General features: G+C 32.7%; 4 protein-coding genes and 1 non-coding gene across 5 annotated transcripts; 1 reads left to right on the top strand and 4 right to left on the bottom strand.

Annotated features, from left to right (window-relative positions):
* Nucleotides 1-2,372: 2,372 nt before the first annotated feature.
* Nucleotides 2,373-2,513, bottom strand: LOC145323516 (U4 spliceosomal RNA). Its single transcript, XR_013881011.1, has one exon. It is a non-coding gene; the product is annotated as a U4 spliceosomal RNA (small nuclear RNA).
* A 26,761-nt stretch (nt 2,514-29,274) lies between these two features.
* Nucleotides 29,275-39,942, bottom strand: CCT1 (chaperonin containing TCP1 subunit 1). The gene is made up of 14 exons (XM_080164995.1): nt 39,836-39,942; nt 39,291-39,375; nt 38,573-38,709; nt 37,735-37,846; nt 37,442-37,500; nt 36,637-36,757; nt 36,343-36,401; nt 34,170-34,252; nt 33,100-33,210; nt 32,574-32,752; nt 32,059-32,288; nt 31,549-31,698; nt 30,157-30,293; nt 29,275-29,535 (listed from the first exon to the last, which is right to left on the bottom strand). Exons 1-14 carry the CDS (start codon nt 39,866-39,868, stop codon nt 29,358-29,360), a joined length of 1,674 nt encoding a protein of 557 aa, XP_080021121.1. The 5' UTR covers nt 39,869-39,942; the 3' UTR covers nt 29,275-29,357.
* On the bottom strand, nt 39,889-56,616 carry IleRS (Isoleucyl-tRNA synthetase). Its single transcript, XM_080164997.1, has 18 exons — nt 56,480-56,616; nt 55,994-56,112; nt 55,443-55,556; nt 53,660-53,727; nt 53,119-53,271; nt 52,813-52,879; nt 52,200-52,346; nt 50,073-51,679; nt 49,322-49,831; nt 48,495-48,675; nt 47,721-47,849; nt 47,080-47,198; nt 46,060-46,134; nt 45,682-45,769; nt 44,759-44,818; nt 42,774-42,837; nt 40,812-40,933; nt 39,889-40,457 (listed from the first exon to the last, which is right to left on the bottom strand). The coding sequence occupies exons 1-18, from the start codon at nt 56,559-56,561 to the stop codon at nt 40,347-40,349; spliced, it is 3,816 nt and encodes a 1,271-aa protein (XP_080021123.1). The 5' UTR covers nt 56,562-56,616; the 3' UTR covers nt 39,889-40,346.
* On the bottom strand, nt 56,568-57,536 carry LOC145322747 (small nuclear ribonucleoprotein G-like). The gene is made up of 2 exons (XM_080164996.1): nt 57,345-57,536; nt 56,568-57,147 (listed from the first exon to the last, which is right to left on the bottom strand). The coding sequence occupies exons 1-2, from the start codon at nt 57,503-57,505 to the stop codon at nt 57,078-57,080; spliced, it is 231 nt and encodes a 76-aa protein (XP_080021122.1). The 5' UTR covers nt 57,506-57,536; the 3' UTR covers nt 56,568-57,077.
* Nucleotides 57,537-59,856: 2,320 nt separating this feature from the next.
* LOC145322745 (uncharacterized) lies at nt 59,857-68,233 on the top strand. The gene is given in 8 exon segments (XM_080164994.1): nt 59,857-60,113; nt 60,583-60,814; nt 61,359-61,454; nt 61,863-62,643; nt 62,923-63,941; nt 64,477-64,547; nt 65,112-65,276; nt 65,933-68,233. Coding segments are annotated over 8 exon segments (4,341 nt in total). The 5' UTR covers nt 59,857-60,026; the 3' UTR covers nt 67,823-68,233.
* Nucleotides 68,234-72,089: the final 3,856 nt, after the last annotated feature.

Here is a 72,089-nt window from a genome sequence, read left to right as displayed (position 1 = left end):
CTTAAATTTAGATTTATTTATATAAGAATAACAATTTAATTAATTTATAAAAAAGTACTTTTAATGAAATTATTGGTTAATTCCTGTTTTATTTAAAAATAGACGGAATAAATTTTTAATAAAATCTATTTTGAAATAGACAAAGATGACAACATCCATAACAAAAATCAACGAAAGAGTCGTACAAACGAACATTTACAATATGAAAGCTTCAATTATTAAGGAAATTCATAATATTCTTTATGTGAATTAAAGTTCTATTTAAATATATCGCAAAAATTGCTTAGAAATACTTACATTTTTAGGACAGAATAATAAAAATGCTTCGCTTAACAAAATATTGTGCATAGTTGTCCAAGGAATCAAGCTATATCATAATATTATAATGGACATCCAGAATTTCTTATCATATCTATTTCATAGCTGCGCTTTAAAAATTTACCTCATAATTACAAGAATCATCATGCAATTAGTTTAAAATTAATAGATGCTCTAATTAACGGTCAGAGCTATATCCGTTACGGACGGACCGACTCAAAATGTTGAAAATATTCCTTCTAAATAATTAGAGAGTTCATAGACATAATCCTTTTCATTTAATATTATTGCGACGTAGTTACTTAATTAAAATTCAATTTATAACAAGAATCAGAAGAGATAAGACAGTGAAAGATAAATTTATATTAATCCAAATGATGAACCTCAAAATTACCCCTTCAATAGATTAAAATTATTGATTGAAAAGTTTAGGCACTGCTATATTGGAACCAACCAATCAAAATCCAGCAAAAGTATCCAAAGTCCCAAAGTTTTTAGGCCAACGAATAAGATAAAGTTGTTACAAAACTTTGGGTACCACTGTAATTTACAGTTCAATAACTCCTTCCTCTCTGCATAAAAGGAAGTTATATGAATGTACACTCTAAGGAAAGGGCATGATGATTTAACCAATTAAGCCTTGACTTGGAACCCCTTCACAGGAAAGAGGAAACCAGGTAGACCAAAAACAACCTGGAGGAGGGAATTCCTGGATGAACTGAAAGAAAAAAATCTATCATCTTTCAGTAATGCCTCTACCGAGTCCCAATTCAAAGATAAATGGAGAACCATTGTGCGTGGCCTATGCTCTGGAAAGAAGAGATAAATGGCGATGATGATGATATGAATTATACAAAAGTTTCAAAACCGTCATGCGTTAATATGACTTACATAGGCTATAAAAATACAGAAGATTATATCTTATCGTTATATGAATCTGCAACCGATTATGGTTATAGCTGTTATGCCGTACAGACGGATCTTCCTAAATTATAGAATCGTTTCTTCTACTAATTTCTAATGAATAGTGGAATTAAATTAATTTTAATTAGAAAGTAATTTTAGATTATCTGTCTGTTTGTTTGTAGCGAAGGATCTCGCTAACCGCTAAACCGATCGGATTCTCCTTTACAGGGTAGCTTCTCATAGGTCCCGGGAAGGTTTATAACTATTTTTTGGGGGGGTGGGACACCCCCAACCCCCCTAAAAAATAAAAGTACCCCCCCCCCCAAAAAAAAAAAATTAAAAAAAAAATTTTTAAACTAAAATTTAAATAGTGGGTCGACTACCCCCATCCCCCAAACGAAAAATTGGTTTGATCAAACCTCTTGGGGCAAAGCCGCTAGTCCTTTTATATAAAGTAATAAGATTCCTATGTTTGTAGCTAAATATTTCCATAACTATTCAACCGATTCTCCACTTTAGGAATGTTTTAGGATAGTTTTAGGCTATTTTATTTTTAGATTTAAGCTTTGGGTTTAAGGCTACCGTTATGCCTCCTTTGAATAAGACAGTGTGCTAGGGCTATAGCAGCGAAGCTTCTCTATCATTTACTTTGTCTGTACATAATGCTAAGTAGGAAATGTGCTATTTTGAGTTGTTATTAAAGGGTTCCTAGTATTCAACTTTTTTTTGTCTGTATGTCATTCAATTAAAGACATATAATAAACAATAGTTATTTCTCGCGTCGTATTATAAACAGGTTTCCGCGAGTATAATAATGTACAATTATAAGATTAAAACCAGCCCCGAGATACCGAAAACACTGGCTAAAAAACTGGTTTTAATCTAATGATTGTACATTTTTATATTCGTAGAAAACTGGATATAATACGATGCTAGATATATTTTTTTCGTATGGCTGAGAACCGGTTCTAATCCACCGAATATTAGTCGGTTACGAATGAATACGGGAAATATTTATTTATGATGTATCATAATTATATTTTTATGTCCTTTTTGCCATTAAATATTTTCTCTATGATTTACTTTATACATTCGTCAACTCTGTTCTGTTTAATGAAGTAATTCATGATATTCTGTCAAATATTTTGCTCCCGTAAGAGCCTTCAGAAATTGCCTCAGGTGATGATATTTCACATCTCCAGGGCGGGGTATTGGTTATAGTTTTCAACTAGCAATAACAGCACCTCTCTATTCGATCATTGGTTACTGTATCGCCACTGCGCAAAGTTATCGAATCTACTACCTAAATCCGACGGTTTAAATAACTTTTAAAATTCAATCTGACCTACAAATTAAAATCAATTACAAATAAGTTGTTTATTATTTAAATCTAAAGAAACGATGTTATTTTGTTTCTACATTTACTTATTTACTTTAATGTTATTTTTATTAAATTTGTAAAGAAAAATTAATTTGATTGAGTCACCTAGCGTCCAAATTATAAACTACATAATATAATAAGTGTAGTGTTGTAAAGTTATTTAGTAAAAGTGGGCGGGACTTAAATCTAATCTCATAGTATATTACCAGTTAGATTAAAGTAGGCGTGGTTTAATATCAAGAGTAAAGTAGGCGTGGTTTAATATCAAGAGTAAAGGAGGCGTAATTTAATATCAAGAAAAAGGAGGCGTGGTATAATATCAAGAGCAATGTTTTTTTCCAGGAAAAGATATTGTATAACTTTTTATAAAATCATTTTTAAAAGATTTTTTTGGCTTCTTGAAATCAATATCCTATACATTAGGTAGAATTTATGTTTGTCTTATTTCCTTTAAATCTCTCAAACAGCATTAAAGAGGCAGATTTTGGTCCTGAAACTAAACAAGATTTCGAATTTCATAAACGATTTCATGGACAATGGACGATTAACTGATATACATTATACACCTCCAATTATTATACATAAAATTACTCCTCGTTTAGAACAGAATTATTAGCTGAAAAGGCTAAACTAAAAGTTCCCAAATTGTTTAAGCTTACGAAGAGGGTAACGTGTTTATAAAACTTCTGGTACTAGTTTAATTTTCAGTCCAAAGTCCAATCCCTCCAGGATTATTCTTCAAAAGAAAAAGTTTGGAAAGTTTTCAAGTAGAAATATGTATTTTAATTATGTAAAAGAAACCCTTTGAAAATTAAATTCATTGTGTCTACATAAAACTTCCAGAGAGAAAGAGGCTGTTTATTACACTAGTTCCCAAAGTTTTATGATAACGTTTTCTTATTCATTGACTTTACAACTTTGGGAGCTTTCAATTTTGATTGTGCGTTTCATTAAGTTGAGTGTTCAAACGTTTTAACCACTAATTTTAATATAAGAAAGGGGTAATTTTGTGTGCTATCATTGAGCATGTACTTCGGCGATTGTGTTATCCCTTAAGATCCCTGTAAAATTTCAATAATTTTAAGTCGACTAGATGCTATTAGATAATGGTGGTCATAGCTGACATATAATCAATATAGTCCGCTGCATTTACTTAATTGGTAACGTGTCGGTTTGCTGTCGGAGAGGTGTCAGGTTCGAGTGTATGCCGAAGACGAAGAAAGTACCTTAATGACGTCATAACAATGAGGGATGAGGAGAGGAGGAGTGGGAAAGATAACCCCTAAAAAAGAGATGGATAATCCCTCGTTTTTATGACGTAACATGTGTTTTTTTAAAGGGACTGTCTTCGTCTGTACCATACCTCGCCATACTGATAAAATGATACCTACTGCTGCTGTGTCAGGCACATGAAATGACCTAAGTAGGAAGAATGTATTTGCCCATAAACAGATAGAACTCATTACCATGCACAGTTAGTAGTTCCAGAAAAGGTCTTGCAAATAAAGGGTTGGTTGTCTGTTCGATGTCTCAATTCACATTTCCTGGGTATACAGTTACTAATGCGTCATATAGCCCCCACGAGAAAATTTTTAAAACTTTCCATTTTAAAACTTTAACCACAGTCAACACAAAATTTTGATTGGAAATACTTGGCAGTACAACATTTACATTTTCAATTTAACCTTGTGTCAAAAAAATATAGGTTTCACTTTTTCTAGAACACAAGAAAAATTATGTCCATTTATAGAGAAGCTTTTTGGAATCTATTGAAGCTATTAAGAGTAAAAACATAATTTTCGCTCAACCTTCCTTATTGCAATTCTAAAATTATGTCATTATTGGAATAGAGTTTAATTGTATAAGTGGGTTATTGGTCAGGGAGGGAGGAAACATTGTACTGTAAATTATGTCAGTACCCAAAGTTTTAAAAGCAAGTTTGGGTAGTTTTATTAAATATTGATTGGTTAATACAAAGAAGCAGATTCCAAACTTTTCAGTCATTATTTTTTTCTAAAGTAGGGGTAATTTTGTTTACTATTATGTACATAAATTAATCTTTAATTGTCTTATCTCTTAAAATTATTGGTTATTGGTAGTTTGAAATGTTATTTTCTATACTTAAGTAGATCTGGGGCTTTGGAGGAAGGGGGGGGGGGGGATATAAAATAAGAATTTAGAATGGCAGACTTTCTAAAATGATTAAATTGTAAAGTAGCTTTGCTACAAAAAAAATACTTTTTTTTGAAATTATATGGTTCAATTTTTGAATGTATTTTCAATGAAAAATGTGCTGTAAATGTCGTATAAAGGCCAAAAAAAGTTCCTCCTTGACATACTTTTTCATTATACATGCATTTACACCCACAAAAAATACATAAAACAACACACACACACACACACACACACACATGCACAGACGTATGCACAAAAATACACTTTAAGTAACACAATTGAAAAAAATCTTTTCCATAGAAAAGGGAATTATTAATATTTTTAAAAGTTGCACTCCTATCTAAGTAAGCTTAATCAAATTTAAGGGGGGGGGGGCTATATTTTTCTTAAGGGGAATTTAGCTACCCTCCCTAAAATAAATTAAAACATACATATTGCTATATCAAAATGAAACTTTGGCGCTTTCCTTCAAACTGACTAGTCGAGCAGAGAAACCCTTCCACCCTTTTATTTTGAAAAAAATGAAATTATGGGGGAGAGAGGGTAGTTTTTCGTTTGGTTTTTCATTACTTTGGACCATGTTGGGTGAGCTAGATTCTCCCACCCAAAGAGTGCATTGGAGAAAAGACTTTCGAAGGTAAGAGGTTTCAGTGGTCCTTTGGCACTATAAGGTAAAGCACAGAAACTTACATTAAAAACAGAACTTAATTGGTCGAATAGTTAGATTTATATTAGACAATCAGACATCTAACTAATTATATCAAAAAATAAATATACATTTCCCTAAATGAGTGGTTAAACCCCCCCATACTAAAAGGATAAATTAGAAAATTAGAGTTAACCCCACCACCGCCTCACCCCCAGGGGTAAACAAGAATAATTAAATTACAAAGATGGCTGGCTACATTTACAAATAAAAAAATCTGAATGACCAAGATCTTTCCAAAGACCATTATTAAACTTAATAGAAAGTATTACAAATATTGGTTCTGCCGCTTTAAAGGGATTTTATTTTCATGGATTTTAAGGGATAAGACAAAGGACAATAAATACTGTACATCCCCAATAAGGTAAACTAAATTACCACTTCTGAAGATTACAAGTATAGGTGAAAAAGTTATACAAGATTTAATGAAATACGCAAAAGTTTTAAGCCAAAGAATATAAGAGCGTGATTATAAAACTTTGGGGACCAGTTTTAGTCAACTCTGGTTCATTATCAGGATAGGTGCTTTCTATAATTAATCAAGGTATGTCACTCTATAGGCGTCCAAGGGAGGGGGGTAATGGGGCGATTACCCCCCCCCCCCAAACGAATTTGGGGGTGTTCATTTTACCCCCCCACCCCCATTAAAAATTTACCCCTACCCTGGGGGTGCCATAGGCACCCCCAACCATTTAGGAGGGGGTATTTACCCCCCCCCAAACAATTTTGGGGGGGTAAATACTCCCCCCAAAATAGAAAATCTCTAACAAAAAAAATTTTTGCGTGCTTCGCGCGCATTTTTAATAATAAATTTTTGATAAAATTTAAATTACCCCCCCCAAAAAAATTTTACCCCGGGGGTAAATTTTGGGGGGGGTAAACAAATTTTACCCCTGCCAACAGATTCCAGGGGGGGTAATTACCATTCGCGCCATTTTACCCCCCCCAAAACCGAATTACCCCCCCCTTAAAAAAAATTTACCCCCCCCCCAAAATAAAAAGCTTGGACGCCCCTGTGTCACTCCCTGTTTGATTTGTAAATATTATTTTAATACACGACATCTAATAAAGTAAAGTGAGTTGAAGAGGAGCTATGGCATTGAAAAAATTGGATATTTATACCCTTCTTGGTTCATTTGGATATTTATATTCTTTAAAAAATCAATAATTGAGTTATGTGAAGTGGCTTTTAACAGGTTTTCTCTTTTAGTAGCGAAGCTACTCTATTCTTCACTTTTTCTGTCTGTCCGGTCCGTAACGATACGTAGAAATGTTATTTGCTCTGAAGTTATTTAAGATAAACAGCTTTAAGGCTTCTATTTAAGATAGAGAGCTGAAAGGCTGATATTTAAGATAGATAGATACTAATTGCTACAATTTTTCCCAAGATTCCCAATTACTTGGACCGTCAGTTTTAGGACTTTCGACCAAAGTTTGTGATATTCAAGGGTTTGTTAGTTGGTTATCTGTTGGGCGATAAATTGTCCTTCGCACAGATCCTATGGGCAAACAATTAAAATAAAATAATTTTCTGTTATGTATATTAGAATGCATAACAGTTCTAGTTTGCACACAGCTAATTATCATAACAGTACTAATTATATTTAAGAACAATATTGCAATCAGAAAAAGAGAAAGTTGACAACTCTAGGACTAATATATGTGTATAAAAAGTTGATTACCCCTGTGGGGTGTTTTTCACTTGTTCACAGTGCTTTGTGGATAAATACCTATGTCTCTAGGTCTAGGTGCAATAGCCTGGCCTAAAATTTTAAATCTTGTTATTTCAAACTTTCTTTTTAAAACAGGATAATAGTTGTAGCTAACAGTTGGTTGCTCTATTACAAAAAGTAGTAAGTTTTTTTTGTTTATTCTTAAGATCTCAATAAACTGATTAAGTCCTGAATTGTAGGGAAACTTCAAATAGCTGATTGGGTGGTTTTTATAATTATATTAGACTTGGGATTGTTTTAGGCTAATTGAAGCTCCTTTTTCTCGTTTTGAATAAGCGTCCCTTGGTGCTATGGGCAAAACAACTAGTACTATAAGACTTGGGATGGTTTTATGCTCCCTCCCTTCAATTTTGAATACAGAGCCCCAAGGTTCTGTGGGCGAAACTAGTACAATAAGACTTGGGATGGTTTTAGGCTATTTTAAGCTCCCTTTTTCTGTTCTGAATTCAGAGCCCCTAGGTACTATGGACGAAAAATACAAGTATTAGGTATTAAAAAAACAAAGCTTTAAATTTTTGAGACATGCTAATGAACAATATGGCTATAAGTGAATCTTATGGTAGAGACGTCTATGATAACCAAAGTCTTTACAGTAAAGTAGTTTGTTCCAAAGTAATTGTGTATCTTTTTTTGTCCGTGTGTCACTTAGGATTTCTTAAACGGCTAGACGGATAGAGAAGTAATGCTTTGTTAAATGTGCTAATGTGTGCTTTAACCAAAGATATAACTTTATATAAGATGTTTTATATTATATCCCTAGCTACTTACTATTAAGGAATGCAGAGGGAGGTTGGAGATTTAAGCCTACGCCCCAAAGAAATGGTCACTAATGATAAGAGTCGGTTACCATTTTTTTTATTTTCTTATTCGTGGTCAACTGTTTTTTTATGTAACTCCTCTACTAAACAATTATTAGTTAATCCTATCATATACCTAGTTTTTTTCTGTCTGAAGCTTAAGACTTTGATAACTAAAGAACTGGTTGAGCTCTTCATTTCAGAGAAGTCTTTCTTAGGTCCGGAATGGTTTTTCTATCTTATTTTCAAATTTTAGTATTAGGGTGGTTTAGGCTTATATAAGGCCCTATCTCCCTCCCAAAGTTAGCAGAGCGCAGCCCTTAGTACTTGTTAAATGCACCCCACCCACCCTGGAAATAATTAGAATAAAATACTTTCACCCAAAAAAGTTTTATTCGGGGATTTTTGGATTAGTAAACAATACAGGAAAAAAGTTTATAAATTAAACCACCCACTTTATATCCATTTATGCAAAGTAGTAAGATTTTTAGTCTGTTGCTTAAGATTTCGATTACTACTGAAACGATTGAGTTCTCTATTCTATAAAAGCATCACATAGGTTCCTGGGATATTTTAGGTTATTTTTCTGCACTTCGAATATAGAGCTCCTACATACAAGGGAAGAAGCCGCTAGTGACAATAATAAAGACAGATAAGTATTATAATAGCCTATAGAGGTTATTTTGGTGTATCTCTGAACCATTTTGAATATTGCATTGTATGCTTTGTTGATAATAATTATTGCAATTGATATATTATTACTTGGATCTTACATTAAATTTTCATCTAATAAAGTGAAACTCGTAGCGGGATAAAAAATAACTATCCTCCCCATTCACCGCCTCTACCCCATCCCATCCTCTCCTACTGGATGACCGAACTTCCATGTTAGCAACCAAATATTACGATAATTTTTCCATTATTACAAATTTAAGAACTCCTTAATCCCTGTTTTCGGACCTTTTTTATCTTCGTTGGTGGGTTATACAGATTTCATTTAACATTAAAGCACAGACTTTAAAAATCATTAAATACCAAATTAGGGTCTAAGATAAGAATAGGAATAACAAGGATGATAGCATCCATAAAGAATACAATAATAATTTTGTAAACGTAACAGGATGTATGTCTGTCTGTACTGAAGAATCTCGTCGGACTGATATGGTTCTTCTTTGCAGTGAAGCTTCATTTTGGTCCTGGGAATGTTTATAATTATTTTGGGGGATGGCACGTCCACACTTCCAAGAATAATCGTTTCCTCTACCTCCTTCCCCTAAGTGTCCCTAGAGGCCTCTAGGGACAATTAAGCCGCTAGTTAAAAATAAAGGACTTCTAAACAGTCTGATGCTTAACGGTCGAAAAGTTTCTCAGTTGAAATTAAATTACTTCCATAATTTGGACGTTTTACGGAGGCATAAAATGAGTTTTAGAGTAGATGAACAATGTTCATTGGTAAAAAAAACTGAAAACTTGTCTTTATTATCAACGGTCAAATCACACTTCTCAATGTGCCTAATGGACATACAGCTTAACTGAACGGACATATGAAATTATTAAGAAGCTTCGCTGCTCTAAACAGACTGTAACTAACTAATATAGATGTCGCAAAAAAGTGAAAGGTTACTCGGTGTATGATTAATTAAACCTTAAAATTCAACGTTAAGTCGTTAAATAGCATAATAATCATAAAAGGTATAATAAAATAAGTATAGAAAACCATTTAAAAGAAGCCTAGATAAAAGGTATAGATTTCATTGAAATAATAATCTGTTTTGCCTCTCATATTCGGTTACATGAAAATAAAAATATATCTAGTTTTTACTGTTGTTATTGCTACTACCTTTATCGGAATTGGAATAATTTCTATTTTAAGGACTTATAGCTGTTTCTGATATCTTTCAAAAGCTAATCTTTGTTCGTTCCATTTTTAAAACAGTTTGGAGAAAAAAGTGTAGGAAGTCGTTTTTCTGCGATTTTGACACCAACTTTCAACAATATCCTTTTATCTTGAATTTTGGAAGGATGATTTCTTTGACAACAAGGTCCCAAAGGTCAAGCATCAAATGTTCAAGCAATTTTGTAAAAGATTTACATCGATTTTTTTCACACTTCTAATTAAATTTCTGCAAGTACTATCACTCTACAATTAATAATGTTCGTTTGTCTTACTGTCTGGTTTGTTGAGTTTCGCTTTTTATGGTTGTTGTCATTCTTGTTTTTATATCTACGCAGAAAAACTTTCAAGATTTTTGTATTGTAAATCAATTCTTACTTAAACTATTAAGAATAGAAAAAAACAAAAGTAAAAATTTTCAAATTTCAGCACTAAATAGTAAATAGTCAGCATATTTGTCGGTCCTTTCCATTGTTTAATTAAACATTTTTTAAGGCTATTATCTCCAAATCACATATATAGGCTGAGACAGACGGCCCTAAAAAATAGCCCAATGAATGTTTTAAACCAAATTTTGGTCACAATTATTCAAATTGTCACACGTAATGGGACGCTTTAAAAAAACAAGGTCGATGAGTTGAGTATGCCAATAAGTAGCGTAGTAACAACGTAACAAGTCCCAAACGTCGGAGTGAAAACGTTGGAGTCCTAAACGTCGGAGTGGACAAACGCAGAAGTCCAAAACGTCGGAGTGGACAAACGCAGAAGTCCCAAACGTCGGAGTGAAAACGTTGGAGTCCTAAACGTCGGAGTGTACAAACGCAGAAGTCCAAAACGTCGGAGTGGACAAACGCAGAAGTCCCAAACGTCGGAGTGAAAACGTTGGAGTCCTAAACGTCGGAGTGGACAAACGCAGAAGTCCAAAACGTCGGAGTGGACAAACGCAGGAGTCCCATGCGTCGTGGTGGACAAACGCAGGAGTTCCAAACGTCGGAGTGGACAAACGCAGGAGTGAGACAAATAAAATTTTGTAAATCTTGGGTCATCCAGTAAATATGACATTGAAACAACAATTTATAAGAAAACTTTTAGAACAAATTATTGACTTTTTTTCTGTTTAAATGCAATTAATAAAGAATAAAAGAGTATTTTGTCTGCAATTGAGTTTTAGAGGGTTTGTGTGTTTTACTCTAAACAGGGAAATAATCGTACAGACAAATGGACGTCTTACATACCCGGCCAAGCTATTGAGTACCTGCGCTACTAAAAAGGTCCTCTTTAAAAAATGTCTGAGATTTGTGATAATGCTCTTTGTTATGTTTTTAACAGTGGGCTAAAAATGAAAACACACGGATAAAACTTGAATGTAATGTGTAAAAGTGTTCGTTAGTTGTACACTATATTTTTTATAATTTTAAAAGCGGAGCTTTTCTATAATTACGATCGGCCCGTTTTCAGTAACGTATAGCTCTTTTCATTAAATTTGACATATTAGAATTGTCGTATCGATTTCAAACTTTGCATGATTTCTTATCCCCTAAGATCACTGGGCATTTAAACTTGAATTTAGTGAACTGGATATTTTTTTCAGTTTAATAGGTAAAAGTACATCTATAGGATATATATTTGAAAGAATTTAAATTTTCTACCAGGTAGTTTTAAAAATATCAATAGATAAATGCAACATAAACGGCTGTCATCTTCTTACAAAAACCGCATGATGACTATTTTGGTGTTGCCAAATTGATTGCTATTTATTGTAATACAAAAGTATATATGTTAGATAGTATTCTTTTAACTTATGCTTGCAATCAAACTTGTTAAATGCACTTTATGCAACTAGCCTTATATGTTCATTTTTTATGATTTTAAAAATTTTAGTGCACTGTGAAGTGACCTGAGTTATATTATATTGGGAAGATCTTCTTTAAATTTATACCATACACGTCTGGGGGGGGGGGAGGTGAACTGATAAGGAAAAGGGAAAGAACACGAATAAGAACATACATTAAAGCGAAACTCAACAAATCAGTCAATATGCAGAGATCTAAAGGGATAAGACAATGGCCGATAAATTGATTTACATCCCTTATGATGATTTACAAAATTACCTCTTCTGTAGATTACAATTAATGATTAAAATGTTTGGACACTCAACATAATGAACCAACTAATCAAAATTCAAAAAAATGTTGCAACGCTTTCAATATTATTCCTCGTCATTACAGCAATCTAAATGTAAGTTTAACATTTACTGAATTTACTGATATGTAAGTAAATGACGTACAGACAAATGAATATACAGAAACGGTCAATATATAGAGTAGCTTCGCTTCCACTAAAAAAAACCTCGGCAGAAGGGTAGTTGCAACGCACAACCAGAGATAAGAAAGGTAACGACGGAAAAAAATAACAAGGACATGCTATGCTATGTCCATAAGTAGCGCAGCAAATACAAACTGATAATTGTCTATATGTAATATATGTAAAAAATTCAGTGATTTATAAGGTATTAGTATCTTAAGACCCCTAGCCTCCAAGGGCTCTGTATCCGAAGTGTGAGAGAGTGGTCAATAATAGTCTAAAAACCCTCCCAAAATTTTAAATTTAGATATAAAATAGTATAAAACCATCCCAGCAGCTATGTAAAGTTTCCCTACAATTGAGATCTTAATTTGTTTGGGAGTTATTGAGATCTTAACTAACAGACAAAAAATAGTTAATTTTCAATTTTCTAATGGATTTTTTCTTGTAATTTCAATTGTTTTGAAATTTTAAATGAAATTTAATCCTTTTAGCTTTTAGTCTAGAATAATCAAATGTACTTTTTTACAAGCTCTATTTGTATGATAGCTGCGACACTTTTAAAAGAGATGACTTAAAAGTAGATAAAAAGAATACTTAAAGTAGTAAAGGCACAGGTAAATATGCATTGGTAGAAAATCAATGAGGAATAAATTCAGTAAGAAATTATACGACGAAGCTTTCCTCCAATATGGCTTAGAAACCGATTAATATCCGCTGGATTAGAACCGATTCTCAGCCATACTGAAAAGTCATGTATAGCATTATATTACAGACAATTTTCCACGAAAAATAAAATAAAGTCATAAAATTAAAGCCAGTTAACAGGGCAAATAGTTCAAACAATTTTCCGGCGTATTTTCTGGTAAAAAGGGCAAATTGTTCAAACTATTTTTGGCGTATATCATTATACCTTTATCCCAGAAGCGAGGGCAGATAAGCGATGCAGTGGACGGACGAAATGACGGACGGCCATTCTGCCCTTGAAACTTTAAGTTATCGCTGGACATTTTTTAAATACTAGAAAAAAATGTAACCTGTACATTATTTTACCATTTTAATTTAAAAAGAAATATAATAGTTATTTCTTTCATCGTATTATAAACAGCTTTCCGCGGATATAGAATGTACAATTATCAGATTAAAACCATTTTTTTAGCCCCGAGGTGCCGAAGGCTCGGGCTTAAAAACTGGTTTTTATCTTGTGATTGTACATTTTTATATTCGTAGAAAGCTGGATATAATATGATGCTAGACATAGTTTTTTCGTATGGATGAGAACCGGTTCCTATCCACAGGATTCGAATGAATACGAGAAAAAAGAATTTTTTATCGCAATCAACATGAAACTTACAAATTTAAGACAACAATAACTATACTTTTCTGTTTTATTGTTTGTATAATCTTAAAAGCAAAGCTACTCTATAGTTCGAAATGTTCGCATGAAAACGGTAAGGGAAAACCAGAATTTCTTAATTGTAAAAATCCACTATATTTGATGATGAGCATCCAGTTAATGATTTACTTGGTCTGTCAGTCTATCGGAAATGCTTTGAGTAAAACTAAATATCTCTATGAAGAATAAGCATTTGCTACTCAATTTAAGAGCTTCGTTCGTTACTCAATGATGTTGTAAATTATGGTGGTTTTATAAAAAGTTTAATAAACACATTCTCTTATTCGTTGGCTTAATATAATTGAGAACATAATTAAATCTTAAAATGTTGGGTGAAACTAGCAGTAACTTTTCAACAAAAAAACTATAATCAAAAAATCGATTTCAGTAGCGTAGCTGTATTCAATATAGACTGTAATTGTTTGAGAAGATAACCTTTACCAATTAATAATATACATAATTTACTTTGTCTGCCTGTCTGTCGGCCTTACTCCAAAAGACATAATTATTTGTCATTTTAACCCATTTAATGAATAAGAATGTTTTTTTTTTTTTTAGCGAAGCTTTTCTATAATTAGGGACGGTCGGTCCGTCCGTCCGTAACGGATAGCTTTTTTCGTTAATTTAGGTATGTTAGAATTGTCCTATCGATTTCAAATTTTGCATGGTGATTCCTTTAATAGTTAGGCGTGATTTAAAAGGGTAGCAACTCTATAATCATTACCAAAATGTCGTACGTCCATTTTAAACATGTCGATTTTTTTACTTTTTTAACAACAAATTTTTATGTGATCTAATCATCCGATTGATCTGATTTTTGGTATATTGATTCCAGGGACAACAAAATATAATATTATAAGCGAAGCAACTCTATAATCAAGTCCTAAAAATGTAAGTATGTCCATAAACATTATCCTGTGTAAAGCAGTTTTTAGGTGTTAATGTCCATTTGTCCTACCGTTTCAGTGCTTCGCTTTTATGGATGTTGTCATCCTTGTTTTGTACTTAAAACTAGTACTTCAATTATCAACAAGATTTAATGAATTTTTCGCCTTTATACAAAAATTTTTATAACATTTTCTTTATTGTTAAAGTTGCATTTATGTAATTTCTGCATTTAAAAAATAAGAATTAATAGGTTCATAAATAGTCAGAGAGATAGGAAACAATGGGCTGTTTATTACACTAGTCCCCAAAATTTTAAATATCGTTTTCTTTTTCGTTGGCTTAAAATTTTTGGGGACTTTAGTGAATTTTGATTAGTTGGTTCATTATGTTGAGTGTCCAAACATTTCAATCATCAATTGTAATCTAGAGATGAAGAAATTTTGCGTATCATTATTAGAGATATGCATCAATTTATCGGTCATTGTCCCATCCCTTTAGCTCCCAGATAAATAAATATTTCAACAAGGTTAAATGGAATGATAAAAACCAATGAACTATTATACAGTTATTAAACAATAATTTTTTTACAGGTTTAATGGCATTTCCTTTGTCTTTGAGTACAAACTAATATAATTTATTTTCAAATAAGTCCACTTCTTATATTTTTTCATATTGTAATCATCATCATTTTGATTTCAGACTTTAATCCCTGCATGGGTCCTACCCTTTGAGGGGAACCTAGTCCAGGCGGGGAGCATATTCCTTACGAAGAGTCTCAACCATCTTGCCTTTAAACAGTAGGGTAAACCTTTAGAAAAATGAAAAAAATGTTATTTTAAAAATCAATATTATGACGCAGTAAACTTAATTGATACAGAATTCACGTGTAACTTAAAAATAAAATTTCTTCATTCAATGAAGATTATTTGATAAATTTAGAAGAAAATTTTATTTTGTTGCAAAAAATTAATATTTTCGTAAGATTAAAAATATTTAGTTAAGATCCGGAGAAAAGAAATGAATAGTTTATTAAACAGAGAACTTAATTTAAGTATCTTAAAGAAGCTTCGCTGTTAAAATTCGATAACAATTTCTTGTAAAACCAAACTTTTCAGAGCCACAGGGCCAGCTACAAGTTTCACTTTATTAGAGTACATGATGAATAGGTGTGAGATCCAAGTAATAACAAATCCATTTTTTATATAACAATTAATCGATAAATTCCAATTTTTCTTTCTATAGATTTACGTTCTTTACGTTCAATGACGTCACCAATTCAAGACAAGAATGACAGAACAACATAAATTAAATCAATTTAAACTGTCAGTTTAACTTAATACAGCAGCAATGCCAATCGACTTAGGAATCTACCTTCCAAAAAAACAAAGTGAATACTTACTATTAAAGATTAAAGAGTTGCTACGCTTTTTAAAATGTACCCAACTGTTCCCCCAACCACATGGCAACCTTTGAAAGCGATATAACGATTCTAACATGTCTAAATTAACAATATGTGCTATCCGTTACAGACGTACTTACCTTCGGTTTGACATAAGGATGAACTGACACTTCTTGTAGAATAGCTTTAAAGAAACGTTTACCATAAATTTGTACTTAATAAAAGTATAAATTGTGTTTTTTTTCAACTTTATTTATAATACAAAGTAGAATGATGTCTGTAGGGTAGGTCTGTCCCTTAAGATCTCGGTTAACACTGAACCGATCGGATTCTACTCTTCAGGGAATATCTCACTGGTCCTGTGGTGGTTTTAGGCTATTTTCTTGGGGGGTGGGACACCCCCAACCCCACCAAAAACAAAAAATTCTCACCGCCATTTTTAAAAATTATTTAAAATAGTGGTGGCGTTGGGGATCTCCAGGTAATAAAAGATGTAATTATACCTGTTGGGGCATAGCCCCTTGAGGCAGGGGCGTCCAAGCTTTATTTTTTTTTAGGGGGGGGGTAAACATTTTTTAAGGGGGGGTAATTCGTTTTTGGGGGTGTAAAATGGCGCGCGAAGCGCGCCGCAAAATTTTTTTACCCCTTCCCAAAATTTTTACCCTGTGGGTAAAATTTGCTTGGGAGATGTAATTACCCCCCCCTGAAATCTGTTGGCACGGATAAATTTTGTTTACCCCCCCCAAAATTTACCCCCGGGGTAAAAATTTTTTTGGGGGGGATGATTTAAATTTTATCAAATATTTAATATTAAAAATGCGCGAATTTTTAAAATTCAAATTGTGCGGCTTGTGTTAATAGTTGGAAAACATTATGCATACCGTTAGAAGTTTTCTCACATTTTTCAATATAGCTCAATAACTACAAATAGCACACCAGAAACGATCATGCTTGACCTTTACGAGATGATAAATAAAGAAATTTAAAGAACTTTAGAGTATAGGATTGTCAAAAAGAACAAGAAGGGAGGGGACATTGAGCTGTTTAATATACTAGTTCTTAATGTTTTTAAAAAATGTTTTCTTATTTGTTGTCTCAACAACTTTGAGGACCTTTTTTTTAATTTTGGTTGGTTGATTCATTAAGTTGCATGTTCAAACGTTTAACCCTAATTGTAATCTACAAAAAGGATGTCATCTATGCATCGGCTTTTGTCTTATCCCTTTAGATCCTGCCAAGAGACGGACTAACAAACGAATTGCAAAGTATAAAAACGCATTTGCCTTTAAAGCATCCTCTTTAGACATTTAACCTTTAAATAATGATACAAGTCAGAGATCTTAAGGGATAAGACAATGGACGATAAATTGATATACAACCGATATTGATAAAAAAACCTTCTATAGATTAAAGTTATTGATTACAGAGTTTTTAACAAATTAAGAGATAAGACAATGAATGAGGCATTTATATACACCCCGTCCCCCAACAAAATTATCCCTTCCAAAATATAATGTTTGGACATTTTGAAACAACCAATCCAAATATAATATAAAAGTACCAAGAGTTTTTAAGCCAATGAATAAGATAACTTGGCTATAAAATTTGGTAGCAGTGTAATTTAAAGACCAATGTCCCCTCCCTCCCTGAAGATACAAGTACATTTGCTGGAGGCAATAGAGTAAAAGTGTTCAGTAAAATTATGTAACCTTTTTAATTTGCGCAACTTCTTTATAATTAGGGTACGTCCGTCCGCAAAGGTTAGCTCTTTTCGTTAATAAAGACATCTTAGAATTGTCCTATCGATTTTAAACTTTGCATGATGATTCCTGAAAGAGTTAGGTACGATTTAGAAAGCGTCGCAACTCTATAAGCAATCTCTATAAGCAGAAAGAAATTTACTTAAAATTTGTTTCGAATTTTATACATTTATATCCTGATTATTCAGCACTGACAAGTGTTAATGTTCATTTGTTTAACCGTTTCAGAGCTTCGCTTTTATGGATGTTGTCATCCTTGTTTAGAAGCGCAGCTTTTTCATCTTCCATCTTTAATGGATAGCTCTTATCATAGATTTGAAAGGTTTAGATTAGCAATGCAGCTACTCTATACGACAAGTCGGAGAAGTATTTTACATTTCAATTTTTGAAATAATTGTCATGAAACTGAATTGTGTATGATATAATTTCAGCACAGCAAATATAAATATAGCCAAGAAGGATCTACATTTTAGATTTGATCATATATTCGTCAATTGATTAGTTCTGCTTACATGGATGTATTAATTCTTGGAATCAAAAATAAAATGTTTTTTTTTTAAGCCAAACCTACATTTCGAATACATTTGTTTTTGCAGATATGACTATATCTATAGGTAGCCGTGTGTTTAGAAAACCACTGGACCAATAGGGATATTAATATTGGTCCTAGGGTATTAAACGACCAAACTCTTCCAACGTAAGTCCATTGTCTCACTAAGGAGGGGGGGGGGGGCGGGGCGGAGATCACAGCCACTAGCAGCTTAATAAAGTAAATAATAGACCGTATTATTTAATCCCCTCAGTACTCCTCCCTCCTTTTTTATAACGCAGCTATTCTAATACACAAGCTTGACTGTCTGTATGTCTTACTGTAATTTATGACAATGCATTACCAAGCGATTTTTACAAAAGTTAATACCAATATTTTAGATTTTTTAAACGTTACAAGCTGCCATACCCCCAGCTTTTCGGGTAATGAGGAAGGTTAGCAATGAAAATAGCATAAAACCATGTCAAGTAATTTATAATAATTATCTTGAAAATTACATCCCAATCGAAAAAAGCCGGTTTTGAGATCTTTCGCAACTAAGATAAAAAACTTTCTAGTTTAAGGATATTTTGTTAATGAAGTAATAACTTCCAACATTGTTATTAATTTGCTGACCCTAATTTAAAAAAAACCAGTACTTTGCTATTACTGCCCTTCTTATTGACATAAGTGTGCTTGTTCAAACCAAACATTTGTAACAATTTTCAAATTCTTAGGTTCAACTGAAATATTCTAAAACAAGGATAACAACATCCATAAAAGCGAAGCTCTAAAACATTAGGAAGGATAAACTAAAAATAACTCTTGTAGAGCCTAGAAGTTAACATTTTGCTTTCAATGGCATCTATTCAATAATGAAAAGTAAAAAACCTAATCTAACCGTAAAGCAGTTACATTGGATATTTTAAAAGATGATATTTCATCTTAGAGGGGAATGGCATAAAATAGTCTTAAACCTTCTCAGTACTTATGTTAAGCTTTACTGAAATAGATAATTCACTAATGATCGAGTTTAAAATGACAGGTTATGTTTGGTCTGATTTTTTTAAGAGCAGCTATGCTTCTAAAATGCTTAACGAGACGATGCAACAGGGACAAAGATCCATCAGAAAAAAAATATAGCAAAACTCATTTTGAATTCTGGAAGCAGTGGCGTGCCCAGGGATTAACCAAGGGGAAAGGCTCAAGCCTTGTGGGAATGAAAAGGGGAAGGCAGTCCTAAACAATTTCTTCATTTAGGCTAAATAGAGTCAGGGATAAGGGATAGGAAACCTGGCCATAAATTAGGTCTCGGCCTGGTTTTGAAAGGGATCATGCAACTTTTACCATTTGCCTAATTTAATGACCTTACTGGCGGACGGCTCATATTGGCTACCGCTCTAAACCAATAGTGTTCTGTGATTTGGGCTTGTTTTGTATCAACCAATCACCAATTGGCGGAGCCAATTGGTGATTGGTTGATACAAAACAAGCCCAAATCACAGATGGCGGAAATTTTACAAGCAGACAATTCTAGAAAAAATAATGATTTCGTCTGCTACGAAAAAATAAATATAAATGGTGTTAGATCACATTAGTTTAATTATTAAATCTGCTTAGAGTTAAACATTAAAAAAGGGCCACATAGAAAAAAACAAAAATAACGGGATTATTTTTTTGGAAAGAAGGTAGCTACAAATTTTCATTTGGTAGTTTATAAATTAGATGTTGTATTTTGAATTTTAAAAATTTAGTACGGAGTTGATACAACACCTTCACCCTAATTTTTGTACAATACAACACAGTACAGATATATCATTACATTATATCCAGTATAGTATCCAAAGAACTTGATAGAATGTTACCCAAGTGCATATTTATTTATTTATTTTGAATTTTAATTAGCAATGTAATTTTTAAATAAAATTTTTACTCATTAATAAAAATGCAAATAATACAAACTAAAATCTGTCTGAGGGAAACCCAACGATAGCTTTCTGACAGTTCAAATTACCAAAGTAAAAGATAAAAAATTTTGGGAGAGAAAAAACTTCATTTTAACAAAAGCCATTAATATATAGGTTTATAAAAAGTTATGTTTTTTACTTTAAACTAGCTACCTGAATTTTATCTACACACACACACACAGCTTTTTCATTAGCATTTTATACGAACCACTGCGCTATCCCAAAACTGGTTTATTAGGCTAGAAATAGGCCTAGGCTTGAAATAGGCCTGAAATAATATTTTCCTACGTTTCCCATCCCTTATCCCTGAAATAGAGTTAGCAACAAAATGTCAAAATCTTTTTTCCCCGAATATTTGTCTCTGCTTAGCAACAGGTTGAATAAAAAACTTCCCATACAACACATGTTCTTAAAGCAAAGATTTTTATAGTCCCAAGTTTTTAAATAAGGTAAAAATAAACAAATTTTAAGGGATAAGACAATTGATAATAAATGTTGTACATCCTTAATATTAATAAACAAAATTACCCCTTCTATAAAATAAATTCATTAAGTAAAAAAGTTTGTAAAAACCATTGAAGAATTTATAAAAGTACCCAAATATGTCAACGAATAAGAGAACGAATCATAATAAATAGATAACCAGTTTATTTACAGTCAAATGTCCACACCCTCCCTGAAAAAAAAATTAAGCTTCCCATTTAAATATTCTATTCATCATTAAGTTCAAGGCAGTTTTCTGGTATTTAAACTAAGACTTTAAAATGACATATTTAAATATTGTTTGCATTTGGTACAAAATATTTGGCCTGTGTGTTTTTGCAGATTTATTTTTTGGGATGAAATATGACCGCAGTTATCCATATTGCTCATTGGTCAGTCAACATTATCTATCTTCGATGTTTTATTAATTATTTTCAATATTTTTTTTTAAGTTTCTGACACTCCCATTTTAAACCAACCAATTATGATGAAATAAAAGTAATCATTTTTTTCAATCCAACGAATAAGCAAATTTATGGACCCATGTCTCCTCCCTTTTGATCAAAGGCTGTAATCATTAGATTTTTAATTTTATAATTTATGGGGACACAAATAGATATAGAATACTATTTGCGTGTGTAAAAAGTCAACAATAGTTTTGTACGCCTACGTGAGGCTATCTTCAAAAATATTTCAAAGCTCAACTTAAATATTTGTATAGTAGATGATTATGTCAAATTGCCCTAAAGCTCTTGAAGAAGGAATTCGCAAATATGAAAAAGTCTTGTATAAAATATCTGGTTCGGTTGATGTGTAAAACAAGATAATATTAAGTCACCATAGTGTACATATCTTGTATATAATATCTGGTTGATCTGTAAAACAATATAAACAGACAATGTTAAGTTACCATAGTGTACATATCTTGTATATAATATCAGGTTGATCTGTAAAACAATATAAACAGACAATGTTAAGTTACCATAGTGTACATATCTTGTATATAATAACTGGTTGATCTGTAAAACAATATAAACAGATAATGTTAGGTTCATATAGTGTACATATCTTGTATATAATATCTGGTTGATCTGTAAAACAATATAAACATACAATATTAAGTTAACATAATGTACATATCTTGTATATAATATCTGGTTGATCTGTAAAACAATATAAACAGATAATATTAAGTTACCATAGTGTACATATCTTGTATATAATATCTGGTTGATCTGTAAAACAATATAAACAGACAACATTAAGTTACCATAGTTTACATATCTTGTATATAATATCTGGTTGATCTGTAAAACAATATAAACAGACAACATTAAGTTACCATAGTGTACATATCTTTTATATAATATCTGGTTGATCTGTAAAACAATATAAACAGACAATGTTAAGTTACCATAGTGTACATATCTTGTATATAATATCAGGTTGATCTGTAAAACAATATAAACAGACAATATTAAGTTAACATAGTGTACATATCTTGTATATAATATCTGGTTGATCTGTAAAACAATATAAACAGATAATATTAAGTTAACATAGTGTACATATCTTGTATATAATATCTGGTTGATCTGTAAAACAATATAAACATACAATATTAAGTTAACATAATGTACATATCTTGTATATAATATCTGGTTGATCTGTAAAACAATATAAACAGATAATATTAAGTTACCATAGTGTACATATCTTGTATATAATATCTGGTTGATCTGTAAAACAATATAAACAGACAACATTAAGTTACCATAGTTTACATATCTTGTATATAATATCTGGTTGATCTGTAAAACAATATAAACAGACAACATTAAGTTACCATAGTGTACATATCTTTTATATAATATCTGGTTGATCTGTAAAACAATAAAAACAGATAATATTAAGTTAACATAGTGTACATATCTTGTATATAATATCTGGTTGATCTGTAAAACAATATAAACAGATAATATTAAGTTACCATAGTGTACATATCTTGTATATAATATCTGGTTGATCTGTAAAACAAAATAAACAGACAATAGTAAGTTACCATAGTGTACATATCTTGTATATAATATCTGGTTGATCTGTAAAACAATATAAACAGATAATATCAAGTTAACATAGTGTACATATCTTGTATATAATATCTGGTTGATCTGTAAAACAATATAAACAGACAACATTTAGTTAACATAGTGTACATATCTTGTATATAATATCTGGTTGATCTGTAAAACAATATAAACAGATAATATTAAGTTACCATAGTGTACATATCTTGTATATAATATCTGGTTGATCTGTAAAACAATATAAACAGATAATATTAAGTTACCATAGTGTACATATCTTGTATATAATATCTGGTTGATCTGTAAAACAATATAAACAGACAACATTTAGTTAACATAGTGTACATATCTTGTATATAATATCTGGTTGATCTGTAAAACAATATAAACAGATAATATTAAGTTACCACAGTGTACATATCTTGTATATAATATCTGGTTGATCTGTAAAACAATATAAACAGATAATATTAAGTTAACATAGTGTACATATCTTGTATATAATATCTGGTTGATCTGTAAAACAATATAAACAGATAATAGTAAGTTACCATAGTGTACATATCTTGTATATAATATCTGGTTGATCTGTAAAACAATATAAACAGATAATATTAAGTTAACATAGTTTACATATCTTGTATATAATATCTGGTTGATCTGTAAAACAATATAAACAGATAATATTAAGTTAACATAGTGTACATATCTTGTATATAATATCTGGTTGATCTGTAAAACAATATAAACAGACAACATTTAGTTAACATAGTGTACATATCTTGTATATAATATCTGGTTGATCTGTAAAACAATATAAACAGATAATAGTAAGTTACCATAGTGTACATATCTTGTATATAATATCTGGTTGATCTGTAAAACAATATAAACAGATAATAGTAAGTTACCATAGTGTACATATCTTGTATATAATATCTGGTTGATCTGTAAAACAATATAAACAGATAATATTAAGTTAACATAGTGTACATATCTTGTATATTATATCTGGTTGATCTGTAAAACAATATAAACAGATAATATTAAGTTACCATAGTGTACATATCTTGTATATAATATCTGGTTGATCTGTAAAACAATATAAACAGATAATATTTAGTTAACATAGTGTACATATCTTGTATATAATATCTGGTTGATCTGTAAAACAATATAAACAGACAATGTTAAGTTACCATAGTGTACATATCTTGTATATAATATCAGGTTGATCTGTAAAACAATATAAACATACAATATTAAGTTAACATAGTGTACATATCTTGTATATAATATCTGGTTGATCTGTAAAACAATATAAACAGATAATATTAAGTTACCACAGTGTACATATCTTGTATATAATATCTGGTTGATCTGTAAAACAATATAAACAGATAATATTAAGTTAACATAGTGTACATATCTTGTATATAATATCTGGTTGATCTGTAAAACAATATAAACAGATAATAGTAAGTTACCATAGTGTACATATCTTGTATATAATATCTGGTTGATCTGTAAAACAATATAAACAGATAATATTAAGTTAACATAGTGTACATATCTTGTATATTATATCTGGTTGATCTGTAAAACAATATAAACAGATAATATTAAGTTACCATAGTGTACATATCTTGTATATAATATCTGGTTGATCTGTAAAACAATATAAACAGATAATATTTAGTTAACATAGTGTACATATCTTGTATATAATATCTGGTTGATCTGTAAAACAATATAAACAGATAATATTAAGTTAACATAGTGTACATATCTTTGTGTGTGCGAATGGGGCGTTTGTCCAAATTTAGGTATGGAGACCGCTCTTCTATGAGTACTACTAAAAACCTACTTTTACTGCAATACACATAGACATTCTCATCGTCGGTTCGTTTGTTTAGAATGCTTAACCCTCTATTCCCACAAGTATAATACGAATTTGGTTGAGCTGGTGGAAGCTCAACAAAAGACCCACGCGAAGTATTATGCTGCTTTAATCTAAGAATAAATGGTTGGTTTTGATATTCGATCAGAATTATATAAGTATATTAAGTATTAAGGAAGGAAAATGTTTTTATAAAGTGTATTTATATTACAAGTGGATAAGTTAAGTATGAAAATATTTACAGGATAAGTGTTAAAATCATAAGTAGAGTAGGACAGAAAAGTGCCCTAAGTCCCAAGCAGTGAATTGTGCTAAGTGTTAGAATTCTAACATAAGGCCTAAGCTCAATTCATGCTAAGTACTAAGGGTCCTAAATTTAAACTACAATGCATGCCAAACAACTAAGTCATTACCTTTTAAAGCCAGAAAGAGAAGTTGATGGTAGGAGAGTCAATAAATAACTAACTTATTTTAAGAGGTACATGCTATAACATTAGCTTTGAACCAGGATCTTAGTGTTTGTCTGTGCAATTAAATGTCTGTATGTTAATTTGTGACGTAAATCAGGCATGGTTGTAGGCATACATATTTGTACTGATTGGTTACATGGTTACTTTAACAATAAACATAATGTCTTTAATAAACATATAATATTATCAAATCACATACAAATTACCATGAATAGGCTAGCGTTACCCATATATGGTGTTATATAGGTAGAGATAGGCCTATGAATGCATAAAAGGATACAAATAATGCCTTGGGCCTAGCTAAAGTAATTGTGTCTTGTGCCTGAGCCCTACTTGATAATTGCGGGGCACACATCAATCAAATATTCAGAATCTGCTCTATATAGTGTTAACTTTATATCAAGCATAGATAGATAGTTTGGATGCGAAGCATTTCTGTAAAAGTCTTATATGTACGTTCAAAGAATTTGAAAATTGAGGATCGCATCTCCATCTTGTATATAATATCTGGTTGATCTGTAAAACAATATAAACAGATAATGTTAGGTTCATATAGTGTACATATCTTGTATATAATATCTGGTTGATCTGTAAAACAATATAAACAGATAATATTAAGTTACCACAGTGTACATATCTTGTATATAATATCTGGTTGATCTGTAAAACAATATAAACAGATAATATTAAGTTAACATAGTGTACATATCTTGTATATAATATCTGGTTGATCTGTAAAACAATATAAACAAATAATATTAAGTTAACATAGTGTACATATCTTGTATATAATATCTGGTTGATCTGTAAAACAATATAATGATACAATATTAAGTTAACATAGTGTACATATCTTATATATAATATCTGGTTGATCTATAAAACAATATAAACAGATAATATTAAGTTACCATAGTGTACATATCTTGTATATAATATCTGGTTGATCTGTAAAACAATATAAACAGATACTATTAAGTTACCATAGTGTACATATCTTGTATATAATATCTGGTTTATCTGTAAAACAATATAAACAGACAACATTAAGTTACCATAGTGTACATATCTTGTATATAATATCTGGTTGATCTGTAAAACAATATAAACAGACAATATTAAGTTAACATAGTGTACATATCTTGTATATAATATCTGGTTGATCTGTAAAACAATATAAACAGATAATATTAAGTTAACATAGTGTACATATCTTGTATATAATATCTGGTTGATCTGTAAAACAATATAAACAGATAATATTAAGTTAACATAGTGTACATATCTTGTATATAATATCTGGTTGATCTGTAAAACAATATAAACAGATAATATTAAGTTAACATAGTGTACATATCTTGTATATAATATCTGGTTGATCTGTAAAACAATATAAACAGATAATATTAAGTTACCACAGTGTACATATCTTGTATATAATATCTGGTTGATTTGTAAAACAATATAAACAGACAACATTAAGTTAACGATACAAATCAACATTGTCCTAAAAAGATGTCCTCGTAATGAAGTTAAAATTATTTTTATATCAATTCTCAAGTGAAATTTCTAAGATTAGCTGCACTGTAGAAAACTACAGCATAATTTAAAAATTCTAAATGAAGGCTTTTTTTACTATTTGATTATTTAAATTCAAGATAATGAAAATGACAATAACTCTGGTTTCGTGTCACAACGCTACTTTAAAGATTTTACGCATGTAATGTTATATTTTTGAGATACATAGATGTTACCTTATAGTAACAAGAATCTTCATTTAGGGTTTATACGTACAATTTGATATACCTTAGGCTAATTTAAAATGCAAACGCACTTGTGGACATACCAACAACAATAAATATATTAATACTTGGATATTACACCAGATTTTCATGTTCTCTAATGAGGTGAAATACGCAGCGGGATAAAATAACGACTCCCCTCTTTACCCCATCCCCACCCACTGGATGAACTTACTAACCACAATGGAGTTCAACGTTATAAGTTAAATAAGTGACAATTTTCCCCCTAACATCATATCCGCTTATATTCTACATCCATTCTAAAAACATACAAAATTTAAATCGTTTAAAAGAACAAGAATGTCAATATCCATAAGCATTTCAACTTAACTTTTAAAAAGATCCCTTAAAAGTAAAACTAACTCAATCGATTAGTTTTTAGCGAGATTTTAATAAACAAACAAAAAACTTTCACTTTTTATAAAGGACTATATGGATAGCTATAAAATAACTTTGCTCTAATACCTACTAAATATAAAAAAAAACTAATTTGGGCTTCAAATATTTATTTTATTAATAATAATTTTTAGGACAAGAGAAGCAAGAGCGACGAGACAAGGTGATCACAATCAGATTAATCACATGACAAGTGTCACTAACAGATCAATCACGTTTTATATCAAAATAATGTCACGGCATAAATATTAAGTGTCACAGTTTTGTGTAACATCGTCACGGTAGTGTGACAATTTGTCACACATGGTTGGTATATCCTTTAGTTACTTTGTATCACTCTCTGAGAACATTGTAACTTATGACATGTCACATTTCGATGGAAAATAGTCACAGTATGTCACTTAATAATTATCATAATGACGTAATTAATCACATAATAAAGTCAAATGTGTGTTGCTTTGGATTGGCTTATTTTTGTTAGTTTTTTTAATAACTTGTACACTGTATATAGTGTACTGCAGAATCGTACACAAGTGTACAGTACATGCCGTACAGACTGGTTAGTGTGTGTGTGTGTGCTGAAGGAAGGTAAAGCTTGATCTCTGTTAAGAATGAGTATCGTTGTGGATTTTTCACTAAAAATTAAATCTCAGATTAATTTTGAAATCATTTAACTTGTTAATAACGAGCAGTTACGCATCAGAAGCCTCCAGGGGCTCTGTATTCAAAGGAATAGAAATTGGATAGAAAAAAAACTTTAAACCACCCTAAGACTTATGAAAATCATAAAATGAATTATTACTGGAAAACTCAGTTTTAGTAGTTATTGAAATCTTAAGCTTTAGACAAAAAAACCTTAGTTCTTTATATGACAAACCGGATAATAATAGCATTTGCTAATAAAACAATTCAATATGTTTTAATAATGATTATATAGAAAAATCTAACTTGTCTAGAGGCGCAACCACTAGTGCAAATAAAAGTAATACATTGACGTCAGAAAATTATCAAAATAAATATATTTTCCCCACTACTTCTCTTTTATTTATCTTATTACAAACTAAACTAGGAAAATTATGTCCATAAATAAAGAAGCCAAAATAAGTTATTTCTTTTTAAAGATTAATAATAACAGGAAACTTAAAACTAGTGATGGGAATCCGGATCCGGAATCCGAATCCGGAATCCGCCCAATTTTCGGCCAATTTTGGAATCCGAATCCGGATCCGGAATCCGTTTATATAGCGGATTCCGGATTCTAAATTGGTAGGCTAAATTTAATTTAAATAGGTTAGAAAATACCAAGCACATTTTTAGGACATACGTAGCACTTAAATTTTTAAATTTACTAATGTGATGTAAATGTTTTAGTTATGCTGGAAGTCAACACTTTAAACAAATCAAGGCTTCAACCAAGTAACATAGTTATAAATTAACGAAAAAAGCTATCCCTCTGTGACGGACGGCCTTCTAAAATACTGCTAGAATCCGGAATCCGAATCCGCCAAAAATAAGAATCCGGAATCCGCAAGAATCCGTCACTTTTTTTGACGGATTCCTTCAGAATCTGGAATCCGAATCCGGCCCAAAAATTCGACGGATTCCCATCCCTACTTAAAACAAAATAGTAAGTTAGGAGTAAATGTTCAGTAACATTAAAGTTTTGTGAAAATATAGTCCGGGGTTTTATGGGAAAAATATACATCCACAATGACGATAAACAAAGTTACCCCTTAAAAGTTTGATTGAAAGATTTGGATCTAACCAATTGAAATTAAACAGAGTAAGTCTATGAGCCAACGAATGTATAGTTAAAAATTTTGGTACCCGTGTAATTTTTAGTCCAATGTCCCTGCCTCCATAATTTTTATGTTGCATGCAAGCACTTTTGCCGTTAATAAATCGTGTCATATCGTCGGACAAACGAACGTAACCTGGATATAGAGTAACTACGCTTCTATTTTTTCTATTTTTTAATAATTTAATCTAGTTGATAATCTGAGACTTTCCTTAAGCGCATAAGTGAAGAATGTTAGGTGTAAGTTAGGTGTTGAGAGTCAGGTAGCTTAACCATTGAGCTGACCGCTGGCCAGAGCCTGCTGGTAGCCCCGCTCCTCTCCCTTCTCCGGGGCCAACTTGATCAAGTCGTCAATTCTGAGGATGGTGATGGCGGCCTCGGTTGCAAACTTGAGTGACTTGATCTTAGAAATTCCGGGCTCGAACACGGCAGCCTTCTTGTTGTCCCTGCAAGTTATTAAGCTTGATTAGTCTATTGGATAGTAACAGAACATAAAAGGTATAACCAACAACTGAAATAATTTATTAGAAACAAAATTGTTTCAGGTTTCGTGATTTTAGCTGGATTTAAGTCTGTTTTTATCTTCTATATTGACGTCGATTTTCCCCTCAAACTCCTTAGTCGAGCATACAACCCCCCCCCCCCTTCTTTATTTAGAATAAATTGAAAAATTATAGAGGCAGACTTTGCTTTTCTTTATTAAGTTATTCTAGGTAGAATTAGGGGGTACGTAGCAAGGATATAAGCCACGCAGTGGGTTAGGCATAAGTTAGAAACCCTCTTCCCCCTTATTTACATTCTTTTTCGTAAATAAGGTAGAACGCTCAGTGCTCGATTTGCATTTTGAGGAAAGCACCAAATGGATAATTGCATGAAGTGCATTTCAGAAAAATGATCTCAAGCCATATAAATTGCATATAACAGAAGAGTACGATTTTAAGTCTTGATATTTCTAAAACTACTGAAACTGGTAGAAAATTCTCTCAAACATTTTGTATAAGTAACAAACAAACATACAGAATAAATTCCTGTTTAAATGCCCAATTAGATTAACTGTATTCAATTACCTGACGGTTCCCTCGTACAGGTCGAGGCCGCAGTTCTTAAGGTGAACATGCTCCTTCTTGGTCTGGCTGGAGTTGTGGTAGGCGCGCAGCTTCGCAACTAGGTCAGCGGAATCCTTGGCGGCGTTGATGGACAGAGTCTGAAAATAACAAGGATAACATTGAAATGTTGTTGTATTTAAAAAGTAACTATGTGTTTGAGAATCTATGTGTTCCGAAGTATCTCGCTAACTGCTGAAACGATATATGGTTCTCCACTACAAAGTAGCTTCTCATAGGTCATGGGAAGGTTTGTAACTATTTTGGTTGATTGTACCAACACACTCCCAAGAGAAATCGCCCAGTGCAAAAATACAACCCCAACCCCTCAAAAGATTTCTTCTTAAACTAACTTTTAAGGAATATACCGAAAAAACGTCAAAAGTTTAAAGAATCATTTTGATTAACTGGATTACCTCATTTTAACTTGAAATTTGGTAAAATTAGGGATTATTCCTTCAATAAAAATTGGGATGTGAAATCATATCCGCAAAAACAAAAAATAAATTTGGGTATCTCATAAGAGTGAAGCATATGATATTAAACAGGACGATGCAGTTTGTGCTGTAGCAATAAATTTGAACATGAAAAATATGATACATTTTGTAGAATTTAAGACACCAAGTATGATGAAACAAATACCCATCAAAACATGTTATTTCCATATAAATCTTATTCCATCAAAATATGATAATTTTAGGTACTTATTTCTGAATTTTATTTTGGAAAACATTAAATAGAACAGGACTAAACACTTCCGCTCTGGTAATCATTTCATTTTAATTTATTAAAAATACTTCTTTAGACTTGAAAAGCAAAGCCTTTAACTTATCATAAGCATGATCCTTATATAGGCATAAAACAAACACATCAATGCGATAAAACAATGGATTCATTATTGCTGGATGTTACACCAGATTATCATGTTCTCTAATGAAGTGATACTTTCAGCGGGCTAAAGTAACGACAACCCCATCCAAATCCTACTGGATGAACGAACTGAAAAATAAAGAAGTTTCATGATAGCAACCTAAATTGCCAATTTTTCCCCTGTCATAATAACAAAGGATAACAAAAAAGTCTAATCGTTGAAAACTGTTTTATGTCAATACAACAATATGTAAAGAAACGATACGTATCAACTCAAGATTCTAAATTTTACAGTAACAACATTTCTCTTTGCCCAATAAGATCTCGTTAACAGCTGGAACAAAATTACAAAATTTTTAGGGAAGTTCAGTAATGATCCAGGACAGGTTTTAGGGTATTAATGGAAGATGAAGGTACGTAACCCTTCCTAGGAGAAAAAATAACCCTACCAGGGCGAAGTTACTCATTCATTTGAAATTATCTCACCTTAGGAATAACCAGGAGAGACTTGGCAAAGTCCGCAATAGCCAGCTGTTCCCTGCTGGACAGGCTGGTGGCGAAGTTCTCCAGGTAGATGGACAGAGCTGCCTCCACACAACCGCCTCCAACTACTACGGTCTTGCTCTCCAGGATACGCTGAAAATAATGATTTCATTTTAAAAAGTTTCATGGTGTTTATTATAGGGATCTTAAGGGATTAGAAAATGAGCAAAATTTTGATTAAAATTATTGGTTGAAAAGTTACATGTCGTGTTGTAAGGGGAAAAGTTTTTAAAAATATCCACAATTCAGGGATTTAGTGGACATTCCAGTGTATATTACATAAAATTAGTGTACATTTATTGAATTTTTATTTGGTTAGTTTTAATCTACTAGTGTCCAAAACTAATGCACCAATGATTTTAATACACAGAAAGGGTAATTTATGGTTCATTCTTTTGCCTTAGGTTACTAGTGGATTGAGGCTTAATGAATATTTTAATTGCATTTTCCTACCTTAACAACGCACAGAGCATCGTGAACAGATCTTTCCATTTCATCACAATAGAAATCATTGGGGCCGCGCAGGATGATGGAGCTGGCAGTTCTGGCCTTGGTACCCTTCACCAGGATCAACTCGTCGTCGGAGATCCTCGTCTGGCAGACCTCAGCGGCCTCGCCCAGATAGCTGGCCTCGAAGGTCTCGTCGCCCTCCAGGTTGGCGAGACTGGGCACGAATGTAGCACCTGTTTCAATAAATCAATTTTAGCATGCATGGAAACTAAAGCACATAAGAGTGAGAAAAAATGTCTAAATATAATGGGAATAATAAAACCCGAAATTATTTTTGTAAATATCTAATCATTTGCCCTTTCCAAAACCTGTCTTTTAATAGCCTAGGCCATTCTTTCAAACTTTTGTTATTAGTATTTCCTGGGTTTGATAAGAAATATACTTTTTAAGTAAATGTTACATTTAGAAAATGATTTTAGCTTCTATTTGAGAAATTCAGTTTAAATAATCTAACTTACCGGTAGCCTTGGCAATTCTCTTGAGGTCCGCCTTTTTGCACCGCCTAACAGCCATAGCTCCCGCCTCCACGAAGTACTTAAGGCAAAGGTCATCGATACCGCCGGTGGTCAGAATAACGTTAGCGCCGGAGGCCAAAATTTTCTGGATTCTCTCCTTGGTAATGTCAGACTCACGGTCCCTGAAAAATTGGATTTTTTTTGGGAAATGAAATAGATATAACCCTCCCCCCCCCCCATCACATAGTATTTAATAATAAAAGATGACAGCAACAAAACTGGCATATCTTATACTAACTATTTTACAAATCCTACCTTATTTAAATACTTGAATAACACTACATATACATAACTCTCACATTTTCTTTAAATTTTCCGTAGTATCTTCGGAAAAATAAGCACAGAAAAGTCGCTAAAAAAAAGAGCAGAAATCTAATTGCTAGCAGACGAAAAAGTTACCCACCACTTGGGCCATGTAGTTATCTGGGTAATACCTCCATACTTTTATAATAATATTTATTGTCCTTACCTCATTTTATCGAGTTGGTCCATGTCTGTGACCAGTAGTTGAACTCCCATCTTCATCTTTACTTTCTGCAGAGAGAAGTCAAGACAAGCGATCTTAGCATTTGTAATACTCCTAAAAATAAAGGATTGGAGAATAGCCTTAAACTTTCTACTAAAAAAATATTGCATTTTTCTCCCAAAAATAGCATGGATTAAGGATGATTTAAGTTGGAAAATAGCCTAAAACTTTCTATAAACGATCAAGACATGTGATCTTGGTATTTGTAATACTCCTAAAAAATGGATTAGAGACGGTTGAGTTGAAAATAGCCTAAAACTTTCTATAAAAGAAATCAAGACAGGCGATCTTGGCATTTGTATTACTCCTAAAACTCATTGATTTACATAAGGTTTTATTGAAAATTTCTTAAACAGGTTTCAAAACATGTGTTTTTATTTTGGAATTGAGTTATTTTGTTTTCTTAAATTTTCTTTCAATTTTAATTGTAAAGAAAATTGTCTTAATGGTTTATTTTTAAAAGATCTAAAGAAAACTTCTAAAAATGTACATAGAAAAGCCATAGGACTAAAAACATTGATATATTTTGAGAATTTAGAATTATATTTAATTTGTTTTGAAACCCCAATATTAATACGTTAATTAAACATCGTTTAACCTAAAAATAAAAACATACATTTTAGAAAATTATGAAAACATAGTAATACCTTAATACCTACTTAAAAATAAAAAATAAATATTTTTTGTTATATAATAAAACCCGATGTTTTGTACATATAAAAACATCCGAAAAAGCTAAAAACTTTTAAATAGCTTCCTGTTGAAATTATTGATACAAAAGTTTGAACGCTACTAGTTTGCAGCAACCAATCAAGATTTAATAGGAGTACCCAAGCTTTTAAATGTTTTTTAAAGTTAAACTTTGGGTACCCTTGTAAATTACAGACCAATGTCATCTCTATTTCTGATAATTCAAAAGTTACATTTCTTATTAATAATCTGAATTCATTACTAGGACAATTAAGTAGAAAAGTAGCGGAGCTATAAACATCTGACTGTAGTTACGTACTAACCTAGGCATTTGTTGGGCAGCAATAGTACAGTTGAGGGCATAGCCGTGGATCAATAAGGATTCCCTGGCAGATTTTCCGTGAGCCTAAACCAAATATATATTAGTCCTGATATAAAAGTATGTATTGATGGATCTCGCTAAGCGCTGAACCAATATGGTTCTTCTTGCAGGTCCAAAGAAAGTTTATATAACGGTTTGGGGGAGGTTACCATCATAATACCAAGAAAAATATGACCCCTTCTGACCCCTAAGGGAGTAGTCTCTAGTTATAAACTAAAATGCAACACTGGAAAAATTCACCAATTAGAGTCCTTTTAGCTAAATATGTAATAAGTATTACAACATACAACAAATTGTATTACTACAACAACAACTCGGCGGTAATTATAATGATCGTTATTAATGATTAATGATTATTCGTAACATTTAATCGGTTAAACGGATTCGCGAGAAATGTTCACTAAAATTGTTTTTCTATTTGAGCTAACATTAATAAAATATGATCATATCATCTTCTGTTGAAAATATTTTTTATTGAATTAAAATCAGGGAATTTGAGGGATAAGACTATGAAAGATAAACCTATATAAAGGATGTTTAAAAAATCAATCGCTTCACTTTTTTCAATATAAACTTTACAGTTTTGGTCCAAAACTAATAAAAAATAATACAATTCATGCCCAAGCAATGACAATAATAAAACAATATTGAATTTTAAATCCAAACACCCTTTCAGAGCACTAGAGCTCGAAACCTAGCCCTTGCAGAGAAATTTACCCTACTCCGAAAGTGCATATTTTATAATAATTTAAGACAAAGGGGGAGGTAGGTTTCTGGTAAAATCCGTAAGGGTGTGTCTTTTAAGGCTTAAAAATAGTAGTAGAACGATAATATTCACTAAATATGTGTATTTCTTATTGAAAAGAACTATAGACAAATTTTTTTTTTTTAAAGTTAACATAAATTTTTATTGTTCTACTTCTGTTTTTAATTTATAACACATAACCTTTACGGATTTAACCAGAAACCTACCTCTCCCTTTGTCTCTTAAGTACTTGAAATCTTGTAGATAGACCCCATAATGTTTAAGGTTTTTGATGGGGCATGTAAAGACCTTTCTCTAGACACATTAACAAGGTTTCTGACAAAATCCTAGCCAATTTGGCATCAAAAAGAAAGACCTGACAAACATCAAGAACTAGATTTAAACAGAGCCGCCATGCCTCAATGTTGGATGGGTCTGTCTTTTTTTATCCCAAATTGGCTAGGATTGAGGTAGAAACCTGTTTAAAGTCACGGTGTCTAAAGAAAGGTTTTTGCATGCCCCATCAAAAACTCTAAACATTATGGGGTCTATCTCCAAGATTTGAAGTACTTAAGGTGGTTCAAATTGTGAGCGATTGTTTTTTTTAAACACCCTTTACACCCTTAATGATAAACAACTTGAAGGTTTCTGTAGGCTTAAAGTAAAAAAAAATAAGCAATAGAGAAGTCAACAAAGTTTTAAGAGTAAAATAGTTCAAGTTAAAAAGTACGTACAATATTTGAATGTTCCCCCCTGATTTCAATAGAACTCAATGTTGAAAACAATAATTACCTAGACAAACATTTTACGAAACGGGTTTATTGTATTATTTCTTTCATAATCAAAAATTAAAGTGTTTCCCCAATTAAAATATACAACAAAAGCAATCTTGAATTCTAAGAAAGTAAATAATAAGATTTCCTTTTCAATTGAGGCTTAATTAAAATTTTTTCTTCGTAGATATGTAAACAATAAATATATAAGTATAGATGTACATATAATTCAGACAACTACTTCGCCATAGTAGTAAGGACCTTTCCGTCTGCTAGCAAGTGCTTTCTGCTCTTTTGTAGGACTTGCCTGTGTTGAAATTTCCTACGCTATTGACTTATAATCTAAGACCCAATTAAAAGTCGGCACAGGGTTCCCACCCCGAGGGCAGAGTATATAAAGCTCGTGCCTCCTCTATTCTTTTACTTTAATATGTAAACAATAAAGCTTTTATACTTTTCTAATCAAATTTTAAAAACATGTTTTGGCCTTTTGAGAACTTTATTACAGAAATTCAAATTCTAATATTTGATCTAGAAGTCTGTGAAGTTGGCATTAGAGTTTTACTTTTCCAGACAGCTTCAACAATTTTTTTTACCTTTAAAACATTGACTGCTTTGATGGGGTAGGTAGTTTTTCCAGATTTGTCGGTTACCTATCAATTCAAAATATTTTCATTTTTTATTTTATCATTCTGTAATTCACTTTAACGCGCTAAGGGGGTAAATGTGATTTTCTCGGCCCTAATTTATGATCTTTATATGATCATTGCAAATCTGCACGCCGCTTTGTCTGTTTGTCAATCCATATTTTTTTTACTTCGCTACTAAAGAACGTTGTAATCCTTGTTGAATTAAAAGGAATGAAAACGAAATGAAGTATTCTGATTCCTTGACGGCTTGTGTAGCTTCCACGACCATCTTGCTGAAGAACTCGCTGTCGGCTCCGATGAGCTTGCTGGACATGCAAGTCTTGGCGGCGTTGATCAAACAATCCTCGCCCAAGTCCTCAACCTATACAAATATTTATGTCAGGTTGAGAGAATATTGATGTGTAGATTTATTAGGTTTTAGAAGATTTATTTTGAAGCCATATATTATTATGTACTAGATTCATATCTACTAGATAAAACTGATAGGTCTTCTTTATGTATACTAAGATATATTATATAAGATTGAAAGAATTTTAATGTTATAGGTAGATTTGAAATCTGCATCAAATTTTAATGATTTTTTATAAAATTCGTTTTTGTATAGGTAATTCTTTATCTAAAAGCGCAAATACAATTTAACTTAATTAATTTTGACATCTGTGATTGGTGGATGGAAAACTATCTGCGCTCTGATTGGAGAAGCTTAAGTGTCATACCAATTATAGCGCAGGTAGTTTTCAATTCACTTATCACGGATGTCAAAATTAATTAACTTGAATTGTATTTGCGCTTTTAAAAGAATTATACAAAAAACGAATTCTGTACAAAAAAATCATTAAAATTTGATGCAGAGTTTAAATCTACCTCTAACATTAAAATTCTTTCCATCTTATAGGTATATCTTAATGTATACACAAAAAACAATCTTTAAATAAAAAGCAACTTCAAATATTTCAGACCTTCCCCTTCGCCCGATTAGAAGCTTTTTCAATAAAATATTTTAATTTCTAGTCTTCTTAAATAACACTTCGATTATAAAACTCACCTTATATGTGAGATGATCTTGAATATACTTGACTGCCTCTTTGCAAGCAAGTCTGTAACCTAAAATAAGAAACAACGGTATTATCCTCTTAGAATTTTTTTTTAATTTTGAAAATTTGAGTTTAGAAATGTTAAAAGACCATGACCTTTTAGAGATTGACTCTATATAAAAGTCAATACACAACACAATACACATCGCCATAACATTACAATGCTCCCATAGCAACTATAAGTTGTGTACTAACAGGCTATTATTAAATGAAAGCTTCGCATCTATTAATTATTAATACCGACCTGCAATGATAGATGTAGGATGAATTTTCTGTTTAACAAGTTCATCAGCATTCTTCAACAACTCTGCAGCAATAATAACAACACTGGTAGTTCCGTCACCAACCTCTTCATCCTGGGATAAAATATTCTATTATAGTTTAACAAGTTCATCAGCATTCTTCAACAACTCTGCAGCAATAATAACAACACTGGTAGTACCGTCACCAACCTCTTCATCCTGACAAAAATACATGGTATAGTATACAGTCAGGGATAAGAAAATGGCCGATAAATTAATGTGCAACCACAATGATGATATTACATACAAATTACCCCTTCTGTAAATAACAATTATTGGTTAAAACCTTTGGACACCCAACTTAATGAACCAACCAATCAAAATTCAATGATTGTCCCCAAAGTTGTTAAGCCAAAGAATAAGAAAACATTCTAAAACTTTAGGGACTTGTGTAATGAATAGTCCAATGTCCCTTCCCTTCCTGGATAAGATTTCTTTTCAAAACTTCTTGGATGATTAACTAATAACTAACCCTTTCAGTAATATGATCTAGCGAGGAATGGATCATGAAATGCATCTTTTTGTAGACAAAGGCATTTCCACTACTAATGACGATTCTGCCTAACCTAGCAGCATTAAATAATAATCTTCATGTAATTAGACTCATTTGTTGAAAAGCATAAACATTACTAAAACCAACCTATCTAAATTCGACAGTATCCAGATTTTTTGAGCCAACTAATAAGAGAACATATCTATAAAACTTTGGATACCAGTGCAGTGTAATAAGAACAGTCCAATGCCCCCCCCCCCCCCAACAAAAAAAAACATAGAATATACCTGAAGGGCAGCAAGCTCCACCAGAACCTTGGCGGCTGGATGCTCGACCTCCAGAAGCTGGAGGATGGTGGCTCCATCGTTGGTGATGGTCACGTCTCCAACGTCATCGACCAACATTTTGTCGAGACCAACAGGTCCTTCACAAAAATAAGATTATAAGAAGTCAAAATTATTATTTCTGCTAATACAAAAGTAGGAAGTCACTGTTATAAACACGAAGTAAAAATTATGATTTGAAGGAAACGGTTGTTTTGAAAAGCAAATTCTTTTATTATAATTCTAAGGTTATAAAAAGTTTAAACGTGCAATCAGATTGCAAAACTTAAAATTTCTGTCTCCCCTTTGTGGACGAAGAAGGTAGAAAGAACAAATTTCGCCCTATGATCACTATATAGACAGAATAATTTGGAAATGAATTCCCGTAAGTGCAATATTACAAAAATCCAATACATAAGAAAGAAGAAGGTTGAGCTAAAAATCCGTTAAGGTTGTGAGTTTTAAGATAAAAACAGTAGTAGAACGATAAAAAATTAAGTTAACTTGAAAAATAATTTGTCTTTAGTTCTTCTTAATAAGAAGTACACATATTAAGTGAATATTATCGTTCTACTACTATTTTTAAGCCTTAAAACTCACACCTTTACGGATTTTTAGCGCAACCTACTCCTCCCTTTGTCGTATTTTAGACGAAAATATTTTACATGTATATATATCTTACCAAGACTAGATTTGACAATATTTGCGATACTGCTGGCGGCCATAACATTCTGTGTTCGCACACTTTGACCTGTCTTTCTGTCACCCTAGAATTAAAACATTTTTTGATTTACTTACATTGTGAATAGGTACTTTTTTAAGCTGTTCAAGTTTACAATTGTTTTTACGAGGTTACATGAATAACTACTACTTTCACTAAAACTAATTTTGAACCAAAGAAGACCTCTCCAATTTATCCTCAATTTTAAAAGAAAGTCATATTTCTAGCCCCTTCTTGGGGGGATGGGGTGACCCCCAAGGAATACTAGCCTTGCGGAATAACCTAACCTTAACACAAAAATAAGTAAAAACGCTTATTTTGTATACAGTTTCCTTATAGTTCATACGCGACTATTTTATTTGGTACTTATTTGTAGAAAGTTTTTTTTTAAATTAGCTCCAAGTATATAAGATCAGAGTAAACTTCCCATTGCCCCAGTTTATATAAAAATCGGTCAATTGTTTTCAAGCCATCAGATATAATGTCAGCATGTCCGGACAACCAACCTGAAGGGTGAGGGCTGCCTGTACAGTTGCCATTATAAATCACCACTCTGCTCTGAAAACAAACAAAGAGGTCAACATTTCTTTATTCAGGAGGGGAGGGGAGAGAACAATGGCAGAAAAAATATCCCATATTATTCCTTTAGAGATTGGTAAGGAAGATTAGCTTAACTTCCATTGTCCTATCCCTTTCTTTAAGATATGAAATAAAGTAAAGAAACAAATTACAAAGTTTTAAACATTATAAAACAACATCTTACCCTTACATTTAAACTAAACTTAACGAAAGTTACGTCAAAACGTAGGAAGCAAGAAAAAACAATTTCTAGAAAAAAAATCCGCTATCACAGCTGCTTAACTTTTAAAGATAATTTTGATACAATTTTTTTCATTAAAAAATCTAAATAGATACCAAAAAGACTATAAATATTTTGACTCAGTTTCTATAAATAAAATACTTGGTAATAAAAAGCTTTAAATCCTAATAATTTATAAAGATAAACAAGAATGAAAACTATGCATAGAGAGTAAGCCCTGCAAGGCTGTCTAGTTGAGAAATATCCACTTTGGTTTTCTTAGCATCGTCCTTGTATAAGTTTCCAAGCTTCAGGCTTTTCAATCCATCCTAAATATAAATAAATGTTTTTGAAAAATAATATTTTTGCTTTCCTTCAAAGTGCATATCAAGCAATGACCCTTCCCCCCCCCCTTTTTTTAAATAAATCTAAAATAAGGGGAGATATTTTTTTATTTATTATGCATAACCCATGCGGGAAGAAACCGCATTTTTTTAATAGAGAAACCAACGACTGTAGAGCAATTATAATTCCGGTTAAACGAGAAGTAATTGCTTATTCCAATCCGCATCATAAATGAAAACATTTTAACAGTTCAAATAAATGAAAATCTTTTACTTTTACTTCTTTAAAACGCGCCTGACAAAGCAGCAAATGGGGCCTTGTTTATTAAATAAATTTACCTGTAAACTGGACACCGGGCAGCCCACAGGATTCTCCAGAAGTAACGAGGTTGTTTCCGCTCCTTTGCACACGTTCAAAAACTTGCAGTTGAAACCAGATTTTTGCTGACTTGAACCACCACCTTAAAATAAAACAATAATATTCTATGCAATGAGGATAATGCATGAAGGGAGAGGACATTGGAGTGTAAATTATACTTTAACCCAAAGATTTGTTGACACATTCTCCAATTTTTATAATTTTTGATCAAACTAGCAGTGTACTAATTTTCCATGCAAATATTTCAATCTACAGAAGGGATAATTTTGTTTTTATTATTGGATAAACAATTAAGATAATAAAGGGAAGAGTAGGTTGCGGGTAAATTCTGTAAAGGTGTGAGTTTTAAGGCTTAAAAACAGTCGTAGAACTATAATATTCTCTTATTATGTGTATTCCTTATTGAATAAAACCATAGACAAATTTTTTTTTTTTTAAGTTAACAATACCTGAATTTTTTTTTAAAAAGCTGAAATTTTCACCAAAAGCTTTGCTAATGTCAAGCTGGCAAAAATTATTTGTAATTTTTGTAATTTATTGAATATTATTGTTCTACTCCTGTATTTAGGCCTTAAAATTCACACCTTAACGGAATTAAATTTACCCGCAACCTACTCCTCCCTTTATCTGACTTTTTGAGAATATTCAAACTTTAAAAGAAATATTAAAGCCCTATATTTTTAATAATAATAATCTAATAGATTTTAAAAGTATATTGAAGCTCTAAAATAATATTAGCATTAATTTTAATGCTTCTTTAAGTGATTCATAGATGCATAGACGGATTTTACCGCATTTTTTGAATTGTTGAAATATTTCTCCCGAACTTGACCAATAACTTTAAAACATGTATTACACTAAATCAAAATACTAAGTATATCATGTATTTCAACTAAATATCAGAATTGTTAACCATTACTGAAATAAAATTACCCCTGCTTAACGGCAAAACTCGTTTGGACTGTAAATTACACTGCTGTTTACAGTTTAATAACCATAATATCTTATTCGTTGGCTCAAAACTTTGGGTAAATTATTGGTTGAATCCAAACTTTTCAACCAATTATTTATATCTAAAGAAAGGAGTAATTTTCATTAGGTATCATTATTGGGATTGTATATAAAAGGGGGGGGGGGGGGGGATGTGCCACTTTTTGAAACCAAAAGTAAATCGCGCTTGATCTCAGCCCATTAAAGAGTTAGAACTCTAAAATTCGGCACAGTAGTTCCATAGTGTTCTCCACAAAAGCAACTGCTGTGCCGAATTTTAGAGCTGTAACTCTTTTATGGGCTGAGATCATGTGCGTTTTACTTTTGGTTTCAATCAGTGGCACATCCACCTCCCCTCCTTTAAAGTTTTTTTCTTATCCCTTAAGATCCCTGTCTTCAGAGGCATCTACATAAACAAACTCTTAGAGGAAACAACCGCATCATTAACAATGAAATGGTCGGTCATGATTTAAAGGAGTCATATTAATAAATTCGATTCACAAGAAAAAATCATCTTTTTAACTTGGTATCAGTTTTGTTCAAAAATAAAATGAAAACATCCGTTTCTGTAAAGTTAACCCACATAACATGCAGTGGCAAGGATACTTTCTACCAAAATATTTTGGCATATCATAAAGACTTTTTTGTTGAGCTATAAGGACGATAAAATGATGTGCGTCCCCAATTTTGATATACAAAATATCCATCGCATGCTGTAGATTTAAATTATTTGCTAAAATCAAAAGTTTTGACACTGCTAGAATCATATAATCAAAATCAAATAAAAGTTTTAAACCAAGGAGTAAGAACGTAATTATAAAACTTATGGTTACCATTTGTTTCATTCCTGCTCCCGTACACGCTCTTTTCTTTATAACTTATTCCTTTCCAAAAAAATATATTAATGAGATATAAGAAAAACACCCACTTACCCTTTGAGTTTTTCTTGAAAGCAAATATTGTGTTGTTTTTCAAAAACTTGACATTTTCAACCTTTTCATCAAGAAAAATACATGTTATGGGTTTATTATTGATTCATTGGAAGCGATTAGTTGTACTTGGCGGTTCAGTGTGCCTTAACTTCCACAGATATATCGCATTCTCAAGTCCAGAGGTGTATATTCTGCACAAGGTTCATTATTTTCCCCTGCTGCAAAAATATTTCATCCCCCCCCCCACATCTTATGTTTTTTATATCCAATTTTCAAATTTTCAGGATAATGGTATCAGCTGATGTTTTTAATAGTGATGGCAATCCGTCGAATTTTTGGGCCGGATTCGGATTCCGGATTCTTGCGGATTCCGGATTCTTATTTTTGGCGGATTCCGGATTCGGATTCCGGATTCTAGCAATATTTTAAAAGGATTTTAATTTTTTTTTTAAATTAAGTGCTACATATGTCCTAAAAATTAATGTTCTTGGTGTTCTCTATAATTTACTTCCGAGAATCGAACCAGATTTTAAAAGATATTATATATAATGATGAAAATCTTTGCCTTCAAAGAGGAGGAGTTGAAATAAAAAACCCAAGACGCTAATTTTAGCCTACCAAATAAGAATCCGGAATCCGCAATTAAAAACCGGATTCCGGATCCGGATTCCAAAATTTGCCAAAAAATTGGGCAGATTCCGGATACGGATTGCCATTCTAGTTTTTAATACACTTTATTTTCTGCCCCCCCCCCCTCCCTTTAGCCGGAGATCACATGCAGAATAAAAAACCCAAGACGCTAATTTTAGCCTACCAAATAAGAATCCGGAATCCGCAATTAAAAACCGGATTCCGGATCCGGATTCCAAAATTTGCCAAAAAATTGGGCAGATTCCGGATACGGATTGCCATTCTAGTTTTTAATACACTTTATTTTCTGCCCCCCTCCCCCCTCCCTTTAGCCGGAGATCACATGCAGAATACAACCCTGCTCAAGTCCTAAGTAATGTATTTATTCAACAGAGCTAACTTCCCGGTTCATCCCCTTTTATTTGACTCATTAAATAAAAACACATCTTGTTAGGTAGCTATTGTGTCGCTCTTTTCTTTGCAGAATTGAATACACACCGTTCTTATCCAAAGAAGGATATATTAAACGCTGAAAAATATTTATTCTTGCCAGTACAATATCATCCTGTTCTGCATAATTAATCAAATCACAAAAGTACGTGACAAAATATTCCAACATGAAATATTACTCCTTGGTAATAATAAGTGGAGTACTTAGCTTATTTTAGTTGGCAAACAAACAGTAATCTATTCTAATAATATGAAGTTCTGATGATTAACGCCTATTTAATGAAGCTAAGTTTTCAATTAGCGCTGAACTTATTAAAGTTCTCCTTTTGAGAAAGCTTCACATATGTCCCAGGAAGGTTTTAAATTATTTTTTCGTCTTCATTCGAATCCGGTGGATAGGAACCGGTTCTCATCCATACGAAAAAACTATGTCTAGCATCGTATTATATCCAGCTTTCTACGAATATAGAAATGTACAATCATAAGATTAAAACCGGTTTTTTAGCCGGTGCCTTCGGCACCTCGGGGCTAAAAAAACTAGTTTTAATCTCATAATTGTACTTTCTATATCCGCGGAAAGCCGTTTATAATACGATGCGAGAAATAACTATTATTTTGGGATTGTTTGAGGCTATTTCCCTGCCCCCTTTTTATCCCTTTAAATAAATGCTAGGGTTCCAACTTCCAGCCACTATAGTAGAAATGTCAAATTGAAAGAAATGTTTAGAAATTTCAACAAAAAAAGCGTAGATGTTTTTAGGCTATTTTTCTGCACATTCTTTCCCCTATGATTACAGAGCCCCTAGATGCTATGGGTGCAGCCGCTAGTAATGTGATACAGAATGAAAACTTAAGCCATTATAATGATGAAACATTTGTATCCCATTAACATGTATAATTTCCTTGTTAGTTTTATTCGGGTTATAATAAAGCTGTAAGTCAACACCATACAGTCCAAAGATATCCTGAGAAATTTTTTTTAAGGGGGGGGGGGGGGGGGTTTAATGCAACCATCTCGTAATCAGTGAGCAAATGGCACTTAGAATTCGAATTTCCATCTGAAATTTTGCATGAGTAATCCTTGGTAGGTCTATTTTCCCTAAATCGAACAAAAAGTTGAAAAAGTAATGGCTAACGGCTGGCGGCTCAGCTGTTTTGTCATTTTTTTGATATCTATATTGCAAATTAGTCACGAAACCTCTCTCAACATAATACTCTTTTCTACTCCAAAACGCTATCAAACGGTTCTACACGGTAGCAGTTGGTGCTAGAAGTTTTAAAAATGATTATTGCTATCATTTAACATGAATTAAACCAAAAATATGTTTTTGTTCGATTTAGGGAAAAAAGACCTACCAAGGATTACTCATGCAAAAGTTCAGATCGAAATTCGAATTCTAAGTGTCATTTGCTCACTGATTACGAGATGGTTGCATTAAAACCCCCCCCCCCCTTATAAAAAAAAAAGAATAAAATGTAACAAGTAGCGCAGCATTTTGAATATATTTAGTAAATTAAGTGTTTCCATTAACAATAGTAACTCAGCTGTTTGTCAATATGTGTGTACTATGTAACTAAGGATCTCGCCAATTGCTGAACCGATATGGTTCTTCTTATTCTAATTTGGTGGAGAGTACCTCCCCACCCTCCAAGTGCAACTAAACGCACCTAAAGGCGAAGTCGCTAGTACTTTAAAGCATTATTAAGAAAATCTACGTAATATCTGTAAACTATATGTAGGCACAGATATTGAGTAATCCGTCGGACGTTTACAGATGCTTGCATGCAGTAGCTGCGCTACTAAAAAGAACAGTAAACTTAAATTCACCTGTACACAAGTTTGTAATTTGTCGACTGTCCATTGGTTAATATCACCGGCCAATAGGATTCCTCCTTTTTTAGATCCATTGAAATTCCTAAAATGAAATATTTATACCCATTGTCTTCAAAAAGGGTAGGAACAATCAAACAACATTATTAATTAGAAAGTGTACTAAAATATTTTTCCTTTCTTCTCTATAATAAAGTCAGGTTGTATAAAGTTGGACGGATTGACCATCTAGTAGCTAAATATTCCCCCATTTAATATTGACCTTACATATAAAATGCTTATAAAATAATATAGACGGGGGGTGCGGGTGGTTAAACTTCTCCAACAATTTACACTGAAATACGCCCCCTATCCCCCTAAACAATTATAACTTACTTTGCAGGATTAGCACCGACCAGCTCGACATTGACCCAGTCCATAGTAGGTTGACCGCAAGGGCTGTCGCATGAACTAATTCATATTTTTGTTTCATAAAATGTTTATTTTGTATTAATAGACAGGTATAGATTTCACCAAAAACTAAAATCAATCAAATTGTACATTCAACTGTTTTAGGGGGCAAATTTTTACTAAGGCTTCCCCCAAAATTAGCTGAAATTACAAAATGTTTTTCCGAATTAATTCAGCTGTTGGATACAGCTGATTCATAGCAAAAATTTCATAGTAAAATTCATCTGAAGTTTATATGTTCAGAAGAAAAATAATTAATAATACGAATTGAAATTGTAAAGGGGGAAGGCGGATGTGCCACTTTTTGAAACCAAAAGTAAAACGTGCATGACCTCAGCCCATAAAAGAGTTATAACTCTAAAATTCTGCGCAGCAGTTGCTTTTGTGGAGAACAATATGGAAATGTGAAGAAACGGCGGCGGAACTGCCGCTCCCGCTGAAAACCGCCGGCTCCCGCCGAATTTATTTGCCTTTTTCGCTAAATTATACAGTTCTCAATCATCTGAGATAAACTTTTTTTCTCATAGAAATTTCCCTTATATTTTCACGTGACACTTGTAATATTTCAAACATGTCAATATAAAAAAATATAAGCAAAAGTAAAACGCGCATCATCTCAGCCCATTAAAGAGTTAGAACTCTAAAATTCGGCACAATAGTTCCATATTGTTCACCACAAAAGCAACTGCTGTGCAGAATTTTAGAGCTGTAACTCTTTTATGGGCTGAGATCATGCACGTTTTACTTTTGGTTTCAAAAAGTGGCACATCCTCCTCCCCCCTTTAAAAGCATTTATATGTGCTCATCAGTCATCACTAAATATACTTTCTGCTTCAATAAGATTTTTAAAAGCATCTTTTATATTAAGGTTTTGAAAAATCAGAAGGACAGGCGAGCGCTTAAAACATTTAAAATAGTAAATACATTAAAGAAACAAAAAATTGCCTAGAAGAAGTTGTAATGGCAGTAGCCCCCGCATATCCCTGCGGGAAACCAGGAGTAATATTCAGCTCCAGTTTGGCTCCTTTAACCTCAAAATTTTCTGTTTTTGTGATGTTTGTGACCTAAAAAAATAGGTAGGTATAAAATAAACTTCAAATTAATTGGACAAAAATTTTCCCGCATTTTCTTTTATTGTCTTTAAAATGTATTTAATTTAAAAAAAAATTATTTCAGGAAGAGTGGGGGGGGGGGTGGCCGAGAAGTATACTTAATTAAAGTTTAAAGTTTAAACCAAATCTAAAACCATAAAGTAACCCTGTCAAAAAAGGAATTGCTGAAATTTTGCATAGCAGTTGCTTTAATATACACTATAAAATATTCCAATAAAATGTGCCAAATCAATGGATATATTATCACTAGGATGTTATACCAGATTTTCATGTTTTCTAATAAAATGAAATTCGCAGCGTGCTAAAATAATGAAACCCCCCTTCCTTCCCCCCTCCTCTCTTACAGGATTAACGAACTGACTAATTAATGATATCAATGTTAGCAACTTAAGTTGACAACTTTCCCCCCGTCATAATATTCACGTATATTCTAAATCTGATACCAAATTCAATTTTGTAAAATAAAATACTTACCGACTGTGCCCTCAAGACCAGAGGTGTCTTGCTGGAAGTTTGAATATATTCCAGGTGCTTGACAATGATGGTGGTTAGGCTGTGGTCACCAGGCACTACAGAGTAATGCATGGTTACTTCGTCACTCACCTACAAATAAAAGGAGTGGTTATATTAAGGCAAAATATCTCTAAAACGGCTTATTCATTTGATATGTTTTCTCAAGATAACAGTATTAAGCTTTTGATTTTGAATTCTTGCTACAATTTATTTTCTCTAAGTCATTGGCTAAGTTATTCGTATAACGAAAATGAACCAAATTGGATACGTGATGAAAATGTAACGTTTAACGGTCGATTTGTACCTAAACAATTTTTTTCAGCATCAAAATACTTTTTAAATTAGTCTATTAGATTGTATATGGAGAGCTTTTGCTGTAAGCTCATTATAACCTGTGTGGAAGGTAAGAAATCAGAATAAATGCGAATAAGAGATAAATTTACGTTTTTTCTCCAATTTGTGGATTTTGTAAAATTCAACCCCCTCCCACAAGTCCAAAATATAAATGTGAGAGGAAACGATGGGCTATTTATTACACTAGTCCCAAAAGTTTTAAAACATCGTTTTCTTATTCGTTGGCTCAACAACTTTGCGGGAGTTCTAATGAATTTTGAAGTTGAGTGTCCAAACGTTTCAACCACGTTTTGTATTCTACAGAATTAGTAATTTTGCGTATTGACATTGCGGATGTACATCAATTTATTGGCCATTGTCTTATCTCAAAATATTGAATACCTTAAGACCAGCAGACTTGCGGAACTTTTGGACCCTGTTGACAACCTCCCTGGCGATGCCCTCCTCAATCATCTCCGGGTCCGGGGTTGTGTCCAGCATGACCAGGATGTCGCCACAACTGTCCGCCTCGTATTTGGAGCTCAGCTCAGCAGCCTTCTCCCCGGCAAAGCTGTACATTATCCTAAATAAAATAAAGTGTTAAAATGGACCAGAATATACGTGGATATTATGATGGGGTCGCTACCATGAATATCATTTATTGGTCAGTTGGGTAGGAGGGGAGGGGGTCGTGATTTTAGCCAGCTACAAGTTTCACTTTTGTTGAGTACATGAAAATCTGGAGCAACATTCAAGTAATAATATATCGATTCTGAAAGGGTTAGTTAAATTGTGCTTCTCATGAAAGCTTAGAATATGCCTTGAGTGGTTTTAGGCGAATGTCAAAGCATCCCTTTACCCAACAATTATGTCCCTAGAGGCTAGGGGGCAGCCACTAGTGAATATATGATAGCAGCTTTTAGAGAATCTATTTTTTTCCTAGAGGAGTCAAATGAAAGACGACATATTTAACTATGCATTAATTTTAATCATTTTAAATATAAGAATAATATTTGTAATACACAAGTACAAAACCAGTTTTGGCATTACTGAAAAATCATTTAACGCATCGTATTACTGAGAATTTTCTACGGTGTCTACGATAAAAAATCACCTTAAAAGATTTGGCCGGCCTACCAAAACTGTATTTCATTCTATATTTTCTAATTTAATGTCCGCTAAAAAAACTGTCAGCGAAAAAAATTCCAATTGTAGAAATAAAACATTACCTAACATCCTCAGGCTCTAGCTTGTGTCCCTGTACAACCAGATCTCCACCATCAACAAACTTTGTCAACGTTTCGTCTGACAAAGTCTTAATCTCTGCCATAACCGCCTTGAAGGCGCCCTTGAGGCGCAGCCCCAAAGTTTTATGGTCCGGTTCTGCGCGCAGAGTAACACCATAACTTGCTTTGTCCCCGGACAGTGTCAGCGCTTTAACGTTTAATTCTTCAAGAATGTATTTCTCTAGGCTTTTGAGGTCAGCAAGGCAGGTGACATCTTTGTGAATGATGACCACCTCGGGCAGGGGATACTTGATGGGCATGGTCTTTCTGTCGCGCAAAACACGGCCCAGGTCGACTACACTCTGCATGCGCGCAACTGCCCGTTCAATGTCCTCGTGGATAAGGTCTTTTCTTGCGGTGGGTAGCATCAGGTAGTGGACGGATTTACAGTCGGCACCAGAGAAAGAAGGAACCTTTTTTTTCAATACCTGGTAAGATATGATAGATAGGTGGCTTAAAAATATTCAGAAAATACCTATTTACTATAGTTACTCTTGGGAAGGTAATTCATTTAGAAGAAAAGCATGAACTAACTCAAATTAGACCATCAGATTAGAAGCAACTTTTAAAACAAATCATTTGTTCTCTATTATCAAAGAAGGATTTTTTAAATGATATTTGCTGTTTTCTACAAAAACAATTTAAGATTCAAGTGTTTAAAAATTTGGCAAAAAATTAATAATATTAAGCCAACCATCCCTGGTACATCATTTCAGTAAGGAAGGGGGTAAAGGGCGCCATAATTCTGACCATCGTAATCACAACAGAAAACAGGCTGTCCAGAGCATCCTTACAGTCGGCGGCTCCGCCCTCTCCCTTCAATCTCCGCCTATTCATCCTGACATACCAGTTGGTAAGATTGTCGATAAACTTGACAAGCCTCGGGATGACGGTGTATAATCTGTAAGCAGTCATCTCCTTGGACACAAAGTCTAGCAGAGTCTGTGTAAATGATATAATCCATCTGTCCATAACATTTTCTGATCCTCCATAGCTGGATTCGCTCCAGGTAAATTCTACGCCCTCCTCCCGTTCATATCGTTCGATATTTTGCAGCAGGAATCTAAAGGCATTGTACCAGGGCAGGAAGACGTCCTTTAGGATGGACTGAACACCATCCTCCCGGAACTTTAAGTTCTCAGCCTTGACAACAGGACTGTTGATAAGGAAGAGTCTAACTGCGTCGGCTCCGTATTTGTTGACAACATCTAAAGGTGGTGGATAGTTGCCAAGACGCTTGGACATCTTATTTCCATCACTGGCCAACACAAGACCATTGACAATAAGATTCTTAAAGGGGGGACGGTTAAACAAAGCTGTTGAAATGACTAACAAAGTGTAGAACCAGCCGCGGGTTTGATCAATACCCTCGGCAATAAAATCAGCCGGGAAACTTTCCTCAAACTCTTTCTTGTTCTCGAAAGGATAATGAGCCTGGGCGTAGGGCATAGAACCGGACTCGAACCAGCAGTCAAAAACTTCACTGATACGCTTCAACGGCGGCTGTCCCGGACGTTTTGACGGAATTGTAATTTCATCAACAAATTCTCTGTGTAGATCAGTGACTTTAACACCAGACAGCTGATACAATTCCTCCACTGAGCCAATACAAACTGTCTCCTCCCCGTCTTCACTCATCCAGATGGGCATAGGGGTGCCCCAATATCTGTTTCTGGACAAATTCCAGTCACGCGCATTTTCCAGCCAGTTGGCAAAACGGCCCTCGCGCACCGAGTCAGGAACCCAGTAGGTTTCGTTGTTGCGCTCCAGCAGACGATCGTTCATTTGGCCGACCCGCATAAACCAGGCAGGAATGGCTCGGTATATAAGCGGTGTTTCTGACCGCCAACAGAAAGGATATGAATGCTTAATTGTGCTAGCGTTGACCAACCTTCCATTTTCTTTCAAATGTTTAATAATATTCTTATCCGCATCCTTTACATATTGTCCTACAAAGTCAGAAACGGGGGTGGTAAAACGGCCAGCACCGTCCAGCGGGCAAACAACTTCGCCACCAGCCACAACAACTCCATTAGCCAGACAAACACGGTTATCGTCCTCGCCGAAAAACGGCGCCTGGTGGACAACGCCAGTACCGGAGTCCTCGGTAACGTATCCGTCGCACAGAACCCTAAAGGCAGTGTCTTTCATGTGTTCAAAATAGTTAAACAGGGGCGTGTAGGTTTTGCCCTGCAGCTGCTTTCCCGCCATTTTTTCTAGTACTTTGTATTGGTCAGGCTTCTTGTACAGCTCGGATACTCGCACTTCCATCACAATGTACATTTTCTCGGTCTTCACATCCTAGAAGAACAAAGATAAATGTTACTATGTTTAAAAACATTATAGGTATAAGGGTTCAGTTGAATAATAGTGTAATATGTATGTATGTATGATTTAGTATTAGGTAAATTTGTATGGAAGAATATGAACAATTAGGAGTAAAATGGAAGCCTTGAAGTAACGAAAACATTAATTGCAAAAATAACATGAATGTTACATTCAGAGTGACTAACATTGTATATTTGTCAGGGATCTTAAGATATAAGACAAAGGACTACAATTTGATGAATATGTCTGTCCATTGTCCGATAATGTTAAACAAAATTAACCTTTCTGTAAATTAAAATTATTTGTTGCAAATTTCAGACATAGCAAATTTTAACCTATCAATGCAACATTTAATAAAAGTATCCATAAATTTTTGATCCATAGAATGACAGAATTATTCAAAAATTAAGTTACAAGTACAATTTACACTAAAATGTCCCTCCCCCCTCCCTGAATTTATAGAGTAGCTTCACTGCAAAAATAATTCCATTACCTGAATCTTGACATAGATGAGATCTGGATGGACACAAAGTGCCAGGTTACTGGGCAGTGTCCATGGGGTGGTCGTCCAGGCCACCAGGCTGACCGCGGGGTCTTCAACAAGGGGGAAAGAAACCATTACAGCGGGGTCAACTACGTCCTAAAAAAATTAATATTAGATTACAATACCTTTTGATAACTGCAGGGGTTGTCTATTTCGATTTTGACTAACTCCATGTTTAAAAATAGTACTTACTGCTGTTAAGTATAATTGATTAATTGTAATCTGACAATTAATCAACACCAATGTTTAGGAACCACCTGTAGATGTAGAGAAAGAAATATCTCTAGTACCCAAACTCACTGTGATAAGAAGACTAGATCAAGATCATCCAGACTTGTCTATCCTAGTAAGCGGTATGTCTTTGAAGGGAGTTTTACAGAAAACATAATCATACAGCAAGCGCATAATAAAGATGTTTAGATATGATAGGTAAAGCCAGATATATTTCATATGAAATGAAAAATACTATATTTGTCATTAACTTTTCTTCCCATATAACATTGCTTTTTCTCATTGTATAAACTACACCCTGATTAAAAACAATGAAATAAATACTTTGTACCTTATAGTTTTGAGCAACTTCAAAATTGGAAAGAGGTGTTGAACAACCAGTGGAATAAGGCATTACTCTAAACAAAATGATATTTTCAATTTTGGGCAGAGCAAAAAAAAACTATTCTTATCATCTTTTTAATTTGTTTATTTTGGAATAAGGCAAAGGTTCTTGAAAAATAACCTATTCATCTATTCCACATAGTAAAACAAGGATTTCTTTAAGTTTTATTTTTATGCCAGTATCTTACTGCAAGTGAAATGATTTTATATTCTTAACAGGTTATCCAACCAGGTACTAAAATACGTATCATACCTGAAACCCTTATAGATGAGTCCCTTGTCGTAGAGCTGCTTGAAGACCCACCAGATGGACTCCATGTACCAGGGGTACATGGACTTGTAGTCCTTCTTAAAGTCAATCCATCTGCCCATACGTCCAACTACCTCCTCCCAATCGGAGGCGTACCTGAAATGAGGATTTTTAAAAATTAAAATTAATATTTTTGCTGTCTTTTCTTTAGTTTATAGGGTTAAGAGGTTACAAAAAATTTTTAAGAAATGTTTATGGTTCGAACTCCGCTTTCTATTATCCAATGTCAGGCCCCCATTAATAAATACCATGACAAGAGTATTGCAGGCATCATAACTAGGAGTGTAAAAATGGGGAATAAATTTTGATCTTGAGTTAAGGGTGGGGATAATTACAATCATCACATTCAGTAAAAAGTCATTCAAAAGAAGGATATACCAACCTATTCTATTAAAAAATTTTGTAGCCGGGGAAAAAAAATAACTCTTGTGCAGAATATACACCCCTGGCGTAGAACCTAATTTTTATTTAGAGAAAACCTTACCTGGAGACAATTTGTCTACATTCATTATTGTAAGCTTTAATTCCCATTTTCTCAACATCTTCTGGACCCTAAAAAAAAGATATCAAAATTATATTAAAGTAATATTAAAAGTTGTTGTATGCTATTGCTCAGATGTTATTTTTTCGTCCCGAGTGATTGATTATATTCTAATCAGTATTGCCTAACAAATATCTAGGAAAGAATGTTTCATCTGATAAAAAAAATATTACATCAATTTTAAATTGACTATATTACCTAGAGAAAAAAACATTTGGTCTAAAAATGATTATTTTTTCACAGTCGGAAAGACATACCTAGTCTATTTCTACATGTTAACAAAAATAAACCCAGAACCACTTCATTATGCAATCTACATTTTCCTGGATATTTTGTCTACAGTAGTCCATAAGTGTACATCTTTACAGTACATTGTTTCTATTTGTTAAAGCAACACGTATGATAAAAGAAAAAGATTCTGTTTAAAGTAAAATGCTTATATTTCAATCAAAATCTATATTTTTGTATTTTTTACCGATCCACTTCATTATGCAAATCAAAAGAAAATCGATGGAAAAACGTTTGTTTTGCCGTTTTCTCCACTTTTAAAAATTAATTCTGATAAAATAACAATTTTTAAAGGGATTTATGCATTAATTATAATGAAAAACAGTTTAAGGTAGATTTTAATGATTTTTCTAAATAAGAAATAATTGAAAAAAAGAAATTCTATCCCTATCACTTTAGAGGACAGCTGCCGACCCCCAGTCTTATGGATGAAGCTAAATACATGTTAAAAATAAAAATTAGCAAGAAAAGTATACAAAAATGTTTTTTGATGTGTTAAAAAAATCCATTTTAAAATCTTGATTTTGAGGATGATGGCCTTTAAGATGCTCTTACTGGTGGTGATGGTGAGCTAAATGTTATCAAAGTGCATGCCCATGATGAACTCTTATATATTGAACTTTGGTTCATTTTTTGTAGTCATAGCAGCCTCCAGCCAAGCAATATTAAAAAAGAAAAAAATTGCAATTTTAATTACTAAAATTCATAAAGTAAATAATGTAGTTTTTAGATAATGGTTATATTTCATGTCGAGAGGCTCCACTAGAGGCTGCTATGACTACCAAAAATGGTACATAGGTTAATAGACAAGTTGTTGTAATGGTCATGTACTTAGATAACATTTAGCTCACCTTCACCACCAGTAAGAGCATCTTAAAGGCCATCATCCTCAAAATCAAGATTTTAAAATGGATTTTTTTAACACATCAAAAAACATTTTTGTATACTTTTCAGGGTAATTTTTATCTTTAACATGTATTTAGCTTCATCCATAAGACTGGGGGTCAGCAGCTGTCCTCTAAAGTGATAGGGATAGAATTTCTTTTTTTCAATTATTTCTTATTTAGAAAAATCATTAAAATCTACCTTAAACTGTTTTTCATTATAATTAATGCATAAATCCCTTAAAAAATTGTTATTTTATCAGAATCCTTTTATAAAAGTGGAGAAAAGTGCAAAACAAACGTTTTCCCATTGATTTTCTTTTGATTTGCATAATGAAGTGGATCGGTAAAAAATACAAAAATATAGATTTTAATTGAAATATAAGCATTTTACTTTTAAAAGATTCTTTTTTCTTTTATCATAAGTGTTGCTTTAACAAATAGGAACAATGTACTGTAAAGCTGTACACTTATGGACTACTGTAGACAAAATATCCAGGAAAATGTAGATTGCATAATGAAGTGGTTCTGGGTTTATATATATTCTAACCTACCTTGATCCCCAACTTTTTATCAATTTCATATTCGACCGGAAGTCCATGGGTATCCCATCCGAATCTTCGTTCCACATGGAAGCCTCTTCCGTGGGCATAACGTGTTACGATATCCTAAAACAAGCCAAATCATAAATAGAAAATCTTGTGTACCTACTTATTAGAATACTATTGTCGAGGGGAACTTATTTAAAATAATTTTAATAAGTAGAAAAAGATATTTTGAGGAAAGGGACAGAAGAAGGGTAGAGATACCCACATTTTTCAAACCTATAAGAAACTTCACTTTAAAGGAGAATAATCTCTTCAGTGGTTAGCAAGATCCTTCGCTACACACAGTTAGACATCCTATTGCTTTGATAAAGGATATATACACTAGGTATATAAATTGTTAAAAAGGCTAAAAAAGCTAATATAAATCTAAAACGTTTAAAGATAACAAGAATATATTTAAGGTTGACATTTTTCGTATTTTGAAACTTAAAAATAAAGTCAGCCTTGATAGTATTGTGACTTAGATCCATCGATATTTAAAATGATATAAACAATACCTTAATAGTACCAGCCAGGATGTGACCATAGTGGGGTTTACCGGTGGCGAAGGGTGGGCCATCATAGAAGGAATATTTTGGTCGCCCTTTTGATTGCTTCAATGAGGTTGCAAATGCATCTAAAAAGTAAAAATTCACTTCATAAAAGTCTGTTCCTCTAAATTCATATTTTTTAAAAAGAAATAAAAGGGAATTATAATGTTATAACTCCCGGATGGTGAAATACGAAGCTTGTACCTTCATGTAAATGCATTGCCTAGTGTAAAAATAAAGATAAAATAGAGGTCTATTAAAAAATTATTGAAAACTTTGAGAATGACCATTATAATTTCATGAACTTTTATTTCAAGTAACTGATTCTCTCTCAATCAAAGACAAAGCCCATGCCCAACGTTTGCGCAAATCAGTGAGAACTCAACTAATCACCCCCCCACACCCCTCTTGTTTGAACTTAAAACTTAATTTTCAAACAAAATGGTTACCTACCTAACTCTTTCCATAATTCAAGAACTTTCTCTTCCTCCTTGGGAAAGTTAATATTCGAATCTGGCACCTCCGTCGTGCTCATTTTCACTTCTGTAATATAGAACAACGTTTACAGTACAAATTGTACAAATATTGAAGTACAAATTGGAAATCCAGTACAATAATAATGTACATGTACAAATGCAAGAATATTATTATGCCAACTGTAAACTACAGAATGTATTACTACTTAAATATCAAAATGGTATTTAAGTAGAACTTTTTATATTTTAGACATAATTTACTTGAAAAAGTCAGAAAATAGAAAAATTAAATTAACAGTATTGTAATTAAACGCAAACAAAACCTTATTTTCTCAAAATAATATACAAATACAACATAGTGGAAAAAAATTATAATACACCCTGCAAAAGATCTCAAGAAAAACATATTAACAGTATTGTGTGATAATAACGCGAAATATTACTTGAACAGGTACAATACAAAAATGGACATAATTTAAAATGCCCGCTTGATAGGTAACAATCATTCTTGTTTCATAGATTGATGTTGAAAAAAACAAGCGTATTTTAATGAGTGCAAAGCTCGTTTGATGGATTTAAATGCGATCTTTGGCTTCAATCATGACAACTGAGTTTCCACGGAGTACCACCATTCCAATGTTGTTTCTGAGGAATTAAAAATATCAATATTTGATTTTAAATAATGTGGAGGATAAGACAGCAGAGTATCAACTTGTTTTTTGGAAGCTATACTAGGTACTATATGAATATATGTCCGAACATATGAGGTAAGAAAGAAATTCCTTAACATAAATCAATAGTTGTATTCCAATCAAACTCATGTATTGATATATTTCTCCTGCCTTTGGCCCTGCTTGGTGAACTCGATAGCATTGTCCAGCACCAGATTCATGAAGGGGTCGAAGCCGCAGAGAACACCCTCCACGCAACGGCCGCCGTTCATGCGCAGGTTGACACGCTTGTCCATGAACTTCTTCAACTCTGGGGGGCTGGCCTTGGACATTTTGGTTCTTGTTTGGTTTTAGTCTGAAATAATTAGAAATATTATTATCGATAATACTCATAAACTATGATTTGGGCCCATTACCACCGCGCTTTAGCCAGGCACTTCTACTGTACTATAACATTTGAGTCACTATAAATCATTTTGCATCTCTAGAGTAACTTTACACCAAATAATTACCAACAGAGAATGTTTAGTTTTCCAGTAAAGCTTTGATACAGAATAATTTCTGCTGGATTAACACTGGTTCTGAGGCATGCTGAAAAAATCAACTATCGTACAGTTTTCTACGAATGATATTTTTAAAACATAAAATACGAGTTTTGTTGGCCCAGACGGCCTTCAGCTTAATTGAAAAAATTAAGCGCTTTATTTTTTCATAATACTAACCGCTAAAGGCTGTGTCTATAATATACGATGGCAATAAATAACAATTAATGGAAAAACTATCACTAATAAGAACTAAAGCATTAGGTATAATAAGTAACATTTAAATATTTGAATGCAATCTTACAAAATAAAAAAAAATAGGTATAGGCCTCAAATACAATTAATATACCTTAAAATTATAATCAAAATTCGACCAAAGCGTAATTTCAACAAAGACAATGTGCAAAAAGGATAATGCTAAATAAAAAATATGTGAACTAACGCAACAGTAGTGTTTTTTACTTTCCTTACTTCTATTTTACACACACCTGGAAAATAGAATTCTCTAGAACGTTCCAGAACTTTCAAAATTAATCACTTTAATTTGGCTTTTCAAAAAAGCTAATAACAATAAAAATTACTAGAAATTAATAAATTTAAGTAGTATTTTTAGTAAAAAAGCTAAAATCCTATCTAAAACACTTAAAGAATATAAAAAGTCTTATGAAAATTAAAGAATTATTGCAGAATAATTTATAACATGCGGCAAATGTGGTCTATTTAGTCGGTGTAACCACGTAGAATCAATAATTTTAGGTGGGTTCTATAGTCGGAACTGTGATCACAGTTCTATCACATTGCTGTTCTATCACGGTATCTCACATTGCAGTACCTCGGGCGGCCATTTTTGTGTGTCGGTGCGTTCTATAAACATTACTGTGAGATGTAATACGGTAATATGGAACCGTGATAGAACGGCAATACTGCAGCTGTCAACAACAACAAAATCAACAACAAGAACTCATAAAAATGGAATATTAACCAATTGTCGTATTCATATTAGGTCATTTTAGCTTATTTTTTAAAGTACAGAAAATGAAAATGGAGAGGGGGAAAGGAAAGCCCCCCTAACACCCCCCTCCCCTTAAATTTTTTTTTACTCAATCATAGATTATTTTTTTTCCAATGAAATATTTTATCTCCAAAAAATTTTTAAAAAAATATTTAATTATCAAAATTTTAAAAAAATCTAGTTTTAACAAATTAGACATATAAATTATTTATTTTTTTTAATTAAATTTTTTTATCCCCTGCAAAGAGATCTTTTATAAATGCCCCGTTTTTTCCTAATAAATCATGCTTTCAATGCATGATTTTTTGTTTTGTTTACATAATTTTCGTCTGTAAAAGTAGGAATTTTGACAGCTTTTGATAGCTTATACTGTGAGATGCTGTTCATCTCCCTGATCCAACTGTGAAATCTACAGCAATGTGAGATGACGTCATAACAGCGATATGTTACAGCGATTGCGTATACCGTGAGATGACTTCTGAACGTCTAGCGTCAGATTTTTGTTGTTGATACCGTATTTGCAGCTGTTGATACCGTAACAGTTTTGTTTATAGAACCCACCTTTTATAAATAAGAAATACAAGAATTTCTCCAGATAAATCTTTCCCATATGGAAAATCTTTACTGTGACAATAGTTTTATTACTCTAGATGCTCAATCATACATAATATATAATTAGTCTGACCTTTTTTCTTAGGCAATACTTTCTCTTAGGGAATTCAAATTTTTTTTTTTTTAACTATGCTTTTCGTCACTCTTACCTTCCAGACAATATTAATAATTCGAACGGTTTTTACTTTTTCAGAGAAGCTTAAAATATCTTGAGATGGTTTAAAGCCTTTTTAACCTGCCCTAAATTCTCTTAGTGGGTTAAAGCAAAATTATATATGATTAATTTTGCTTGGTCATTATATTTTCCTTTTGATGATTAAGGGGAGGAATATCCAGGCAGGAATAGACCACATATGAAAGAAAGAAAATTCAAAGGGTGTTCAGCTTTTTATAATAACGTTATATTTTTATCTTATTATATTTTTCATATTTGTTATAACTGAATTTTAAAAGAAAACTAAAGTAAATTTGATGCCATTTTAATATGAATTAATAGAATAATATTTTGAAATTAAAAGTTCTTAACCCTGTTTTTATGAAAAGATCTACGCGTAAAAAATGTAGCGGGGCATTCAGTCGCGAGAAAAATTATGTCAACACAATCCTAGAGAGAAGTAGCAAATTTCTCTCTTGTTCAGCCTAGAAAAAAATAAAAATTAAGGTCAATGTAAGGGATTTCTGGCGATTATGAAACGGCGAGAGGAACCCGCCTCCAACTCTGGGGGCAGGACCACCAAGTTTAGGAGGCGTTGCCTGAAAGATTCGGCTAAACAGGTCAATTTTTTCTTTAAATTTTTACCTTTGATGAAAAATTTAGCAATTTTATTATTTTTGATGATAAAAATCCATGATAGAGTACTGTGTCCTTTAAGTTGTATTACGATCAGCTCTAAACCTATAACAGAGGATTGAGATGGTTTTATTTAAAAATTATATCTAAATATTGAGATAATTAGGTAAACTGAATTTCATCAAAATGTAAATTACAGGAAAAACAATTATGATTTTTTTTGCGTTTTTATCTCTTGGTTCTTAAAATAATTATATACATCATAATAGATTATTTGGATGACAATCAGACAAATCAAGTTAAAACATACGTCGACTATATTGTTGGGATTTAACAAGATAATGGCGATACAGTTAATATGATTGGCGCGCGTGTAAAATACATTAATATGACTTTATTAATAGGTTTAAGTTCTTAATTGTTGGTATATAATCTTTTTAATTAATTTTTAAGGTGTTTGAGAGTATCCCCCAAATACCCATCAACGTGAAAGAAATCAAGAAAATCATATTGAAAGATCAATTTATCAGCAGCGACCAGTCTATAGATGAAAATGAGTTACTTAATGTGCTGACTGCCAACTGTAAGGGGAGGAATGCCTTGTTCTTTAAAGCTTATGGCCATGCTAAAGTGTTTGGGCTACGTAGCAGCATTCCAGATGGAAGCACTCAGATTTTGGACGCAGGTACTTTTAAAAGTTTGGTCAGATTCTACATCCACAAATGCTTTTGATTAGAGCAATTGTGTAGAATTTCTATCAAATATAATGTGGAAGGAATGACTGGCTTTTTTTTCTTTTCTTTCGGCGGGGATGGGGAGGGGTGCGACAAACATAAATAGTAGAAGATCTATTTTTTCCGCAAAAATATTTTCCAGACTAAGATAAAGGTCATAATAAGAATACTATCATTATATCGAAACAGTATAACATTGTTATAAATGCAAAAAAGAATTATTTCCTGTATTTGAAGTAATTTGACTAGGTAGAAAATGGGTTTGGAGAAAAATATTAGGTACAAAGATTAAATAATCCTCCCTACTGCAATTGATTTTGCTATCCTTTGGCCATATTTTGTTTTTAAGATATTTTCTTGGGAACCTTCTATAAAAATCCACACATTAAAAAATCTTCTATTAAATAAAGGGATGGGATCCTCAATCACCTCTTTGGGCGAAGCCGCTAGTTTAAATTGTAATAATATCAAATATTAAACATGATGTACTTTTAGGGAAAGAAGAGAAGGGAAACAAGGAGAGTTTATCCGGGAAGATGGATGATAGTGTTCTTTATGTTCAACTCCCGGATGGTTATCCAGTTATAACAGGTCAATATTATGATAATTTAACTTTTGTTTTTGCTATCAAATGAAAATTCAACCCTTGGTTTTTTTTTGTTTGAATTTTGGTGTAAATAATCACAAGTTTGTTACAGATAATCAGTGTCTACACTTAGAGTAAACACATTAATAGACCTAGATTGGTAAAATATTTCACCAAAGAAAAATTAAGTACAACTTGAACTCTCGATCTAGACTCAATAATAGCCATTTTATTTTCTATTTTGTTTAATTTTTTCACTAACATGCAAACAATACATTTTTGACTGACGGAAAGGCAAGTTGAATGTAAATAGTCATCTTTATCTCTATTTATCTAAATTTAGTTTCTAGTATAAATGTCAAAATAAATAAGAAAATGACAGAATATAGAAATCAATTTGTCATCTTTTTCAGACGATGGACAAGGTAGAGATAGAGCCAGGAGAGCTGCAAATACCGCCCCAGCCGTAGATCCTCTCAGTTTAGATTCAGAGATCATCATCCTTGACTCTGACGACGGCGGGGACGTAGAAATTGTCCCTGATGATTCTCTTCCTGACATTGAAATTGTTCCTGTTGATGATCCTATTCCTGTCCCTGTCCCAACTCCCGTCAAACCAAAGGCTACTTCATCAGGGCGGCCTAAACGAGAGACAGCTGGTAAGCGAAGAAAAGCTTCACCTGCAGCAGAAGAGAAACCCCCAAGTAGAACAACCAAAGCAAAGTCAAGTCCTGTAGCAGTTGAAAAGCAAAAACCGCCTCCAAAGCCAACAGTAACTGCTACACCAACACCACCACCAGCGGCTGATGCTGTCCCATCAACTACCAGGATAGTCCCATCTCTTGTGAGAAGAAGTTCAAACACAAATGAAATTGAAATTCCTTACATTCCCACCCCCTCAGATTTACCGTTTGTTAAGCCCAGAAACACAAAGGAAATGTTGACCTCCATACCTGGCTTTAACATGAAGAAGGTCAAGTTGAACAAGTCCAACTCATCCAACAGAAAGCTTTCCTGCGCCCAAATGATCCAGCAAACCAAAGAGGGACAGTTGAACCTTGAGTCCCCGGAATCTATTCTGGGCCAGGTGAACCTGCGCGGCCTGCTCAATAAGGGAACCTTCTCTAGACTGCCCGGAGTTTATCAGTTTAAGCTCCAACAACTTTTACCAGAGACAGAAAGGAATGATTTATAGCATTTTATTTTCCTATGAATTAAGCACTTCCTATCATCTGTTATTATTCTTTCTTTTAAAAAAATAATACATTTTTTTACTTCTTTAGTCTCTATCTACTGATTTTTTTTCTAATTTTTCTGTACCTAATTTCTCTCTTTTGATACAGGGATACAATAATATTCTTCGGACCAACGCCCTTAATCTAACTATTTTCATTCCCTATCTCTTGTTTTTATTCATTTCTGGTTCAAACATGTTTTTAACTAATGAAAATGCTATAATTCATCAATGTTCAGACTGTATGATGAAAAACGAGGACTAAGACTAAACCCATCTGCCTTCAACAATGAATTTTTCGCCAAGGCCTGCCACGAATGGCGAGAACGCCTGTTGAAAGGCGATTTCACGCCTGAGGCGCTTCAAAAGTCCAAAAACGAAATGGACAGCGACCGGCGAAAGCTGGATTCGTGGAAGCGAAAACATTTCGAGCCCGTTTGGGGGGCTAAGAAAAGTTACAAACTCTTTAACAGTTTTGATGAATATGTTGCTAGAGGAGGTGTCAGTATTGAAGAGGAAATCAAAGCTGCTAAAGCTATGCATCATGCAAAGAAATTTAAAGTTGATGACAGCACCACTACTGATATCGTCAATGATCATGCAAATACGTCCGAAGATACTAAACCAGCCCCTGAAGCTACAAATGAGGACAGCAAAACAGACAATATTGATGACAATATCCTTGTTCTTGTTAAAGATGGCAATGACTTGGATGACAACAAGTCTCAGGATGGTTCTGTTTCAAATGATGCTGTAACTATCGTTGACGACGAGGAGAATGTCTTGACAGCTGACTCGAGCCCTAGCAATGACTGCTATGATCCTCTTGAAACCGTCCCTGTAGAAGTAAATAATGCTAAGGATTCAATTGATGATAAAACTACGACAGATATTGTTGAGAATGATAAAGACGTTGTGAATAATGACAAGTCAGAAGAAAAATCCTCTGAAGTTAAATGCGAAAAATCCTCTAAAGCTATTGACGAAGATATTGAAGAAAAATCTTCTAAAGTTAGTGATAATGAATCTACAAAAGATAAATTAGACAATGATAAGCTACATGAGGATAATATAAATAAAGATTTAACTGTGATAGATGTAGATAGTGAAAATTTAGAAGTGTTAAGTGAACGGACGTTAAATGAAGAAAATAAATCCACAGCTGTAGATAAAGCTGAAACTGTTAATAATGAAAATATAGCTGAAGAAAAATGTTCTCTAGAAAATAAAGAGGTTGAATTGGACAAAAATAAAACAGGTAAAAACCTCTTTCAGAAATATTAAAATTGTAATTTCAAACATTTTTTTGTCCATTTGATATGAATAGGTAAGAGGTAGTTTTCAAGATAAATCTTACATAATAAAATAGAAAGGTTCTTTTTATTTGAAGTTAAAGATTTCAGAAGAAAACTTTGGTTGTACTTTCCAAAATGTCTTGAGGCGTTTATAACTTATTTTCTTGTCCTCTACCGCCCTCCTTTTGAAGTTAGTGGCGCAACCAATTGTATTTAATATAAAACTTTTGTGATAAATGCAACTTGAAAAGCAGAGTATATTAAGCAGTGTAGCAGTTATCGAGATCTTATGCTTCATTGGGACAGACAAACAGACGTATGTTCAAGCTGAAAAGCAGAGCCTAAGCCCTAATTAGTCCATCGGCTATCGAACTATTAAGCTTTACCTGGATAGAGAGACACACGTCGCTCTACTAAAGATTTATAGCCGTTACATATTCTTAACAGAGCTTTCATTGTAAAGATTTTATTTTTAAATAACCTTATTTTCTAATTTAGAAGCTACAGAGCCTGTAGAAGCTGAGAAAGTAGACATTTCATTAGATACTAGTTCTGCTATACAATTAAAGGTTAGTAAAACACCTAATTCCATAATTGTGATTTGAGTTTGTCCGACCAAAAAAGGGCAAGTGTGACACTTTTTTGAAAACAAAACTATCATCTAACACCCACCCTCCCTCTTTTAATTCATTGTAGATTTTAATGCATAAATTCACTATAGGCTTATTGAAATTATATACTTATTTCAAAAGAAAGGAAGAAAGTGTGCAGCACAGGGGTGAATATTCTGCACTAGATTCTTTTTTTTCCCTGCTGCAAATTTTTTGTTTTCCCCTAGTTTTTTCCAGCAAGGAAGGGGAGAAAATGGAGAGAAAAATTTCAGAACTCATTATTTTATTCATATTATACCCTCTCCCAAATATTCTTTTAGTTTTGTTCACCAAGGAGGGGTGAAAAATGGAAACGATTGTTTTCAGTTATCTTATTCCCCCCCCCCCCCCCTACCACATATTTTTTTATCCCCCCTCCCCCTTTAGCAGGGTCAACCATGCAGAATATACACCCCTGGTGCAGCGTAATATTTTTTCAACAGCCTTTAAAAAGCAATGTTATTATTAATAAAAAATTTTCAGGAAACATCTGAAGAAATTATAGACGTAGAAAAAGAGAAATCCATAAAAAATATCATTATAGAAGAAACCTCTAATACCAGTGAAAAAATACATGAGGAGATCTTTGAAAGTTTAGAAGATGAAAAGAAAGATACAACAGAAGATAAATCTGTTGACTTAAATCAGGTAGATATACATTTTGTTAAGCACAGCTACATCCTACCAGGGATGTAAAGGGATAAGACAATGATCGATAAATTGATGTACATCCCCAATCATTATACACAAAATTACCTCTTCTTAAATTAGTAGTTGAAAAGTTTAAACACTCAACTTAATGAAACAACCAATCAAAATTCACTAAAGTCCCCAAAGCTGTAAAGCCAACATATAGGAAAACGTTATTGTAAAACTTGTAAATGTAAGGAAAAGCCTATTTCCCTCTCTTTCTGACATCCTATTGTACTCATGGTCTACCCTAGATTTCGTCTCCTAGTCACTAATATTTAATATTGGCCTGCGTCGTAAATAAATGTGTCATCTAACTGTAAAAAAAACTTAACAAATAACTTATAATTTTCATGTAAGATACGGTTTGTTTGTATTTGTATTACTTTTGGTTTTCATCATCCTTGTTTGATTACCACAAACTAATATGCTTCTAAACCGGAAAGGAGATATTAACATCCTTTTGAAATACATATTGGAAGATCTACCTTCTCGAATCTCCAATTCTCCACTTATTTAATTTTGATTAATGCTACCTATGGCGCATTTTTTCGCCGGATTTTTATATGAATTTTAATTTCATTGCATCTAATTGGTATATTTATTTATTCTAGAAGGATGAAAACCCAATTGAAAATAAGACCAAAGAAGATGATGTTAAAACTCCCACAGTTGAAGAAAATGCATCTACAGATGCTACCGAGACAAAAGAAAATGTAGAGGAAATTAAAGAATCCAAAACTGAAACTGAAAAGGTTGAACATAAGAAAGAAGGTAGGAGAAGATCTGATAAAGTAGACAGCAACGGTCTTGAAGTGTCTGTTCCAACTCTTACTGTATCAGTTGTCAGCGAAGATGATCAGGAAAGGATTAAAGATCTGAAAGATCTACTTAAAGTTCAGAAAAGTTCGCCAGAAAAAGTAAAAAATCCACCAACTTCAAACCCACCAGAAAATCCGCAAGATGATTCAAAAAGTGTGCAAAATGATTCTAAAAATTCGGGAAACGTAGAAGCTTCAGAATCAGATTTAGAAGGTAGTAAAGTTGATGATAAGAATGATAAATCTGATTCTTTGTCAATTGAGGAAACAGAATCGTTACCAGAATCTAGTCATGAAGATAACACAATTGAGGAAGAAATTAATACAAACGATGATGATGTCATAATGTCAGAGCAGCCACCAGTTACAAATATTTTGTCAGAAAAAGATCAGATTGGCGTTGAAGAATCTGTTAGTTATGAATTAAAAACTGATTCGTCAGCTGAAATTTCAACAGAACCTGAAGACTCCATGGAAGTTGATTCAGAAAAATCATTAGCTGATTCAAACAATTCAACAAAAGATAATGTTGATGCTGCTCCGATAGAAGTCTCAAAAATGATTGAAATGGAAAGAACATCTGAACAAAATAACATGGAAAATTCAGAAGTTCAACATGAACAAGAAACTGTCGGCGAAAATAAAACGGTAGCAGTTGATGAACTACCAAACATTGAAACAGAAATCATGGATGATACTGTAAATAAAGAAGATTCATCAAATAATGACAAAGAGCTAGAACTTATTTCGGAGCCAGAAGTATCTGATGAAGTAAGTGAAGAAAATGTGAACGAAGATCATGTATCTGATGTAGAACCTGAAAATGCACTTGACAATAGTTTAACTGAAGTAACTACTGACAATACAAATGCTAGTTTAGACAATAAAGTTACTATTGACGCAACAAGTAATGTTGAACCTAAGCTTGCTGATTCTTTAGATAATGAAATAGGCAATATTTCTATAGCTGTTAATGATTCTGTTGGTCAAATATCAAATACAAGCAATGATTTGTCAAATGCAGATAAAGATGACGTTAAAGACGTAGATGAAATGAAGGATGATGAAGATGATAATTCTATTGATGATAAATTTGAAGCAGTTGATAATCCAATCGATGTTAAAGATACATCAATTTCTACAAAAATCTCAAATGTTGCATCCGACATAATTCTATCGGGCCCCGAAGTGAAGAGCGATCCTAAAGTTGAAAGTATTACATCTGTTTCTCATCAAATGCGGCCTGCTAGCGCTGACTTAGCCCTAACGACTCCAAAGGATCCAGCGGTTAGTTCCATAACCTACCGTCCAGCAAGCGTTGGTGTTGAGCTAGACAAAATTCTGGTCAAAAGCGAATCAGTGATCCCATCGATCCAGATTAATTTTCAAGAATCAACATCAACCACTAACAAATCCACCAACCAAAACCTAATGAGGTTTAAGAGTCTACAAAAGACTAGCACAATAACAACATCAAACACTAATACAATTCCAGCCGCAAATAAACTGACAAATAAAGTAGTTTTAAAGTCTCTGCTGCCGAAGCCGCCACCGACAGCTAAGAATTACACCAACTATGTATGCAACACAAAAGCGTTTTTGATGTGTAAGGCTTGTGGAGCGTTCTGTCATGATGAGTGTTTGAATCAACAGAAGCTTTGCATCTCTTGTGTTATCAAATAGAGTATTGAACAATCCTTGTCATACTGCAATGAATTGTAATATTATTGTTATTTAATTAAAGAAAGAAAAATAATTTTAGATTAAATAAAATCCCTAAAAAAATTTCAAATGGAGGATTTCTAAAAAATCAATTTTTCTTATAGACTTTTTTTTACATGGCTAAGAGTTATAACTTTTAAAAGACATTTTGGATGTTAAAAACCTTCCTCCTTCCCCTCTCTTATGTTTATTCTTTTGTTTAACCCCAATCCTAATTTGGTAGATTATTCTGTGAATGATTGTATCAGAAATTTTTTGTTTGGTTATTTTTTCTTTGATTTTTGGTTTTCTTGTTTAGAAATATAGTAAACCCCTAAACCCTGCATTAATTATGAAAAACGATCTGATTTTGAAATTTTAAAAATTTAGAAGGTATAACTTTCTTTTAAAACAACCTTAACGGTTATTTATTTCAATATAAGTTGACTAATTAGGCTTCAGGGTTTTCAAAATTTTTATTTGTAAATTAAATATGAACTTTATGTAACTATAAAATATTATTAAATGTGCAGAGAATCGCGCACAGAGATTTGCGCGCACCCAATGTTATGTTATTATCGTCTTTGTTGTTACCATGTAACCTATCAAATTAATTATTAAGTGAAAATTATTAATTATTATTATTAAGCAAAATAAATGAAAGTGCACTTATTGTTAAAATACAGCTAGTTCAATTAAAACTTTGAAGTCTTGTTTAAGTGGCAAAACTACTTTATACTAAGGGTATGTTCGTCTATTTGTTATTAACTGAACCACTAAAATGAAATGACTTACTTTTTGTTCAGTGATTGATTCAGAAAAATATTAATTCATTTAGCTGAAAATTAAATAAATTCACGAAACTTAGCTACAAAAAAAGTTATCTGGGCAAGAAAATAGGGATAGTACGTCATAGAAAATCAATCCCTTGATTGGACTAATCGGAGCAAATTATTGGGCAATTACTTTTATTTCATTTCTATTTCTGTTTGTTTTGACCCTAAGTGGGAGGCGGTAAAGTTCCGAAAAATAACCTAAAACCATCCAGAAAATTGGCGTCAATTTAGGTTGTTATTTACTAATAATTATTTGGTTTAATTCGTTAAGAAATCATTATTTTATCCAGCTAGAAATTACACTTATTAAAAAACATGATAATCTGGTGTAAAAATAAATCCATTAAAACCCCTTTGGGCCAATTTTTGTATGATTTTTAGGTTCATACCAAAAAACTTTATTGACATAGATTAAAAGATAAGTCATCTGTAAATAGCTTAATTTCTCAATATAAAGTCTTTCTTTGGGGCAAAATATTGAAGATCTTCGTCAGCTATAAATTCCTTTTAAGCTGATTGGATTGTTCTTCTGATTGAAGTACAGTAAAAATTTCGTAGTTAAGTAATTGAACTTATGAACTTCCAGGGACTAGGGAATGATATTCTGACAAACAACTCTAAAGGAAAATTTCACCACAACCCCCTTTTCCTCTTCTTTCCCACCCCTCTTCAATTACATGACAAAAACAAAATATACCACCAGATACTTAATAAGGTTTCGTGATTTTTTTTGTTGAGTTGTTGGTTAGGATAGCTACCCCTGATGAATTTCTCCATATTCTGTGTTAAATTATATCCGAAAGAATATTTAATTCATCCATTAGATATTTTAGACTTTTTTCCACAGAGGCCTTGTCTACATTTTATTCGATCTTGTTCTGGAAACGTGGCTTAAATCTGCCTTGACCAGTACAAATATCATGAAAATCAGTACAGCAGTTTTTGAGATCTTAATGGACACACCTACCAATATATACGATAGAGTTTTTATATTGTAGATATTTGTATTATATGTAGTTCCACATTTTATTTTGTTCCGGTAAATAGCCTAAAACCTGCCTTGACTAGTACAATACTTTATCAAACGATCCGTAAAGCCGTTTGCAAGATCTTACTGGACATAAACTCTTACATCCACCTACCACTAAACAACAAAAAGTCGTCTTTAATGAAATCAATATTTGATATTCTTATATTTGTATTATATGTAGTTCAATTTTTCGCCGCTAGTCGTCTCTCTTAACATTCTTAATTAATGCGTTCATCACATTTTATGTAATAAACATTTATTACTCATTTTTAAATTATTAATATTTTTAATCTAGGTTGTTATAATTCATAATAAAATAAAATTTTATAAATAAAACTTTTGAAGTAATCTCTAATTTTAATTGGCCAAAATTTGTTTTTTCTAGGACTCTCGCTTAGGTACGCTTTGTTTAAGTCTTAAAAATATTTTGGCTCTTTACCAAAATTTTTAAGCTAGAAGAATGTTTTCTGTAGGCGGTGCTCAAACCATCGCAATAAATGTGTAATGGGGGCAGTGTAGCAATTAAACTCCATCAGTGGCTGCGCCACTTCCATATTGAGGCTCTGCATTCGAAAATTGGAAAAATGTGCTTCATATTCTAAAAAAGTATAGCTCAAAATTTAAGCTTCAGATAGAAAAACATTTCTATTTTATACAAGAAGGTGCCCTACTCAAAATTTTAAAAGATAAGCTTTTCTATAATTAGAGTTTGTCAGTCAGTCCGTAGCGGATAGCTTTTTTCGATAATTTAGGAATGTTAGAATTGTCCTATCGATTTCAAACTTTTGCATGATGGTTCCTGTAGTAGTTAGGTACGATTTAGAAAGCGTAGCAAATCTATCGTTACCAGAATGTCCGTACGTCCATTTTAAACATGTTGTTTTTAACTTTTTAACAACAATTCTTTATGTTATAAAACCATTCTATTGATCTGATTTTTGGATTACTGATTTCAATTACAATAAGGTATAATATTATGAACGAAGCATCTTTATAATCAAGTCCTAAAAATGTCAGTATGTCCTTAAACATAATTCTTTATTTGAGAAATTTTGCAACAAATTTACGTTCAATTTTGTCAAAACTAATAAATTCTTATTTTGTATATTCAGTTCTGACACTTTAAAAGAGTTAATGTTCGTCGGTCATACCGTTTCAGAGCTTCGCTTTTATGGATGTTGTCATTAGAACCATATCGGTCTGGGAGTTAAGTTCTATCAAGACACACAGACATATACAAAACCTGTTACTTTAAGGAATCGGATAGGACAATTTAGTATTTAACAATAACATACTATTAGATAATTTTAATATAAAAGAGAAAATTATATTTAAAATTAACAAAAGTCTAATTTATCTAAAAATCCAACCATCTCTCTCTCTCTCTCTCTCTCTCTCGCTCTCTCTCTCTCTCTCTCTCTCTCTCGCTCTCTCTCTAGCTATCCTATCCCACCTCAATAAGATAAAATATATAACAAGAATGACAACCTTCACAAAAGCGAAGCGGTATACCAAACACGTATTTACAGTAAACGGACGTCTAAGCTTTTTCATTTGAGGAGGTAAAATGAGGAGTTTCAAAGTTTGAGGGGGGGGGGGAATCACCCCATTACCGAGACACTCTTGAACGTCTTTGGTACGTTACATATTTATCAGGATGCTCTGATTGTAACATTATTCCTTATTGCCCTAGCGTTTGCCTTTTAAAATCTAAAATTTTTGATTCAATTATCTATAAAACAAACCCTGAAAAAAGGTAGCCTAACTGTTACAGAAATAAATAGTTCAAAGTTTGAACTTGGTAAGGCTATTCCAACATACCTAAAATCACAACAAGCCCTTTCTATTATAGACTAATCGACGGATCGAACCTAAATATAGAAAGGCTTCGCCTTTAATAAAATATAAAATACAATTCAATTTGGTAGAGAATTGAAGTTATATTAAAGCCAATTATATTTGAAAGTTTGAGGATTGTATTATTGTATTGTTTACACGGTGCAAGGAAAAGAAATTTTAAAAAATATTTTCAGTGTACATGTAATCTAGTCTGTAAGTTTATTTTTATTTGTTTGATCATGTATTTAGCCATAACTCTGTCAAAAATGCTTTCAAAACAGACCTTTTTCGACCAAAGATACTGAAACAGTTCCTTTACAAGCCTAAGTAATCAGTTTTGTAATATCTTTCTATTTCATTGAAAACTAATGAAAATACTAAAAATATGCAAATTTTGGTGTAAGTTTTAATATGTATGGAAACCAAAAATAATAGCAAAATCTCCTTTTTAAACTTTTCCCTCATTTTTAAAGATTGATTCTTTTCAATAGCTTTGGCTCTAAAGGAGCTCATGTAGCAGTTATTCCTCTAGCTGTATACAACA

This window comes from Acartia tonsa, chromosome 6 (genome assembly GCF_053477335.1).
Source record: "Acartia tonsa isolate MP-2025a chromosome 6, ASM5347733v1, whole genome shotgun sequence".
Taxonomy (NCBI): Eukaryota; Metazoa; Arthropoda; class Copepoda; order Calanoida; family Acartiidae; genus Acartia; species Acartia tonsa.
The sequence above is the reverse complement of the archived record's forward strand: the minus strand, read 5'-3'. Positions and strand labels throughout refer to the sequence as shown.

Coding starts and splice junctions, on each gene's coding strand:
- IleRS (XM_080164997.1), bottom strand. CDS start 56,561: ATGAGCACGACGGAGGTGCCAGATTCGAATATTAACTTTCCCAAGGAG. Junction 45,770..46,059: donor GTCGGTGCTAATCCTGCAAA/GTAAGTTATAAT, acceptor ATTTCATTTTAG/GAATTTCAATGGATCTAAAA. Junction 42,838..44,758: donor ATAACCCGAATAAAACTAAC/AAGGAAATTATA, acceptor TTTCTTGATGAA/AAGGTTGAAAATGTCAAGTT.
- LOC145322747 (XM_080164996.1), bottom strand. CDS start 57,505: ATGTCCAAGGCCAGCCCCCCAGAGTTGAAGAAGTTCATGGACAAGCGT. Junction 57,148..57,344: donor TTCACCAAGCAGGGCCAAAG/GCAGGAGAAATA, acceptor TTAATTCCTCAG/AAACAACATTGGAATGGTGG.
- CCT1 (XM_080164995.1), bottom strand. CDS start 39,868: ATGGCAACTGTACAGGCAGCCCTCACCCTTCAG. Junction 38,710..39,290: donor TATTGTCAAATCTAGTCTTG/GTAAGATATATA, acceptor ATTTTTGTGAAG/GACCTGTTGGTCTCGACAAA. Junction 37,501..37,734: donor TCCTACATCTATCATTGCAG/GTCGGTATTAAT, acceptor TTCTTATTTTAG/GTTACAGACTTGCTTGCAAA.